Source organism: Clarias gariepinus, chromosome 20 (assembly GCF_024256425.1).
Source record: "Clarias gariepinus isolate MV-2021 ecotype Netherlands chromosome 20, CGAR_prim_01v2, whole genome shotgun sequence".
In the NCBI taxonomy this organism is placed as follows: domain Eukaryota; kingdom Metazoa; phylum Chordata; class Actinopteri; order Siluriformes; family Clariidae; genus Clarias; species Clarias gariepinus.
In genome coordinates this window covers 28909091-28981179 of record NC_071119.1, presented here as the reverse complement: position 1 = coordinate 28981179, position 72089 = coordinate 28909091, and the positions used below count along the sequence as shown (strand labels likewise).

At 40.2% G+C, this 72089-nt stretch overlaps 5 protein-coding genes across 5 annotated transcripts; all 5 read left to right on the top strand.

The window, feature by feature from the left end:
• The first annotated feature begins 2905 nt into the window (after positions 1-2905).
• On the top strand, positions 2906-6604 carry LOC128508466 (uncharacterized protein DDB_G0271670-like). Its single transcript, XM_053479813.1, has 6 exons — positions 2906-4114; positions 5254-5374; positions 5475-5674; positions 5926-5987; positions 6078-6229; positions 6364-6604. Exons 1-6 carry the CDS (start codon positions 2906-2908, stop codon positions 6453-6455), a joined length of 1836 nt encoding a protein of 611 aa, XP_053335788.1. The 3' UTR covers positions 6456-6604.
• Positions 6605-27036: 20432 nt separating this feature from the next.
• LOC128508356 (uncharacterized) lies at positions 27037-28817 on the top strand. The gene is made up of 4 exons (XM_053479650.1): positions 27037-27665; positions 28098-28159; positions 28271-28422; positions 28550-28817. The coding sequence occupies exons 1-4, from the start codon at positions 27123-27125 to the stop codon at positions 28639-28641; spliced, it is 849 nt and encodes a 282-aa protein (XP_053335625.1). The 5' UTR covers positions 27037-27122; the 3' UTR covers positions 28642-28817.
• A 24711-nt stretch (positions 28818-53528) lies between these two features.
• On the top strand, positions 53529-60213 carry LOC128508359 (GATA zinc finger domain-containing protein 14-like). Its single transcript, XM_053479653.1, has 3 exons — positions 53529-53561; positions 53650-53704; positions 59932-60213. The coding sequence occupies exons 2-3, from the start codon at positions 53694-53696 to the stop codon at positions 60161-60163; spliced, it is 243 nt and encodes an 80-aa protein (XP_053335628.1). The 5' UTR covers positions 53529-53561; positions 53650-53693; the 3' UTR covers positions 60164-60213.
• Positions 60214-63378: 3165 nt separating this feature from the next.
• On the top strand, positions 63379-66771 carry LOC128508465 (mucin-5AC-like). The gene is made up of 3 exons (XM_053479812.1): positions 63379-65389; positions 66337-66670; positions 66754-66771. Exons 1-3 carry the CDS (start codon positions 63399-63401, stop codon positions 66769-66771), a joined length of 2343 nt encoding a protein of 780 aa, XP_053335787.1. The 5' UTR covers positions 63379-63398.
• LOC128508464 (uncharacterized) lies at positions 66768-68532 on the top strand. Its single transcript, XM_053479810.1, has 4 exons — positions 66768-67307; positions 67709-67770; positions 67875-68026; positions 68142-68532. The coding sequence occupies exons 1-4, from the start codon at positions 66768-66770 to the stop codon at positions 68231-68233; spliced, it is 846 nt and encodes a 281-aa protein (XP_053335785.1). The 3' UTR covers positions 68234-68532.
• The last annotated feature ends 3557 nt before the right edge of the window (positions 68533-72089 follow it).

Sequence of the window (72089 nt, the reverse complement as noted above, 5' to 3'; positions counted from 1 at the left end):
ATCTACAGACAGCTCAACTACCACGTCACCCACGAGCATGTCTACAGACGGCCAAACGACCACAGCGTCACCCACGGGCACGTCTACAGACAGCTCAACTACGACGTCACACACGAGTGCGTTTACAAAAACCTCAACTACCACGTCACACACGAGCGCGTCTACAGACAGCCAAACAACCACAGCGTCACCCACGGGCACATCTACAAACAGCTCAACTACCACGTCACGCACGAGCATGTCTACAGATGGCCAAACGTCCACAGCGTCACCCACGGGCACGTCTACAGATGGGCAAACGTCCACAGCATCACCCACTGGCACGTCTACAGACAGCTCAACTACCACGTCACACACGAGCGCGTCTACAGATGGGCAAACGTCCACTTTATCCACGGCCGCATCTACAGACAGCTCAACTACCACGTCACCCACGAGCATGTCTACAGACGGCCAAACGACCACAGCGTCACCCATGGGCACGTCTACAGACAGCTCAACTACCACAGCACACACAAGCACGTCTACTGATGGCCCAATGACCACAGCATCACCCATGATCACGTCTACAGACAGCTCAACTATGACGTCACAAACGAGCATGCCTCCAGGCGGCCAAACAAGCACAGGGCCACTCACGAGCGCGTCTACAGACAGCTCAACTACCATGTCACACACGAGCGCGTCTACAGAAACCTCAACTACCACGTCACACACGAGCGCGTCTACAGACAGCCAAACGAACACAATGTCACCCACAGGCACGTCTACAGACGGGCAAACGTCCACAGCATCACCCACGGGCACGTCTACAGACAGCTCAACTACCACGTCACACACAAGCCTATCTACAGACAGCCAAACGACCACAATGTCACCCATGAGCATGTCTACAGACGGGCAAACGACCACAGCGTCACCCACGGGCACATCTACAAACAGCTCAACTACCACGTCACACACGAGTGCGTCTACAGATGGGCAAACGTCCACAGCGTCACCCACAGGCACGTCTACAAACAGCTCAACTACCACGTCACACACGAGCGCGTCTCCAGACAGCTCAACTACCACTTTATCCACGGCCGCATCTACAGACAGCTCAACTACCACGTCACCCATGAGCATGTCTACAGACGGGCAAACGACCACAGCGTCACCCACGGGCACGTCTACAGACAGCTCAACTACAACATCACACACAAGCGCGTCTACTGATGGCCAAATGACCACAGCATCACCCATGGTCACGTCTACAGACAGCTCAACTATGATGTCACAAACGAGCATGCTTTCAGACGGCCAAACAAGCACAGCGCCACCCACGAGTGCGTCTACAGACGGGCAAACGACCACAGCGTCACCCACGGGCACATCTACAAACAGCTCAACTACTACGTCAAACACGAGCGTGTCTACAGATGGCCAAACGACCACAGCGTCACCCACGGGCACGTCTACAGACAGCTCAACTACCACATCACACACAAGCGCGTCTACTGATGGCCCAATGACCACAGCATCACCCATGGTCACGTCTACAGACAGCTCAACTATGTCGTCACAAACGAGCATGCCTCCAGACAGCCAAACAAGCACAGCGCCACCCACGAGCGCGTCTACAGACAGCTCAACTACCACGTCACACACGAGTGCGTTTACAGAAACCTTAACTACCACGTCACACACGAGTGCGTTTACAGAAACCTCAACTACCACGTCACACACGAGCGCGTCTACAGACAGCCAAACGACCACAATGTCACCCATGAGCATGTCTACAGACGGGCAAACAACCACAGCGTCACCCACGGGCACATCTACAAACAGCTCAACTACCACGTCACACACGAGCGTGTCTACAGATGGCCAAACGTCCACAGCGTCACCCACGGGCACGTCTACAGACGGGCAAACGTCCACAGCATCACCCACTGGCACGTCTACAGACAGCTCAACTACCACGTCACACACGAGCGCATCTACAGATGGGCAAACGTCCACAGCGTCACCCACCGGCACGTCTCCAGACAGCTCAACTACCACTTTATCCACGGCCGCATCTACAGACAGCTCAACTACCACGTCACCCACGAGCATGTCTACAGACGGCCAAACGACCACAGCGTCACCCACGGGCACGTCTACAGACAGCTCAACTACCACATCACACACAAGCGCGTCTACTGATGGCCCAATGACCACAGCATCACCCATGATCACGTCTACAGACAGCTCAACTATGACGTCACAAACGAGCATGCCTCCAGACGGCCAAACAAGCACAGCGCCACCCACGAGCGCGTCTACAGACAGCTCAACTACCACGTCACACACGAGCGCGTCTACAGAAACCTCAACTACCACGTCACACACGAGCGCGTCTACAGACAGCCAAACGAACACAATGTCACCCACGGGCACGTCTACAGACAGCTCAACTACCACATCACACACAAGCCTATTTACAGACAGCCAAACGAACACAATGTCACCCACAGGCACGTCTACAGACGGGCAAACGACCACAGCGTCACCCACGGGCACATCTACAAACAGCTCAACTACCACGTCACACACGAGTGCGTCTACAGATGGGCAAACGTCCACAGCGTCACCCACGGGCACGTCTACAGACAGCTCAACTACCACGTCACACACGAGCGCGTCTCCAGACAGCTCAACTACCACTTCATCCACGGCCGCATCTACAGACAGCTCAACTACCACGTCACCCACGAGCATGTCTACAGACGGGCAAACGACCATAGCGTCACCCACGGGCACGTCTACAGACAGCTCAACTACCACAGCACACACAAGCACGTCTACTGATGGCCCAATGACCACAGCATCACCCATGGTCACGTCTACAGACAGCTCAACTATGACGTCACAAACGAGCATGCCTCCAGACGGCCAAACAAGCACAGCGCCACCCACGAGTGCATCTACAGACGGGCAAACGTCCACAGCATCACCGACTGGCACGTCTACAGACAGCTCAACTACCACGTCACACACGAGCGCATCTACAGACAGCCAAACAACCACAGTGTCACCTACGAGCACGCCTACAGATGGGCAAATGTCCACAGCATCACCCACTGGCACGTCTACAGACAGCTCAACTACCACATCACACACAAGCGCATCTACAGATGGCCAAATGACCACAGCATCACCCATGGTCACGTCTACAGACAGCTCAACTACGACGTCACAGACGAGCGCGTCTACAGACAGCTCAACATCCATGTCACCCACAGGCACGTCTACAGACGGCCAAACGAGCACAATGTCACCCACAGGCACGTCTACAGACGGCCAAACGAGCACAGCACCACCCACGGGCATGTCTACAGACAGCTCAACTACCACATCACCCACAGGCGCGTCTACAGACAGCCTAACAACCACGTCACCCACGGGCGTGTCTACAGACAGCTCAATTACCACGTCACATACGAGCGCGTCTACAGACAGCTCAACATCCATGTCACCCACAGGCACGTCTACAGATGGCCAAATGAGCACAGCGCCACCTACAAGCGCGTCTACAGACAGCTCAACCACCACGTCACCCACTGGCACGTCTACAGACGGCCAAACAAGCACAGCGCTACCCACGAGCGCGTCTACAGACAGCTCAACTACCACGTCACACACGAGCACATCTACAGACAGCCAAACGACCACAATGTCACCCACGCGCACGTCTACAGACGGGCAAACGACCACAGCGTCACCCACGGGCACGTCTACAAACAGCTCAATTACCACGTCACACACAAGCGCGTCTACAGACAGCTCAACTACCACGTCACACACTGGCACGTCTACAGACAGCAGAGACAGCTCAACAAAGACCACTTCATCTACCAGCACATCTACAGATAGCTCAACCACCATGATTTTACCCACAAGAACATCTACACACAGCTTAAAAACTACGACTTTGACTCCAAGCACAGATACAACCGCCTCGTCCACTCCTTCTGTAGTAGCTGCAGAATTTAAATTGTCTTTTAGCCTCAATGAACCCTTTAATTTAGCGTTGCTTAATACCAACTCTTTAGAGTTTAACGAAAAAGCTACAAATGTCCGTAATCAGGTATGTTTTATTGATAATGAATATAAAAATCTGTTTACAATCTATTTTAATAAGTTGCTGATCAAATAGGCTTGCTGCTGTATAACACAAGAAATGTTGTGGGGATTTTTTTTTAGGTTAACCAAATGAGATGAGCTTTATATGCTTTATATATATATGTGTGTGTGTGTGTGTGTGTGTGTGTGTGTGTGTGTGTGTGTGTGTGTGTTTTGTAAATCATACATTGCTACTTTTGCAACTTCTGGAGTACTCAGCATGATTCAATACAAACCAGATACATCACCAAACGCTTAATATGCAGCAAAAAGATTAAATAATGAATTAGGAGATTCATTTATTACATACAAATTAGTAAATGTTAAATTTACCATCATATCAAAATATTCAGTATTTACCCCATGATGGGTTTTTATATATCTTTGACAAACAAAATTGTTTCCATACTTCTTATAGTCTATGTTAAAAGTCATAATAAAATGACACTACAAAAAATTAACATGTGCAGATAAACCAGGTTAGCGTGGCTCAATAAGCAATATAAGAGTCACATGCATCAGACCTCCAGCTGCAATTTAGCAGTAATAGTAAGAATCAGTCAAATTCCATATAGGAATATGTCAGAATCTCCCATTTACCCTCACTGCAAAACACAGTGAAAAACAGAAGTTTATTTTGATTAAAAGGAGAACATGCCACTGAGCACAAGGTAAAAAAACCCACTATTGTATACATTTTTGTTTACTAGTTATATGTGAGATTTTCTTTCTTACTGTAGCTTTCTGTGAATATTGTAAAATAAGTGACATTTGCTTTGCGATGGGGCAAATGTCTGCATTTAAAAATTTATAAAGCTCTCTATATAGTTACTTGTTACCTAAACCTACAATTACATCAAATTGAAACAAACCCAACTTTTCAGTGTTTATAATGAAAAAAAAATCTTTTTTTTTCTTCTGTTTTTCAGCTTGAACCAGTTTACAAACGAGCACACAAAAACTTCATCAAGATGGTTATTTCTGGTTTCCAGTAAGAAATAATAACACTTCTTTGAATATTTTTTCATTTGGCAATTTTAATAAGCATTTAACTATGGATATTGTTTTAGTGCTGGCTCTACAGTGGTCGATTCCATTCTTCAGTTTAATGCCAATGACACCATCCCAACTGAGTCCACATTACAAGCCACGCTTGTTAATGCGTCGACCACTGACTCAAAGTTGAACATCATTTCAAATTCTATAAACATCAGTGAGGTTCCTGGTCAGTACACACCTTTAAAGAAAGGTTTATTAACATTTATTAACAATTATTCAAAATTTACATTTAACCTGTGAATTAATGGAAACAAACATATTTTCAGTAAACCCAACTTCCACTCAGAACAACAGCTCAACAACAACAACTTCATCCCTGAGTACAGCTACAAGCACAACTTTAGTGCCTGAAAATATAGCTGCAGTTTTTGACTTGACCTTCAGCATTGATGAAGCTTTTAATCCAGCCCTGGTCAATAGCAACTCTCCACAGTTTGCAGCAAAAGCTAACATTATCCGCAGTCAGGTATGAATTATTGATAATGCCTGATACTTAAAATGGAACTGATAAAATGTAATATAATTTGCCCCCTTTGAAATTTTGTTGCCAATTAATACGGCCTAAAGAACATGTTTTTTAAAATATATATATTTTAACATTTTTAAAGTTGTGTATTCATTATACAGTATATTAATTAAATGCACCTAGTACTAAATGTGACAGACTGGTTTGACTACTGTTGATACTCACCTGAGTCATTTCTAACATTCGTTTAGGTTGAACCGTTGTACTCTACATCTTTTAAAAACTTCATACGCATGGGAATTTTACAATTCAGGTACGCTGGAATATGTGCTTTTAAATGTTCAGTTATTGGTGGATTGTTTACTTAATTTTATATTTTATATCCATATTTGTGCCCTTGCAGGAGTGGTTCTGTTGTGACAGACAGCAACCTTTACTTTAACTCTAGTGGCCCAAAGGTTACTGTATCTGATGTGAAAAATGTTATTCTTAATGGATTTAGCAGCTTGAATTTCTCTGTTATTCCAAGCTCCATCAATGTCATTCAGTCTTTTGGTCAGTATACATTTGCACAGATTTAAGTGTGTTATTTATTTATAATAAAAATATTTTATTTAAATAATTTAAAATGTAAATATGTTTTTCTGTGTATTTAATTTTATGTAATTTTTTATTTATTTATTTTGCAGGTAATTCCATGCCACCCGTGATTGCCAGCTCACTGTCCATGATCTGGATGTCTCTTCTATCACTTCTGCTTTCACTTGCATTGCATTTCTAGCTCCTCACTTGAACCATTACAATACTGAATACAGTTATTTATAAGATAAAAGGAATATGGGGAAATTACTCATTCTTATTAACAAAGATACCTTTAAAAAAAAGCCATTAAACCAGAGAATAAATGAGGGTCCTTATCAACATTCTGTCCTAAAAAGTTTATACACAGACATGTACATACCTGCTTTATATAAGTGTACAACAATTATAAAAACTGTATGAATGAAAATTTTACAACAAATAAATACATTAAATAATGAAGACTATCTGTCTTAAAGTATGAGAATTTTCGTCTGTCAAACACAGTTTTCCCTAAACCCTTGGGACAAAACTTTAAACATATAAAACCACAGAACTGTATAAGCTATAGAAATGGCTGGATTGAGTGCTGTGTTTCTTTCCAATCAATTTTTTTAATCTTGTCCAAGATTATTCAAGACGATAGTTGATACAGGTGTACTGAAAAACCTGAGATAAAATAAAAAAATAGAAAAAACCTTGAGAGGAACTCAGACTTATTTGGGTGATATTAGTTAGCAAGGATTAGATTAGAACAATTGTCATTGTCGCAAAGCAGCTTTACACAGTCAAAAGAAAATTATGGAAGTTTGTAGAAAATGTCAATGTGTATAAATCATAATGATCAGGGCCTGGTTTCTTGAAAGCTTCTTATCGCTAAGTAGTTCTTAAGTTGTACCTTAACCTTTCTCTTAACGTTATGGCGCATTTCTCGAAAGGTTCATACGCTTACTTACTCTTAGGTAAGTCACACGTTCGTAAGGTTGGTCTGGACCGACCTTAACTCATTCTTAGTGTAGTTTCAGCTTAAGACGCTAGTCGCCGCCACTAAGCAGCAGTCTTTATAAATCAGCGGTATATGGAAGCTCATTATGGCACGGTATCAAAGTCGTATTAATTATGGAACATACTGTAGGCCTGTTTAAGAATTTTATTTTATTTGATATCAGAACTAATAGAGTGACTTTTAATTAGCCTATTTCATAATGTGACTAATGCATTAAAATTGGCGATCACTTTTAGTGTTAAACAGGTGGCAAACAATTTGGGAGCAATACAGCGTGTTGTTTTGCTAAACCTAAGACGGCGCCATCCGCGGTGCCGTGTGGTCCATGTAAGATTTCGCCTTCCAAGGCAACAGATTATGGAGCTTCTTGACCTGCTTAGACCTGCACTTGCCAGTCCAACGCATTGTTCTTAGGCTCCACGTCCCGATGTCCAGCTGCTTGCTGCTTTTTGTTTAAAATATGTTTCATTGATCATTAGCCATTATCCATAACTGGATGGGCTTTTCTTTTGACACGTTTTATTTTATGAAATTTTATTTAGTTAAATGAGAAAGTAAACTTGGGAGTTTCAAACTCTGCATCCATTAATTTTTCTGAGTGATTGTAATGCTTTATACTCCTATCTCACTTATGCGGTTTGACTTGCTGTGAGATGCGGTGTTATATCTTTATATCACCTACGCGGTTTCGCGCAGTGGCCATAAGTAAGGTTCATCATGATTCAGCGCGAGTTTTTGAGTTAGGGGTAATAGGCACTGTGAGCCGTCTCGAGTGCCCGCCCGACGTTCCCCGAAGATCTAAAAGGTCCGCGAGCTTCCGCATGTTAAACATGTTTAATATTTTTGCGTGGTAAAATGGAAACTTAACCACGGCACCAAAACTCACGCTGAATCATGATGAATTGTACTCACAGCCACTGCGCGAAACCGTGTAGATGAGATACTGTAGGGGTATTAAACCTCTACTCTGTCATCTCATCGTACTTATTCCATACTGCGCTATACAACCCCAACCACTGGCATGCTTCACATTGTTTCTGGAGCTGGCTAAGTGTTGTCAGCTGTTTGTCAATCAACTATGATTGTACTGTATACCCGGTTCGTTTCACTGTCACTACAGGTTACATGAAAATATTAGCGACAGTTTGGTAATTTCATTTATATATTTGTCTATTATGGCATGCTGTTTACACTGCAGGTCTCAATGCCTAATTCTAATTTGTTATCTATATCTGTTTATTTTGACCGTCTGTTTACGCGTTCTTTCAACTTTGACCCATATCAGATATACGTGTTTACACTCGCTATACCATCTGAAACATCGCGCGTACAGTACTTAATGAGAGGTTCTTGCGCTACACACTAGCCAAGATAGACGAATTGCCAAGATTGACGCTCTGTGATATATGCAAAGTTCGCGAAACGTCACCATGATTTTAAAACGGAGGAGGAGAAAAAAAAGGCATAATTGCAGCCTGTGCATATGCTTCATTTACCAAATACATGATTTCTTAATTTTATTCAGCCCTAATTTTATTTAGGGCTGGGTGCTTATCCTTTTCCATGTCACCTGAGATGTTATAATTCCACACACGCTTCCACGCACCGGAGAATAACATTACGTCATTAAACCGCGAAGAAGTCGCAGTTTTGATGACGTACAGAACGCAATGCCTCAGGAAATCAGATGTCTGTTTACACGACAATCACATTAGCACATATCTGATTTATATCTGATTTATTTCCACATATGAAGGAAGCCTGACACCGATCTCGAAATGCATGCATTTTTTTCCCTGTTTACACAGACATAGAACATATCCGATATGTGTCACATATGAGCAAAAAATCGGAATTGGGTCACATTTACCTGACAGTGTAAACGTAGCCTGACAGGCCGCTTCGCTATTGTTGAAGAAAAGGCTATTGAGGCAGACTCTTTGGTGGAGGCTGTTGATGTTTGTTTTAAAGTGTTTTTTTAATTTATGTACACATTGTACACATATTGTTTTTGAACTACACAAAGCCGTGTTTTCCCACCTGGGAGCTTCTCCAGCATACTGTAGATCAGATTGATGGACATGAGTCCTCATCTGTTACATTTTTTGTGGACAAGAAGTTTTCAGCCCACATTTGTTTAATAATATTTTTAAAAGTTTTATTGTTCTTGTTCTTAATGTCCCTTTGAAAATAAAATAAATAGAAGTAGTTAAACTAATATTTAAATAACTAATAGCTAAAATAAATAGTTAAAATCTTAAGATTGGGACTGTCTGATGTAATGTTGGCATCATAAGATTTGTATTGAAAATACAAATATAAAATTATATTTATATAAAAAGTGTTTAAACATTGTATTAAATGCAAAAAAGTAATATAAATCAGATTTACAGGGGCCTCTTGGTTTAACAGTCTTACAGAGAGTAAAATAAATGTTACATCTATTTTATATTTATTTATTATATTTAATATTTATCTACTAAATCAAATGGAATGTGTCAATCCAGAAAGAGTTAGTTTTACCCACTGATTGGTTCATATGGACAACCCACAATTCTGGATTAAATGGTAAAACCCAGCATTTGGGTCAAAACAACCCAGCGTGTGATCTGTCCAATAGTGACCCAGTGGCTGGGTTAAGGTTGGGTTGTTTTTAACCCAGTTTTTAGAGTGTATTGTGTTAATTATTATTATTATTATTATTATTATTTAATCAGCATAAGTGTGTTAGGTAGTTTGTTATTAAATACATAATTTACATGTAGAACTGAATCAACACGGGTTTAATTATTTAATACTTTAAGTTATACAGTAGACCAATTAGAACTGCATGTGCCTGTCTCTGATCAGACAGTAGTATGTATTTCACCTATGTGGTTTCGCATGGTGGCTGTAAGTAAGTGATTTACTGATTCCAGTCTTTCCGCGTGAAACCAGATATCGAAGTATAACAGTTCCAAAATTCTCCAAAGCAAAATTACATGTTGAATTACATGAACTGAAAAAAAAAAAAAAAAAAACTTGCTGCAATAAAAATGCTTGAAATTTTTGGCATTGCAATATATTGTTGTTGTATATTTTAAATGAAAATGTAATTCAAGCATTTAGAATTAAATGCAAAAATATTCAAGTTAAATTGCTGTTCAAAAATATTTTCAAGTGTTAAAAATACCATCTTTATTATGTTTCAACCTCAAAATTTAAATGAAGAAAATTCAGGTAGAGAAAAGTTCAGCTCTTCAAATCCGAATCACAGAAAGAGCAATGAATTGCTGATTTCTGCTCCCTGTGCAGTCTACTTCTCAGGAAGTACTTACCGATCGGAATGCAGCACTCTTAACTAATAGGCTGGGAAATTTAGAAAGTGTTTTGTGTATAAAATGGGACAGCTGAGAGAAAGAAATCACCTTTCCCCATGCTGCAACTGTTTGCTGTATGAGACTAGTCCATCTGCAGAACTTTAAAACCTTTGTTACTTTGCTCTTACTCAGTGTATGAATTACTTGTCTTTATAATGTTTTCAGGATTTCCACCACAATACTTAGTGTTGCCAGCAGCAGTAGTGGCTTATTCACTTTATCTCGAATGCCCAATTGGTAATCGAGCATGAAAGGACCGAGGATTCTCAATCTCACCTCAACACCGGGATCAGTTAAAAGAACTAAAGTTGAGTGGTAAGGAAATTATATGGTTAAGCGTAAAGATCATTAATTGAGTAAGAAGCGTGCTCTCACAGTGACTGAGATAGATTTAGACTTGAATCTTAAAATACCCAAAAGTGCAAGGTCCACGAAAAGTGAGTAGGAGAAAAGAGAGAGTGGGTACTGGGTTTGCTGGTGTACGAAAACCTGGCCCTGCAGCGGACACGCTTGGTTAAGAACCTTCAGAGGTAAATCAAGTCAGAGTGCAGGGTCCACAGGTCAAAGTCAAGGGGACTGAGTTCACTGTGAGATAGCGGCACATACAAATTGACAAGTAAAAATCATGGATGACAGCAAAACTTAAGAAAAGATTTCATCGAGTTCCTGTGGTAAAGATAACATCTAATTTATGTTTGACAACTATAGTCCTGAGTGATACAAGTAGGGGAAATGTAGAAACATTAATTACTTAGCAGAAAAGCAATGCAGTTATCTCATTATCTCTCCAGTGTGTTAAGACAGATCCTGACCTGGATGGCTGTCCACCTCAAAGAAGTCCACAACCCACTGCTCCTGACTGCCCTCAACCCCATCATACAGCTCTGCAGCGCATGCAGAAACACAAGTCTGACCTCACCTGTGTCATCATATATCAGAGAAACAGAAAAAACAGAAGCCAGACAATCGATTCAGCAGTGAGCCCCTGAAGGATGAGAAACCGCTTAACTCTGTAAAATGCTCATATTCAAACTGGTGGGAAGGAAAGGAAAAGGAAGGAAAAACCCTCGTGCACAGACCATGGAGCTGGAGAACTGGAGCAGGTCAACAAATAGCTGTCAGACCCAAGACAGGCTGGAGGACATACCTTGTGGACACTTGTATTTGTAAGGAATTTAGACCAACTTTACATGAACGTACTGTAAAGGACTACTGATGTCTAAACTGGGAAAATACTTTCACAAAACTTAGCTGAAAACTGAAGACAAGTACATGATGTGAAATCCTGTCTGGGATAATCAACATAATCAAAAGTTTGGCGTGGAACACAACTGATTGCAAACTGACATGATAAACATATCTGCTTGAGTTTGAGAAAGTGCACAGAGAGGAAGAGAACATGATGGGAGAATAGCAGGAAAGATGAAGAGCGGATAGAGGGAACTGAACTGAGGTGATGCAGCCTGAAGGGGAGGGTGAGTAATTTTTTTTTCCAACTAACAATTCTTGCTCACAATGAAGAAAACCTTGCTATTCTTGTGTGATTAATAAAGCCATTACTTATCTTTATAATAAATATGAAACATCCACTGTAGGTACGTATCTTATGTAGAATCTTTAAGTATATCAGCAAAATGCCAACAATTGAATTGCAGCTCCATGGCAGGCACAAATATGTTTTGGTAGAATTTGTGCAGGTCATTAAGTCATTAAAGCCTGTGAATTTTACAATTTAGTAAAACAGAGGGGCAGATTCATGAACTCTGTGGGCACTTCAGGACATGCAGCTGGGGAAAGCTTCACATAGACAAGTGTGTGGCTTTCTGCAGGTGTGCATAATAATTTTAAACTTTTTGCTCTCTTATTGCTGCCCAGTAAATCTATTGGGGCGAAAATGTCTTATGTAAATTAGGTATAAAACTTTTGAGATTTAATCAGTATTTAGCCTGAGGATTTGACTCTTGTAAAATGTAATCGGTTGCCCTTGTTGTATGTGTATGAATGTAAATTCTGCACTTCAGCTGTGAGTTCAGTAAATGCTACGGTGATAGACAAATATATGCCAGTAAATTCATTACACTGTATGTTACATATCTCATTTTTTTAAAGATAATTTTAGATGTGTAGTTAATGTGGATATAAGCAGTGTGCACATGACACAGTGTCACACTAATGTAATTAGGGACACCCCTAATGTGTTATTGGTTAAAAGGATGAGTAAAGAAAAAAAAAGAAAAAAAGGTGATGGGAATGGGTTAGGGTTAGGGTTAACCATAACCCCAACCCTAACCCTAACCCTTTGGGTGACATGTGGTATGAATGAGAGTAATTGAGAATGATCCGTAAAGTGCAGCATCAGAGAAACAAATGCTGATGCAATGCTGTTAAAATATGTGGTAAAGTGTAAAATAACTAAATACATTAGCTAAATCCCACAATAAATTAGGTTATCAGCATGTGAAGCTTTTTCTTTAATTTTTTCATGACAATGTTTATCATTACTCGCTAAAATGTGTGGGCTTAGGGCAAGCATGATGGATGCAAGTTTAATTAAGGGAATTGAACTGGTGGTGGTCACCCCAAAGTAAAATATAAGGTCCTACAAACTTGATACAGTATCCCCTTCTATCCGAGTCTTTAGCTGAAATAATTCCAGTGTTTAATTCTTTTTTGAAAGCTGTTGTCACACAGCACACACCAGCAAGTCCTTATTGTCTAGCTGAACAAGGTCATAAAGCAAGTCATATCAAAGCTACAGTTTGCACAAAGTCAAGTCTTTAGGTCAAATTGTTTTGGCACAAAATAAAACTTTGGATACCTGTACAAATACAGTAGAAATCCAAAATATTCTTAAACAAAAAAGAAAAATGTCATTGAGGTAAAATTTTTACTGCAAAAAAGTAATTCTGATCGTTGTAATCCTCGAGGCCCCAGTGAGCTACACACTTATGGGAAGGGCCCGCTGGCCCACAGTGCTGTAAGGGTCCGCCACTAGAGGCCACTGTTTTTATTTTGTAGTTTTGTTGGCTGACTCAGTTTCCCAGCAGGCACCTCGGTCAGGTGATGCGGGTGCACACCTGAACCGAGGTAGCCATCAATCAATCTATAATAGCTGCTTAGACTGGGAAACTGGGTCGAGCATTTTTGGTAACACCTCTGTCATTTGTGTGGGCTTTTTGTTCTGTTTTGTTATATGTTTAGTTTGTACTTTGATTTTAGTTGTGTTGACTTGGGCTCTCTTATTGGCAATGTCTCTGTGTATCTTGTGTGTGTCTGTGTTAGTGGAGCTGATTCAGTCCTGTCCTTCTGTGTTCTTGTGGTTAGCTAGAGCAGGTAAGTAGTTAGGTGTGTGTGTGGCTAGGAGCATGATTAGCTAAATGCTATGTTGAGTTGATAGTACAGTTACAGTACTAGCATGCTTCTAGCCATAGCCCCTCTGTGTCTCTAGCTGTCCTGTGTTTCCTCTCCCCCTAGTGTCCCAGTCTGCCTAGGTTTAGAGTGCTGTCCCTCCTGGCTTTGGAGTAACGACTAGCTTGTGAGTGCCGCCTTGCTTAGTCTTGGAGGGCTGCCTCGCCTAGCCACTGGGTATCCTTTGTCTGTGTTTCTGTGCCCCTATTCCCTAGTGTGTTTAAGCTATTAGGTAGGTATAGCTTAGTGCATGTTGGGGCTAAAGACATGCTTGGCTAGGTGTATGTGTAGCTGACTGCCATGGTTAAGCTTAGCTTAACCATGTTTAGCTAAAAGCCATGCCTAGCTGATTGCCATGTCTTTAGCCCTCGTCCCGTCCCTCTCTTGTCTCTAGTCTTTACGTGTCTCCCGTTCTTCTCTAGTGTCTCCCGTTCTTCTCTAGTGTCTCCCGTTCTTCTCTAGTGTCTCCCGTTCTTCTCTACGCCTCGTTTGTGTCCTGTTATGTGTTTGTCCCCCTGCCTGTGTCTCGCCACAGGGCGTGTGTTTTGTGTCTCCCCCTGCCTGTGTCTCGCCACAGGGCGTGTGTTTTGTGTAACCCCCTGCCTGTGTCTTGCCAGAGAGCCCCTGTTAGCACAAAGTTAAGTATGGTTTGAGTTTGTTTGTTCCTTTGTTTGTATCTTTATTTATACTTTGTGTTTAACTATTATTAAAAAGACTCTTTTTGGTTACACCACCCCTCGGCCTCTATGCCTGCTCCTTCCGCCCACGCCGTTCAACACCTGCCACAACACCCCGATCATGACAAGTGCACTTAGTTGAACTCCGGAAACAAGAATAATCTTTTACTGAATTCAATTTAGAATTATAAACTACTTCAGTATTGGGCATCACAAATTCTACAAGGCCTTTTAGTAAAAAAATGTTGATAAAAAGAATGGTTGCATGGTTAAAAAGAAAAATGATTAAGATTTGTATTTCATTTCTCAGCTGAATCAGAACCTGTAGCAGCAGGATTACCCATGAGTTTATGTGCAGTACCAGCAACTGAGAAGACAGGTGTAGCCTAAAGATATATAGTGGGTTGTAGTAATTTGACATTTCTAGTTCGTCATAACCTTTCTGTATCTTTTTATACAGAAAAGCATCACATTTATTTCAATTCAATTTTATTTGTATAGCACTTTTAACAATTGGCATTGTCCCAAAGCAGCTTTAAACAAATCATTATTTGCAGCAGAGTGATTAAAGTACAATGCTAAATTATAAACATCACTGTGAAAAGATGTATTACCTGTTACTTTTTTTCTACAGAAAGCAAAGAACACTACTCCTACAAATAAGGAGGCCAAACTCAGCAGTCCCTGGGTGTAATTATACCAGTAACCCACTTTTTGATGCCCCAGAGAGTTATTGCACCCCACTGCCTGTTAAGAAATATGGAGACAATTCCACCTATGTGGTCTGTGGATAAAAAGGGGACACTTGAGTCATGCAAGAACAAAAGGTAAATAGGGAACCTGAATTAACCAATAACCAATTGTTAAAAAAATATGTCACCATAAATGGCAAATACTTCCCAAATGACAGCGGTTGTCTTTTCACAGAGCTATCTTATTAAAACACAGTAATCTGGATATGTGCGACAACCACACATTCAACAAAGTTCTTGTTATCCAGCATATGTGTGCGCCCAGTATGTCAGTACACATGGAAGCTCTGTGGAAGCCACAGATGCCAGAGGTAGAAGGAAAAGAGATGTACCTGGTAAGTTTCAAGTTTACACTCTCGCAAACTTGTGGACAAGCCCAAAAACAGATATAAGCTGATCACTTTTCATTGAGTTAAAAGGATTAGCAAATATGTTACTGACACTGAAAAATAACACTCTAAGTGCTTTGCAATTAGTAAGTGACAAACCCAGAGAGATCACAATTCAATAGAAAAGGGCTTTAGACATCTTATTGGCTGAGATATGCGAGGTATGTAAAGTGTTAGACACCTACTGTATTTACATACCTTATAATTACAAGAATATCAGCAGCATCATAAATAATATGAAAAAGACATTACAGACACCTCCCCTAGCACATAATTATTGGATCCCATGGTTAATTCAGTGGTGAGGAGGCTGGGGTTAATGGTTATCTTATAGTGTTTTACTGATTTAGTTTATAATCTTGTTAGGCCTGTGTGCAGCACAGTGTCTTTTACAGGTGTATACAAGACCTAATGTTGAACACTGTGAAATATCGAATGCAGCAGCAGACTGACAACAACACAGAGCAACAGAACACTGACTTGACTGAGACTAATGGGTTCCACACAATGGAATGACTTATAAGAAAATGTGTAGATGACTTTGTACCATCCAAAACAGTAAAAATTTATCCATACCAGAAACCATGGATAAACAGTGATGTTTGCATGGCCCTGGCAGCACGGAACTCTGCCTTTGCCTCTGCTAACACATTGGAATATAAACACGCCATCTATCAACTTCGGAAGACTATCAAGTCTGCAAAACGTGAGTACAGGGACAAAGTGGAACAATTTGATGATCCTAGAAGAATGTGGCAGGGACTGAATTCAGAGAGAAAACCAGCACACAGCAGACCACGGCCTCTCTGTGTGAGGATCTAAACGTATTTTACGCTAGATTCGACACAGGGAACAACACGAGACTGCACAGCGAACGCATCATGGACGACGTCAGTGCCCACACGGTGTCTGAAGAGGATGTAAGGAAGTGCTTCAGACAGGTGAACGCACGCAAAGCCGCTGGTCCTGACGGAATCCCCGGCCGTATCCTTAAATCATGCGCAGCTCAGCTGGCTGGAGTGTTCATGAACATCTTCAACCTCTCCCTCTCTCTGTCTGTAGTCCCAGCCTGCTTCAAGATGGCCACCATCGTCCCTGTACCCAAATGCTCCACCATCACATCCCTGAACGACTGGCGACCAGTAGCTCTGACCCCCATCGTGAGCAAATGCTTTGAAAGGCTGGTCAGGTACTTCATCTGCTCTGCGCTGCTGGACTCACTGGACCCTCTACAATTTGCATACCGCCACAACAGGTCCACTGATGACGCCATAGTCCTGACTCTACATACTGCCCTCACCCACCTGAAAAAGAAAGATACGCATGTGAGAATGCTGCTAGTAGATTAAAGCTTTGCATTCAACACCATCGTTCCCTCAAAGCTGGACAGGAAACTACAAGATCTAGGATTGAGCAGCTCTCTCTGCAGCTGGATTCTCAACTTTCTGTCCGATAGACGCCAGATGGTCAGACTGGGCAGTATCACTTCATCCCCCGTCACAATGAACACTGGTGCTCCACAATGGTGTGTACTGAGCCCTCTACTGTACTCACTCTACACATACGACTGCACGGCCACTAGCAGCTCCAACATCATTGTGAAGTTTGCGGACGACACAACAGTGGTGGGTCTTATCACCAACGGTGATGAGACGGCATACAGGGATGAGGTCAGTACTCTGACACATTGGTGCCAGGAGAATCATCTCTCCTTCAATGTCGGAAAGACCAAAGAGTTGATAGTGGACTTCCGGAGGTGTAGAGGTGCACATTCCCCCATCATCATCAACGGCGCTGCTGTGGAGAGAGTAAGCAGCTTCCGCTTCCTGGGTGTTCACATAGCAGAGGATCTCACATGGTCAGTTCATACTGACAAAACAGTGGAGAAGGCGCAGCAGCGACTTTTCTTTCTCAGGAGACTAAAGAGATTTGGCATGAGCCCTCGCTTAGGTCCTTCTACCGCTGTGCCATCGAGAGCATCCTCACTGGATCCATTACGACCTGGTACGGCAACAGCACCGCCTACAACCGCAAAGCTCTGCAGAGAGTGGTGCGGTGTTCCGAAAGGATGAATTGAGGTGAGGTTCCCTCCCTCCAGGACATCTACAGGAAGCGGAGCCTGAGGAAAGCGAGGAGGATCATCAAAGACTCCAGTTACCCCAGTAACCACCTATTTAAACTGCTCCCGTCAGGCAGGAGGTATGGAAGCATCCGGTCCCGAACCAGCAGGCTGAGGGACAGCTTCTATCATCAGGCCATCAGACTACTGAACACTGACCAATAGGTCTCTACTGACACTACACTGTCACTTTCACACTGTCACTTTACAGTCACTAAGCCACTTTATGCACTCCATACTGCACATAATTGCCTTTTTGCACAACATTCATTACGGACATTCCTTATACATTATACAAAAGTAGACACACTCCCACAATCGTGTGTGTATGGGTATATAAATGTATGCATATGTGTGTATGTGCATATGTATATATATGTATGTGTATATATATATATATATATATATATATATATATATATATATATATATATATATATAGACGTGTATGTGTGTATATTCTGTACGTGTATATGTGTATACTTATACTCTTTTTTTTTTTTTTATAACACTTGCACAATATTTATACTACTGTATATGTATATTTATTTTTATAATTGTACACCACTATTGCTTGTGTAGCTTGCACATAAGAATTTCACTCACGTGTACTGTACCAGTGTACCAGTAACGTGATGTGACAATAAAAGCGACTTGACTCGACTTGACTTGACTTGACTTGACTTGACTCCTGACTGGCCTAAAACACCAGGTGACAATTATTATAATAACGACTTAGATTATAACACAGAGATAAAAGGTCCTATTTAAATTCTCAGAAAGTTATGAAGCATGTAAATAGTTTAAGCATGATGCACTTTTTTCATGCCTTAGTATTTTTATGTCTTCTGTATACATTAGATTATTAGGTACAGAAACAATGTCTAATGAATTTACCCAATATACAGCATTACTATTTAGAATTAAGTGCAGTCTTGAAATTTGTAAAAGTGTAATATTAAAATATATTTATTAAATGTAATAAATGTAAAAAGTTGTCATAGAATGACAAAAGGGGGATATTGTAATGGAAAAAAAATCCATTTAAATAATGTATTTATTAACTGATCTTTATGGTACTGTAGTTGTGCCACATAGACTATAAAAGCTTTAAACCAGTCTGACGAAACATTGAAAGACAAAGTCGAGAAACAAATTATAGTTGCTATTGAATAACTGTATGAGACTCTGATCTTTATTACTTCTGTTCTTACCCAGTGTATGAATTACTTGTATTTATGCTGTTTTCAGCAGTTACACCACACCACCCCTGCACAAAATTTACTGTACATCATCTGTACATGATCTTCAGAAAGCAATTGAGCATGCATGGATTGAATAAGCAACACCAGAGTATGTACCAAATTATTTTAAATATTTTAGAATGTCAATAAATGTCAGTAAATTAAATTTTTGTCTTAATCATTTTGGCCACCAATTTATTCCTCTACATTTTACATTACAAAAGTATCTGGCGATGAACATTATGGGTCTGCTTGAGTCTGCAGTGACTATTGACATGCACTCACTTGTGAGAGAGTCTATTAAAGTAAATGGTGAGGGTGTATACATCGCTTGAGTTATTAAGTAACAAGAAAACTTGTTCCTCAACCTGAACCTCAATAGGTAAAATAACCCAGTGAGATTATTTATAGATTATGAGTTTTAGTTAATGTAATCTGATTTCACTACAGCGTGGTCTCACCCTGTGGCCCGAACAGATTTGAACAGTCTTGCTTTGTATGCCCTCCTGTTGGTCTTTTAGAAAGTACCATAAGTACATTATCATATTCATTAATCTTTTGATGAATTGATCTTAAACATCATCATCATCCAAAACAACATTACTATTATTATTATTATTATTATTACTATTATTATTATTATTATTATTACTATTATTATTAGAAAAAAAAATCTATGCAACTGTATTTAAAAACAAGAGCTTAGCTTTTGCAGGCTTTTACCGGCTAACATCATACATAATACTAGGTTTTGTTTTGAGTGTCACCATGATTGTCACTTTTTTTCAACACAAATTAAAGCTGGAACATTAAAGTATTTTTCATACACTGAAAAACACATTACTCATATCTTTATTTATTTTTTTAAGTGTTTTTTTTTTTTTTTTTGTTAATTGTCCAGTGTAAACTACAGAAGACCCCCTGGAAGAATTAAAATAATTTAGTTTAACATCACTTTATTAATCTTATTCTAACATGTGACTTATTCGTCTGTATTTAATTAAACCAAGCAGTATGAAATGTCATTTGTTAGAAATGTTGTTTTTCAAGTTGCCTTGGTTAATTAACGAACAGCCAAGCTGTGATTGGCTTTTAGGCCTGTTTGACATACAGTAATGGGGTTGGCATACGTTTGAAAAACACAGTGGTATGTCTTTAAGTTAAAAAGCCCACTTACCTGTTCTTTATTTTACACTCTAACACTGGCACAGGAACGAGAACACTGCACACCTGCTACCCAAGGAAACAAGTAAGTGATTTCCTTATTTTATCCCTAGTGAGATCATAAAAAATACACACCCTATACATACACCATATAGATAGATATACACAGTATATGTATGTTTAATAACAGTTGATTTATTGACTTATTTTCAACCAGGACAATGGACTGGATGTTTAAACTGGCTATTTTATGTCTAACTGGTAAGTGTTATTTATTTAAAAGAAATTTTCCCTAAGAGTTTAAATTCTACCTCAGTTTCTGGAGTCATTAACAGTATTCTGTTCCAATATAACACTCTCAATCAATAAATCATCTGCCTTCTCGAAGCATAACGAAGTAAGATTGTGTGCGAATTACTCATGTGAATTGTGTGTGAATCGACACAGATACAGTAGCCTCTATTATTTAATATTTTACATTATTCTTACCACTACTGTTAGATAAATTTTAGTCTGTTAGGATGAATAAAAAATATATTTATTATAGCAAATTACATCAAAAACTAAATAGGAGATAAAACCACAACAAAATTATACCATCTGTTGCACGATTCCATAATGCGACTTGTACTAAGTGTTGAGTGCTTGGTCCTTTACCACAGAGGAATTATCAGTGTCTCATTTCACTTTAGATTCATATCTATGCTTAATTATGTAGCCAGACCAAATGGACCTGCCTGCCACTAGATGTTGGAGTGTAGGAGCCTATAATGTGTGTTCATTCAGCTACAAGAGCATTAGAGGAAGCTCCCGCTCCAGTTCAGGTGATGGTTCAGTTGGGTGTCTTCACTCAGGGCTCTATGCAAGACAATAAAATCCAAAAGGCTTTATGGATCTCACAGGGGGGTCATGCTGGATAAAAGTTTGGGTTATTAACCTACTGTATATAATATCAAACCTTTACTACACACTGTCATACACTCTAACACACTAGCAACCATTTAACATTACTATAAGACATTGAATGTGTGTAAGAGAGGTTTGTGTCTATGTGTCTATAAAAAAAATTTGATGGTGTGTTTAGGGACGTTTGAGTAAGTGCGAGCAATAAATCTGAAATTCTGCATGAAAGAGACTTTGTATATGAGTTTGATAATTTTTTAATGGCTTTGATTGGCTTTAAGCCAAGCCATGAATCACAAGAGAGTGTGTGACGTGGTGTTTAAATTCATTTGACAATTCTCAACTTTAAATATAATTAGGGCAAATGGGTTGAAATCCTGTATCAAGAAATCTTAGTCATTGTTTAAGATTTTTGGATCTTTGAGATGTTTGAGATGTTTTTTAGGAAAAAGCAAGAATGTTGTGAAATCTGTTAAAGAATTGTAATTCAGTCATACAGAAGAAGTTTTACAACATATTACCCAGAAACAATCCTTTGCTCTACTCATTAATTTAAGTTAACCATTTCAGAGTCTAATAGTCAGTGTTTAGAACTATATCTTGAAACAAATAGGTAAAAAAAAAAAAAAAAAACACCCAGAGAAATAAAATGTGAACACAACGAAATTGTTGTTGAAGACATGAGGGCATGACTTACAACAAGATTTGGCATTATTAAAATGGATGCCGAGCAGCATTGTTACTGTCTTTAATTACATTGGGAGTAAAATTAGCTAGTTGCTTCCACTGCTACTCTGTATAATGCAAGTATTCAACAGAATTAAACTTGAGCATTCTGCAAGCATCAAGAGTACAATAAGTTTACAGGATGAGCCAAAACTTTATAAGCTTGTGATAATAACAATGTTGTTATTTTTGTGAAACACAAACTAAACACAAACTAGGTCTAAAGCGTTACACCTGTGTTTAACCAACATAGACCTGCCAGTAATTTCTGTAAACTTAGATTGGTGAAATTGTTCTGTTCCTGTCCTTCCCATATGGGGTTTTCTTCAGGTCATGATATCATCTGTGTAACAGCTTAAACGCTTATGTATAGATGAAAAAATCAATGTTTTTTTATGTGAGCTTAATCTAAAAAGTAACTCCACTCTCTATTTAAAATGTAGAGAGTAGAGTGTATAAGTAAAATTTAGGGAGTAAAAGTACATTTTGCATAAGTGTATGTTACACAGATTATATATATTTTTTATCTCGTTACACATCTAAGCAGTTAAGGGCCTTGCTCGAAGGCCTATCAGTGGTAACTTAGTAGTCGTGGGATTTGAACTTGGGACTTTCTGAACTGTAGTCCAATTAACCAACCTTAATCACTGAACTACCCCTGACCCACTCTCCATTTGATAACATTTCAGGTCAGTCTCTTGGTGCAGTTCACTATGAACAAATGTTTGCTTTATATTAACAAAATATTACTTTTCTGTTTCTGTCTGCACAATCATTAGTAACAACCATGATTTCACCTGCAAACACGTCTACAAGCTTATCTGCAACAATCACAACTTTAGACACAAGCACGTCTACACACAGCTCAACAACCACAACTTTACCCATAAGCACATCTACTACCACGCCAACAACCACAACTTCACCCACAAGCACGTCTACACACAGCTCAACAACCGCAACTTCACCCACAAGCACGTCTTCAACCAGCTTAACAACCACAACTTCACCCACAATCTCATATACAACCACTGCAACAACCACGACTTTACCTACAAGCACGCCAACAACCACAACTTTATCCACAAGCACACCTACACACAGCTCAACAACCACAACTTTACCTGCAAGCTCTTCTACACCCACCACAACAAGCGGGACTTCACCCTCAAGCACGTCTTCAACCAGCTCAACAACCCCATTTTCGCCCACAAGCTCATCTACAACCACTGCAGCAACCACGACTTTGCCTACAAGCTTATCTACATCCAGCTCAACAATCATGACTTCACCCACAAGCACACCTATACACAGCGCAACAAGCGCGACTTTACCCACAAGCACGTCTACAACCACCCCAACAACCACAACTTCATCCACAAGCACACCTACACACAGCTCAACAACTACGACTTTACCTGCAAGCTCTTCTACACCCACCACAAGTGCGACTTCACCCACAAGCACGTCTTTAACCAGCTCAACAACTACAACTTCACCTCCAGTCTCATCTACAACAACCACAACTTCACCCACAACTTCACCCACAAGCACATCTACAACTACCCCAACAACCACAACTTCATCCACAAGCACACCTACACACAGCTCAACAACTACGACTTTACCTGCAAGCTCTTCTACACCCACCACAACAAGTGCGACTTCACCCACAAGCATGTCTTCAACCAGCTCAACAACCACAACTTCACCCACAAGCTCATCTACAACAACCCCAACAACCACGACTTCATCCACAAGCACACCTACACTCAGCTCAACAACCATGACTTTACATGCAAGCTCTTCTACACCCACCGCAACAAGCGCGACTTCACCCTCAAGCACGTCTTCAACCAGCTCAACAACCACAACTTCACCCACAGTCTTATCTACAACAACCACAACTTCACCCACAAGCACATCTACAACTACCCCAACAACCACAACTTCATCCACAAGCACACCTACACACAGCTCAACAACTACGACTTTACCTGCAAGCTCTTCTACACCCACCACAACAAGTGCGACTTCACCCACAAGCATGTCTTCAACCAGCTCAACAACCACAACTTCACCCACAGTCTTATCTACAACAACCACAACTTCACCCACAACTTCACCCACAAGCACATCTACAACTACCCCAACAACCACAACTTCATCCACAAGCACACCTACACACAGCTCAACAACTACGACTTTACATGCAAGCTCTTCTACACCCACCGCAACAAGCGCGACTTCACCCTCAAGCACAACTTCACCCACAGTCTTAACTACAACAACCACAACTTCACCCACAACTTCACCCACAAGCACATCTACAACTACCCCAACAACCACAACTTCATCCACAAGCACACCTACACACAGCTCAACAACTACGACTTTACATGCAAGCTCTTCTACACCCACCGCAACAAGCGCGACTTCACCCTCAAGCACGTCTTCAACCAGCTCAACAACCACAACTTCACCCACAGTCTTAACTACAACAACCACAACTTCACCCACAACTTCACCCACAAGCACATCTACAACTACCCCAACAACCACAACTTCATCCACAAGCACACCTACACACAGCTCAACAACTACGACTTTACCTGCAAGCTCTTCTACACCCACCACAACAAGTGCGACTTCACCCACAAGCATGTCTTCAACCAGCTCAACAACCACAACTTCACCCACAGTCTTATCTACAACAACCACAACTTCACCCACAACTTCACCCACAAGCACATCTACAACTACCCCAACAACCACAACTTCATCCACAAGCACACCTACACACAGCTCAACAACTACGACTTTACATGCAAGCTCTTCTACACCCACCGCAACAAGCGCGACTTCACCCTCAAGCACAACTTCACCCACAGTCTTAACTACAACAACCACAACTTCACCCACAACTTCACCCACAAGCACATCTACAACTACCCCAACAACCACAACTTCATCCATAAGCACACCTACACACAGCTCAACAACTACGACTTTACATGCAAGCTCTTCTACACCCACCGCAACAAGCGCGACTTCACCCTCAAGCACGTCTTCAACCAGCTCAACAACCACAACTTCACCCACAGTCTTAACTACAACAACCACAACTTCACCCACAACTTCACCCACAAGCACATCTACAACTACCCCAACAACCACAACTTCATCCACAAGCACACCTACACACAGCTCAACAACTACGACTTTACCTGCAAGCTCTTCTACACCCACCACAACAAGTGCGACTTCACCCACAAGCATGTCTTCAACCAGCTCAACAACCACAACTTCACCCACAGTCTTATCTACAACAACCACAACTTCACCCACAACTTCACCCACAAGCACATCTACAACTACCCCAACAACCACAACTTCATCCACAAGCACACCTACACACAGCTCAACAACTACGACTTTACCTGCAAGCTCTTCTACACCCACCACAACAAGTGCGACTTCACCCACAAGCATGTCTTCAACCAGCTCAACAACCACAACTTCACCCACAGTCTTATCTACAACAACCACAACTTCACCCACAACTTCACCCACAAGCACATCTACAACTACCCCAACAACCACAACTTCATCCACAAGCACACATACACACAGCTCAACAACTACGACTTTACATGCAAGCTCTTCTACACCCACCGCAACAAGCGCGACTTCACCCTCAAGCACGTCTTCAACCAGCTCAACAACCACAACTTCACCCACAGTCTTAACTACAACAACCACAACTTCACCCACAACTTCACCCACAAGCACATCTACAACTACCCCAACAACCACAACTTCATCCACAAGCACACCTACACACAGCTCAACAACTACGACTTTACCTGCAAGCTCTTCTACACCCACCACAACAAGTGCGACTTCACCCACAAGCATGTCTTCAACCAGCTCAACAACCACAACTTCACCCACAGTCTTATCTACAACAACCACAACTTCACCCACAACTTCACCCACAAGCACATCTACAACTACCCCAACAACCACAACTTCATCCACAAGCACACCTACACACAGCTCAACAACTACGACTTTACCTGCAAGCTCTTCTACACCCACCACAAGTGCGACTTCACCCACAAGCATGTCTTCAACCAGCTCAACAACCACAACTTCACCCACAAGCTCATCTACAACAACCCCAACAACCACGACTTCATCCACAAGCACACCTACACTCAGCTCAACAACCATGACTTTACATGCAAGCTCTTCCACACCCACCGCAACAAGCTCGACTTCACCCTCAAGCACGTCTTCAACCAGCTCAACAACCACAACTTCACCCACAGTCTTATCTACAACAACCACAAATTCACCCACAACTTCACCCACAAGCACATCTACAACTACCCCAACAATCACAACTTCATCCACAAGCACACCTACACACAGCTCAACAACTACGACTTTACCTGCAAGCTCTTCTACACCCACCACAACAAGTGCGACTTCACCCACAAGCATGTCTTCAACCAGCTCAACAACCACAACTTCACCCACAGTCTTATCTACAACAACCACAACTTCACCCACAACTTCACCCACAAGCACATCTACAACTACCCCAACAACCACAACTTCATCCACAAGCACACCTACACACAGCTCAACAACTACGACTTTACCTGCAAGCTCTTCTACACCCACCACAAGTGCGACTTCACCAACAAGCACGTCTTCAACCAGCTCAACAACCACAACTTCACCCACATTCTTATCTACAACAACCACAACTTCACCCACAAGCTCATCTACAACAACCGCAACAATCACGACTTCGCCCACAAGCACATCTTCAACCAGCTCAACAACCATGACTTCATCCACAAGCACATCTACACACAGCTTAACAACCATGACTTCACTCACAAGCACATCTACAACCACCCCAACAACCACGACTTCACCCACAAGCACGTCTACAACCACCCCAACAACCACGACTTCACCCTCAAGCACGTCTACACACAGCTCAACAACCATGACTTCACCTGCAAGCACAACTTCAACTACCCCAACACCCCTGACTTCAGTCACAAGCACGTCTACACACAGCTCAACAACTACGACTTCACCTATGAGCTTATCTACAACCACTCTAACTTTACCCACCAGCGCGACTACACAGAGATCAACAACCACAACTTTAGCCACAAGCTCATCTAAAACCACTCCAACAACCACAACCTTACCCATGGGCATGTCGTCAACCAGCTCAACAAGTTCAACCCTAGCTGAGCCTATAAAAATTCCAACGAACACGATTTCACCCATCAGCACATCTCCACACAGCTCAACCACTACATCTTCCCCCACAAGCATGTCTTTAACTAGTTCATCAACCACAACTTTACCCACGAGCACGTCTACATACAGCTTAACAACCACAACTTCACCTTTTAGCAATTCTACAAGAAGCTCTACAACCATGATTTTAACCCTGAGCACTTCTACAGACCACTCAACAAGCACACCTTCACCCACCAGCACAAATGCTGTACCTGCAGACGTAACTGCAGTTTTTGTCTTGATTTTCAGTATTAATGAAACCTTTAATCAAGCACTGGCTGATACCAACTCTCCACAGTTTGCAACAAAAGCTAAAAATATACGTAGTCAGGTATATTTTTTTAATAATTAATTTTAATTAATTTACTATTTATTTCATTTCATTTACCTTAAAAAAATTCCTTCCCTTGAAATTTTGTTGCCAACTCATATAACCTAAAGAACCTGAGAAATGTTTTAGTGTTTTCTCTTAAAAGAAGAAAACGTTAAATTTTTACATTCACTTGATTTTTCATTTAAATTAGAGAAATTAAAATAGAGAAATATTTCAATTAAAATAGAGAAATATTGTGTAACCTGATTAAATGCACATGCATTAGGATGCAATTAGTTTTTTAATTTCGAACATTCTTAAGGTTCGGTATATTCATCATTTATTATTAATTATTTACCAACTGCATTTGGTACTAATTGTGACAGAGTAGTTCATCAGGGTGTTTAACTACTGTTGATACTCACCTGAGTCATTTTAATTTTCTTTCAGGTTGAACCTTTGTACTCTAAACACTATAAAAACTTCAAAAGCATGGACATTTTACAGTTCAGGTATGCTGGAGTATATGTTTTTACTTATTTGTGTTTTAATTATTAGTATTTATTAATTTATGGATTTCTTACTTAACGTAATATTTTATATCTATATTTGTGTCCCTACAGCAATGGTTCGACTAAGACATTAGCCAACCTTAACTTTAATTCTAATGGCCCAAATGTTACTGAATCTGATATAAAAAAAACTCTTTTAGATGAACTGGTTAACTTGACATTTCCTGTTATTCCAAACTCCATCAATGCCATTCAGATTCTTGGTCAGTATACATTTGCATAGACTTTAGGCTTACTTATTTATAATGAATTATAATATAATAATTGTAGCTGTAAATATATATTTTTCCACATTTAATGTTAACAAATATATATGTTTGTATTTTGCAGGTAATTCCATGCCTCCAATCATTGCCAGCTCATTTTCCATGATCTGGATGTCTGTACTCTCACTCCTGCTTTCATTATCATTGCATTTCTAACTCTAGACCTGATCATTAAACATATACAATAAGCGATGTATTTATTAATAAGATAAAGGGTCTATAGGGCAATAATTTATTCTTATTAGCAGAAGATATTTTTAAATAAGAAATACAAACATATTGAAACGTTAAGCTGGAGAACAAATGAGGGTCCTGATTTTCCTGAAAATTTTTTCACATTCTGTCCTACAAATATTATATTTGTATATTTAAATAAAAAATTTTAACCAGTGTAGTTAATTTGTATAATAGTACAGATTGATGTGGTTTCATGAAGGTTAATAGTAAAACACTTGCCTGTATATACTGTACACACCAACATACAACTCTTTTATATTAGAGTCTAAAAATACGTACTAATTCTACACTCTGTATGAATGAAAGCATTGCACCAAATAATCCTGAGTTACATATACTTTAATAATATAAGCATGTGGACATTCAATTATCAGACGTATATGTTTTTCAAAACTTTGGGACAAAACTGCAAGCATAAAAAAGCACAGAATTGTATAAGCTGTAGAATGGGCTTGTTTGGTTGCAGGCTTTCTTTTTAATCAAGTAAAAGTCATTGATGTGACATGTTTACTCAGTCTATCTTGACTTTTAATAGACTAGGTGTGGCCTTTCTCTGTTTTTGTGGTATGGAAACCTGGATGCATGCCAGCTCTATCTAGGAGATATTGGAATCCTTTGGTTTAGAATTAGATTTCCATGGCAACAAAAAAACACAATGTAATTTTCACGAGGACAGGGTTTTAGTAAAAGAACTTGAGTGATCTGCACAGAGGTTTGAGCTTGACCCCCCTGCACTGCAAGCCTCAACTGACACTAATGCTTTTGTTTAAATATGCAAAAAATATTTTCAAAAATATACCTCTGCACTCATGTGATACAACAACAACAAAAAAAGTCACACACTGTAATATTTCATTTAAACCACCTTTTGCTTTGTTTACCATGGCATTATTTTGATGAGCTTATGCAACATCATAACATTTATTCTGTCCCAAGTCAAAGATCTGGTATTGATGATGGGAGAGCTGGACCACTGCCTAAAGCCTTCTCCAGCACATCTCAAAGATTCTTAAGGTCTGAAAATGATATCTCATTCCTCCTGAACCACTCTTTAACAATTTAAGCCTAACGAATTTTGGCACCGTCATCAAGGAATATGCCTGTGTCATCAGTTAAGAAAAAAATCCATTGATAGAAAAAAACCTGAATGTGCTGAATAACTATGGTTCTTCTGAAACAGAGGAACTTTTTTGCCACGACCACAAGATATGTTTCCTGATGTGGTTTGTTAAGAAACAAGAAGCTGCTCACTAAATCAGTTAGGGTAAAATAACTTGTTGCAGCTGATATATTAATCACTCCAGTACTTATCCCATGGAATCCTCTTACCTACAGTCCTTTCTTATTTCAATCAATGTGGTGATTCTTTTTTTTCATTTGTTTTGTGACCACTTTGGTTATATGCAGAATATGTAACATTATTATTAATATTATATTACATTATTTTCCATATTAATATTATATCCCATTATATTGCTTAACATTATGCTCTGTTGTTAGCATTCTTTAATCCATGCAGTAGTTTTAAATTTCTATTAGAACTTAAAAAAAAATTGTAGAATAACATTCCTAAAAATGACAAGTGATACCGTTATTGTCTTGGCGTTTGACATCTATCTAGAATTTTTAATATTATTTTTTTTTATTGTCTTGTGCAGCCTGTACTTTTAATATGATAATTAGGCCCAACCTCTCTTCCATGGCACTGAGATCATGTGACCTGAGAACCCATTATAATTTTCTTCAAAACAAATTTGAACAATTTTTTTTTACCTGTGTAGGTCCCCCCCCCCCCCCCCTTTTTAAGGCACCCCCCATTTTTATGGCACCTTCTTTTTTTATGACTTCTGTGATAATCAATATGATCGTGTATAAAAGGTGAGATGTCACCTGCAAGATTTATAAAACAGTTGATTTATAAAACAGTTGATTTACAAAACGGCTCTTTTTTTCATTTAAACTGCTGCTAACTTCTGTGGCATAATTCAAGAGGCCATTGTATTATTACATAATATTTCTTTCTCTTCTATGGAAGGGCCCTGGTAGTTCCATACTTGTCTTTCACATTGATGAAACCCAGTGTGCACTTGGAGACTTAAAAATTTGCTTACATCCGTACCCTTATCCATGCTCACACTCACTTTGATCATGGTGGTTCACCGAGAGTTCCTCAGACCTCAGGGCATGTTTTTTTGTTTAAAAAAGACAAATGGCTTGATTTTTATTCTCATATATACACCTGTGTGCTTTGTGAAGTCACAAGATTTATAAGACTGTAGTCAAGCTCTACAGACATCTCAATATAATTAAAACATGGGGATTACACCTGAGCTCATTTTTCAATTTAGAATGCTGGCCATTAGACAAGTACTTAAATCCTTTTTTTTAGCATTCACTTGGGTTACTGTGTGTAAATGAATGGTAAAAAAGACAATATAACTCTTTTTATATTATAATCGATAATTAATTCTATAAGAATAATAGGTGGGGGTCTGAATAATTTTAATTCACTGTTGACTCTCTGGATACATGAATTGCCACGCTGCTAAAATTATTCTACGAATAGAAACACTGTTTAAAAAAAAAGAGAGCCAGGGCTCCTGTTGCTTTTAAGTTATTGAGTTGTTAGCACCAATACAGTGTCATGATTCGAGCTGGTTATGAGATGGACGCAAAATGCAGGGGTTTAGTTTGCACGTCTTTTATTTTGGTGTCAGAGGTGAACAAAAGGATAATTCTTGTTAAAATGAAAGAAACAAACAAACACTCTCTCAGGCCGGGTCTGCAGGCGGGATCCCAGGAGGATAATCTCAATCAAAGAATCTCTAGGAACTGAAAACATAAGACAAAAGCACAGCCTTTTACTGAGCGCAGCTCAGTCTTGAACTTGACACACTTCCACGTCGTAAACCGGCCCGGACCCTGCAGACACCGTTCAGTCCTGAGGAGGAGAGAGCGAAAACACAGACAAAGTTACTGATAGACACATGGATGCAAACGAAAAACCAACAGTGAACAGACAAGTGCCTACGGGTTCGGCTGGTTTAAATAGAGACACACAAGGGCAAGACACAGGTGAAACTAATTACACCTTCCTGAGAGACATACCAACACAGACACACTAGGGGGAGACAAAGCGGTGGCTCAGTAATCCGGTGAACTTGACCTTATTCCCCGGGGCCGTGGTGGCACAGGTGTGACATACAGCCTGTTTGCATCATGGTAATGTGACCTAATGACGATCAATCATTAAATAAAACACATATTTTGTATTTAAATTAGGTGTATGCAGTATGCATGAATTTTTTGTGCCAATTCTGCACTGTGATGACACACACATATAATTTAATATCTGAATCATTATCTGTGTATCTGTTATTGTGTAAATCAATCTGGTACATACAGGTTTTACTACAGTAAATCTATAAAGTTCAAGTCAAGTCATGTGGGCTTTATTATCACAGCCATATACAGTTAGTACACAGTGAAACAAAACAACGTTCCTCCATGACCAAGGTGCTACATGCAACATACATTTACAACATAAATTAACAAAAGTATATAGTTATAAAAATAGTATTAGTTGGCTAGCTGGGAACTGTTTACGTTTTTATACAAAAGACACAACAGAGACAACAAAGTGCACATGCAAATGTGCAAACAAGAGTGACAAAGTGACAATGCGACAAAAATGACATTACAATGTGGAGTTGAGGTGATGAGTTGAGGTAGTGGGAGGAGAAACATTAAACAAGTTGCTAACATAAATCTCTTTCAATCTTCTTCTTTATGCCTAATATTATTTTCCAAGGATAGCAGTGGATAACACTTTTTAATCTGAAAAGAATGTTAAATATTTTCATTATACTTTGCCAAAGATTTAGTTCTTATACATTTAATCAGAGAGAGACTTTACAGCAGTCAAACAGGTCAAAGGAGTCGTGTGGGTGTCGAGAAAGCCATTATTGCCTTTTCCTGATCTTTACGAGAGTCATCTAATCCCAGTGTTAGCTTCACAGCAACACCTCCAAACAGGTCATTATAGTCCGATATCCCTAACAACTGGCTCAACCTCTTTTTGGTCTTGGGTTTTTGGCAACACTCATACACACTTCCTTCTGTTCAATTGCACTCTTTGATGTGATGATTATGTTATATGAGGCAGCAGCATAGACAGGATGAAAGATTTGAAGTACCAGTGTTAAATAAAAATGAGCTGTAATTGATGAGTTCCTCAAGCCACCAGGCTGTTGTAATCATTATGGGACTGTCGAGCATAGCCTTGAGTTCATCCCCCGGTGTTCAGGTAACCTGTACAGGCTGTGCCTAGAGGAGTGTCAATGTGGTGTAAGATTAGTACAATCAGTCAAACTGGCAACCAGTGCTTTTTCTGTGACAGTGAGAGGTGGAATCCACAGGGGACTAGAGTAACTTTCTGTTAATCATCACAAATACACTTATGAATAATAATTTTAATTATTTGAATCATTCGTTTGACCAGGTAATTTTCTGTGAATCCTATGTCAGTAAAGGAAACTTCCCTCAACAAAACTCCATCATTCGGAACACCCTGTGAAGACACCATGTCACTTCCTCCATGCGTTACCATGGTAACATAAGCACATCGGTTACCTGTCGCTGCCGTGAAACTTGTATAATCTTGTAAATAAATGATTGATTAATAATAATATTCATTAAAGATGTACAGATATTTTTTTACAGATTACTTGCCTATATAATGCTAAGGTTTTCTTGATTTTATTAAAATGTTTTTTTGTGTCCTTTTAATATGATGTTGTCCTCGCTAATAATGATAACAAATATATAAATCCATTTTCAAGCAATATTCTTTCATGCTCTAGCTAGACGCAATGACATAGGAATTTTTCGTTCCCTTTTCCGGTGAAGTGAAGACCGTCTTGGGTTACTTTGCTGTAACCCTATGGGAACAAGAATACCAATGCCACTGCACTGCAAGTGTCTGGACCCCCAGGGTTGTGTAGTGTGTGCACAATAGCCAAGAAGGTTTTAGACATAACTTTGGGATGCTGGGATGCTGAGTAGCATGGACATCCAAACTATAAAATCTAGGGTTCACTGTATTGAGACTGTGTCTGTTCCCCGAGCTAAGCAAAAATGTAGAAAGTATCAGAAAGTCTGTTTTAATAATTTAATTAACATACTCGGATCATACTGAATGCGCAGCCGGCACCTCTGACCTGAAGCTAGGACTATTAAATATTAGATCTCTCGCATCTAAAGCAGTTATAGTTAATGAAATTATCACAGACCAGGAATTTGATATACTCTGTTTAACAGAAACCTGGATTAAACAGGACGAGTATGTAGCTCTAAATGAAGCTAGTCCTCCTGGAAACAATTACATACACCAGCCTCGGTTAACTGGTGGAGGAGGAGGCGTCGCAGTTATTCACAATGATAATCTGACTATCGTACAAAAACACGGACACAAATTAAACTCATTTGAAGTTCTCTATAGTAACATGACAAGTGTAGCTACAAATATTGAGTCAGCTCAGTCGATCCCGATAATCATCATTTACAGACCTCCAGGGCCGTACTCTGAATTTCTTAGTGAATTTGCAGGTTTCCAATCAAACCTAGTCGTTTCTGTAGACAAAGTGTTAATCGCTAGAGATTTTGATGTTCATTTTGAGAATCCAGGAGACCCTGTGCGTAGAGCATTTATGTCTATACTGGACTCAGTAGGAGTAAATCAGTGTGTAGTAGGACCCACTCATAAAGCAGGTCACACTTTAGATTTAATAATATCTTTCAGATTAAGTATAAGAAATTTATTCACAATTCCACTGTCTGAAGTTATATCAGATCACTATCTTGTCTCAATTCAAGTGTGTCATAGTAATAACGTACGCACAGCACCATACTAAACGTAGATTCACATCAACACAGAGTTTTATCAGTAATCTCCCAGAGTTCCCAACTTCGATTAGATCACCGTCTGACCCCACAGAACTCGATCAGGCGACTGAATATTTAGAGTCGACATTTCGCTATACCTTAGATAATGTAGCTCCAGTTAAAAGAAAAATTATTAGAGATAAGAAACTTGCTCCCTGGTATAACGATCACACGCGCACTTTAAAACAGACCGCTCGGAAATTAGAACGTAAATGGCGTCAAACTAAATTGTTAGTATTTCAAATAGCATGGAAGGAGAGCATCCTGAACTATAGAAAAGCTCTTAGTGTAGCTAGATCAACATATCTCTCCACTCTTATAGAAAATAACAAAAATAATCTTAGATTTTTTAGCCAAATTATCCTGAAATAAGACCACTGCAGAAATCTCCACAACAACATCATGCAATAGTGAGGACTTCATGAACTTTTTTAATAATAAAATTGTAAATATCAGGCATAAAATTAAGGCTTTGAAACCGGACAATGCAATGCGTGCAGATATTAAACTAGCCATGTCAGATCAGAACCTAAAATACTTTACTTCCCTTGAAGAGAATGAACTAATTTTACTCATCTCTTCTGCAAATTCATTAGATTCTATATCACGACACATTTTCTTAAACAGATAGTACCAGCAATAACAGAACCCCTGTTGAGAATAATTAATTCTTCACTCAACATTGGGTTCGTTCCAAAATCTTTTAAATTAGCAGTTATCAAACCAATAATTAAGAAACCTGACCTCGACCCCTGTCAGCTGTCCAATTACAGGCCAATATCAAACCTCCCGTTTATCTCTAAGATTCTCGAAAAGATAGTAGCGGAGCAGCTATGCTCATATCTACATAGAAATGGCATACATGAACTGTATCAGTCAGGATTTAGGCCTCATCCCAGTACAGAGACAGCACTCGTTAAACTAGTAAATGACCTCCTATTGACCTTTGATCAGGGTTGTGTAACTATGCTTGTGTTACTCGACCTCAGTGCAGCTTTTGACACCATTAATCACGCTATTCTTCTTCACAGAGTAGAAAATGTAGGAATTACAGGTATTTTTGCCCTATTTGAACGATCATTATCAGTATGTAGACTTAAATGGTGATTATTCTGCATGCTCTCTAGTGGAGTTTGGTCTTCTGCAAGGTTCAGTTTTAGGCCCACTGCTTTCTTTCCTATACAAGCTTCCTCTAGGCAACATAATCCATAAGCATGGTATTAGTTTTCATTGGTATGCTGACGACAGTTGCTGACGAATCCATATGTCTCAGCAAAACCTGATGAAAAAAACAGCTTACTAAAGTTGAGCAATGTGTGCAGGACATAAGAAATTGGATGCTAATTACCTTCCTTCTGCTTAATCCTGATGAGACAGAAGTTCTAGTCATAGGACCCCATACAGCTAGAAGTAAAATTTTACATCAAGCTCATGTAGATAATATTACCAGGATAGCTTTCTTTCACCTCAGAAATATTGCCAAGATGAGAAATATATTGTCACTAAATGATGCAGAAAAACTAGTTCATGCTTTTATCAACTCTAGGTTGAACTATTGTAATGGACTTACTGTCTGGTTGTTCAACTAGGTGCAAAAACAAGCTTTAGCTAGTAGAAGTAAAATTTCTGCAGCAGCGAGAGTCCTCACTAGAACCAGAAGATATGAGCACATCACCCCTATCTTATCTTCACTTCATTGGCTCCCTGTGAAACTTTGCATTGATTTTAAAATACTACTCTTGACATATAAAGCATTAAATGGTCTCGCGCCGCAGTATCTGAGCGAACTGCTAGTGTCTTACGATCCGCCACGCCTACTTCGATCAAAGGATACAGGCTTCTTGTCAGTACCGCGCATTACGAAAACTACAGTACAGCTGGGGGCAGAGTTTTTACTTACAAAGCCCCAAAGTTATGGAATAGTCTTTTAAATAGTGTTCGTGTTAGTGTTTAATTCCAGGCTAAAAACCTATTTGTTTAATCAAGCATTTTTATAAGTACACTCAACAAAAATATAAATGCAACACCTTTGTTTCTGCTCCGATTTTTTATGAGATGGACTTAAAGATCTAAAATTCATTCCAGATACACAATATTACCATTTCATACCATTCATTTATCTTTTTTCTTTAGGGGCACTGACCAGGGGCGGACTGGGACCAAAAAGTGGCCCTGGACTTTCTGGTCCATCTCTCATTAATGTAGAGATTATTTTTTTAACACTAGTTACAAGTATAAAAATATAACACAACACAGAAATCAATGCTTGTAAACATACAGTATTATTTGAAGTATCACTGAACATATATTAGGTCATATTAGTAAAACAAAGAAACAAAGGAAAGAACATCAAGACAAACAAAATATAAATCTATAAAGACAATATTTTAAAAAGAATGGCAATAAAACTGAACAGGTAAGCTGAAATAAAATCAGTAGCATTGTCAGGTTATACAGTAGTACAACCTTTCGGGTGGATCCCGCACTTAAATCCAACTAAAAACTACTGAAAAGAAAACAAAACTCAGGCTCTATATCCCAGCTTACATCTCGCATATATATATATATATATATATATATATATATATATACACACAGTAGTTGATCAATTGGAATGGTTATTACCGTCGCGCTCACCGCCGCGTGAAAACGTCAGCGGCCAAAATAAATTAGTTGCATTTCAAAGTCATTCGTAAAATGGCCGCCAGGTGGCGCAAAGTGACATTTTCGCTCGTTGCCGTAAATACAACAGTGACCGTTATACAGCGTATCTCTGTATCGGTTTATTGTTATTTAAGTTCTGGATTATTTCAGGTACTTTAAACACATTGTTGGGTTGCTCATGTTGGCTCATATGAGATGTAGTTTACAAATGAACACCTGGTTGGGTTATTTTGACCCAACAACTGGTTTATTCATTATTCTTTCCTTTCTCCAAATATCAGCCTGCAGAATGTTTGAAATATTACTGTTATTGTGTCACAGGTGTAGTTTTAAGAGTTGTTTAGGCAGGAATGCCTGTGTATACAGCTCAAAACCTCCATCAGTTGTTAAAGATAGCGGCTATTTAGAAAAAATGCCCAGTGATTTCTGAGCTTCAGGAAATCTCCCGGCGCTCTGCGCATAACACCGGGCCAACTCATGTCGGAAATAATTTATAAACGGTTTCTAAACGTGGGCTATTGTTTTTTTTTTTTACTTATAGTATTTGTTGATTTAATTTAAATGAGGTTTGGGCTCAGGACTTCAGAATCGTGATTCTCCTCTTTAATTTACTCCATAGTTTTTATCAGCGCTCAGCCGCATGCATTAAGTTTTCCAGAGCGCACCGGCAGAAGTAGACTAATGATTATGAACGCGTCGGGAAAACAGCAAGCAGACTTTAAAAAAAACTTTGCGTTCATTTTCTGACGCGCTCAAGTTCACCAAAAACAATACAGAGCAGCACAGCTTACAACACTTACAAAATCACAACGTTTTTTCGTTATTGTGAGTGCGCTTAAATAAAAGTTGAGTCTTATAAAGGCATGTAGTCTTATATAGTTTTATTATATAGTTTTTGCACATTAATCTGACAGCAGTTTTTTCAGCCTGTCACGGCGTGCGCCCAAATCAATATCGCTCCTCGCTCACTAGTTAGGCGGCCTCCCCTTCAGACATGCGAAGCAGCGGGACCGCAGAATTACACATGACTGGTGAGCTATCGTTACTATGGTTGCCCGGGCTTGCACCCCGCGCTATCAAATACTCGGGGTTTGTTGGGCTACAGTGGATTTTACTACGCTCTGTGTATGCAGCGCGCGTGCAACAACGCGGAAGTGCGGCATGCAAGCAGGGCAAATGGAACGCGCCCGGGGACTTCAAAGGAGCGAGAGGTGGGAGGGGGGCGGTACCATCCGCGGAGAGCAGAGTCAGCGCGAGCAGACGGATGGCCATTGCACTCACACCGCGTTGTAAAATCCACTGTAACCCAACAAACCCCAATCATCACCAGCCGTGCCTTATTCCGTCATGTCATGTGGGCATTATAAACTTTGTATTGAAAACTTCTAACTAAAAAGTGGCAGCTGGCATGCCTAAAAATAGACGCAGGTTATTTTTTTAATAGTCTAAATAAAAACCCTCCGATTTAATTTCCTATAGTCTAACCAGCGCTCAACCGCACGCATAGTTTTCCCGAGCGCGAGGAATTTTTTTGTGCTAAATAATGTTTATGCAGTATAAGAATTCCTATTAATCCTGGGTTGTTCTTTTAGTGTCACTATAGTGCTTTACAATGCCAGACAACATTCAAATACAAATGATTCACCCTCCCCAGGTGTGAATCGGCTGTTCTCACCTATACATTCAGAGAAACTGTAATGGACCTCTCCACACTTTAAAAACCACTTGAATCTGAGGCTCTTCTGGAGACTTTCAGTGATTTCAATTTGTGTAATTTTAATCTCCTGGATTCTAGATTCTAAAGTTGACATTGTTACCTTTTTTAATCATTGGAATGGAAGAACTTGTTATTTTCCTTATGATAGCATAAATTGCATTGTTTTTAATCAGTCTATACACAATAATATTATTTGGTATTTATTTATTTATTTATTTTTTAAACGGGTATGGGGGCTATCTTGGTTCATTAATCTCCGTGCCTGGTTTAGTATTCAGTGCGCATCTGTTATATTACAACTATCATAACACTCAAATACCTTTTATTGGGGGTTAAGTGACTGATGTGCCTAACATTTTTCAGCTGAGCCTTTGTTTCACTGAATAATCAACCACCGCGACACCCCCCTCTCTCTCTCTCACACACACACACACACACACAGAGCCGACCAAATCATTAGCACGTCCCTCCCCCAAACAGCACAGACATTTACTTACACCTGAACTGAGTTGTTTGAGTAACATGGGTCGAACCCGTTACAAATCATAACAGTCTACTGCATTTCATTCTTATAATAACGCAAAAACACAAGCGGGGCGGAATGACCGACATCAGCTGACGCAGTAGAACGTCCTAACAATGTTTTAATTTTATGGTAATTTATTTCAGTTAATAAATCTACTATAAATTTAAAGAACACAAGAAATAAGATGACAAATCCATACACGCTTTTTTTCTAATTACAAGTGATAGAATCAAAAGGCTCACTGTGTTAACATTTATTGTGCTTAAATTTGATCCTAATAAGATTTGATTTAATTTAAATTCTAGAACAGTGGCAGCTGGAACACCTAAAACAGATGCAGGATTATTTTTTTATAATCTAAATAAAATGCTGTTTTAAACGTGGGCTATTGTTATTTACATGCAATATTTGTTAATTTAATTTAAAATGGGGTTTGGTCTCCGGAATGTTGAGCATCAGGATCCTCTTCTTTACTTTCCTACGTAGAATCAGCGCTTAATCGCACGTATAAAGTTTTGTAAATTCGTTTAATGTTTAATAGTAAATAATGACCCCCGTTGCGCTGTACCACCGCTCGGAAAACCTTATGAAATACAAGTTTAGGACAATTATGATGATCTGCCACGGCGTGCGCGTGTGATGGGTGTACGCCCAAATCTACTATAACTACTCCCTCACTCCGTAGGCTCCCTGAATAGGCAGCAAAGGGACGGGAGCCGCCTATTTGTGCCGGCTGGCGATAATTAACGTTAATATGATCTCGGGCTTGCTCCGCATTATAAAAGCAAGGCGCGGAGGTTTGTCTGAGGTCTGGGAAGTACGTGATGTAATGGAGAATATGAAAGAAGCATGTCAGTGGGGAGATGTGACGCGCCCCGGGGACTTTAAACAAGGACATTAGAATTCCGCCCTTTGATCTCCGCGCTGAGGACAGCGCGAGAAAGAGCTGCGCGAGCTCCCGCGGCATCTTCACTCCCGCACCGCGCCCGCCCTCGCAGCCCCGCTGCCGAAGAGGAAAAGTGTGGTTAGGTTTTTGCGTCAGCGAGAACTCGCGCCGGCCATCGACAGCGGGAGAAGCGCCGTCACGAGGGAGCGTGCAGGAGCGCTGCCTCCACGTGCTCAGTTCTGCCACTCGCACCAACACTTATCGTCAGCTGTGTGCCCGCATGCCAGTGTGGCACAGCCCCCGGAACTGCACATGCACAACCTTTATCCCATTCTTTCCATTCTCCCTCCTTCAACACTTTCCTTCCCCATTTTGCCTAAATAAATTACCCTTTTCCCGTAAGACCTCGCCTCGTGTCCGTGCTTTATGGTGCCGCCCGTGCAACATGGGTCGAATCCGTTACAGATCATAACAGTCTACTGCATTTCATTCTTATAATAACGCACAAACACAAGCGGGGCTGAATGACCAACATCAGCTGACGCAGTAGAACGTCCTGACAATGTTATAATTTTTATGGTCATTTATTTTAGTTAATAAATCTACTATAAATTTAAAGAACACAAGATATAAGACGACACAAAACCCTACACGCGTCTTTTCTAATTACACGTGATAAAATTTAAAGGCTCACTGTGTTAACATTTATTTTGTTTAAATTTGATCCTAATAAGATTTAATTTAATTCGAATTCTACATTTACTTATTTAAATTATTTACTGTAATTTTAGTTCTGTGATTATAAATTTCTCTAACTACAATGTTTTACTTGATTTTATCCGCTACTACTTGCAGTTCTAAAACTCCGTGTCTCATTAATCCAGCAGAGAATGAACTAAGGCATGAGGCGTCAGTCTGTAGTTATATAGCGCCACTCAACGGTAAAAGCCAGCAAACACACAAAGCCAAACGGTACCGCCGAGCGCGGCGACGGTAGGACCTACAGTCCGATTGATTAACCACTGTATATATATATATATATATATATATATATATATATATATATATATATATATATATATATATATATATATATATATATTCAGACTGACATACAGACCAACAAAAAAATGTTGGACCACCAAAAAGTATGAACATGTACCGTACCAATGTAACCGGTCACTCCAGTTAGACTTTATTCTGCGTTGTGTGAATCAGACACGGGACACAGATGGCGGTTCACTGGAAGCATTTAATCTGACACATAAAGGAACAAACAGCCTTCGAGTGAGAATAGCCCTTGTTCTCTCTTCCATACAGTTCCATCAGGAAAAGGGCAGAATTACAGCATAAATAATTGAACATATGTAAATAAACTTAAAAATTAAATATTAAGAAACATACCTGACACATAAAGGAACAAAGCCTTCGAGTGAGAATAGCCCTTGTTCTCTATAAAATAAATGTGATGTACATCATGTGCTTGATTTCCACATGTTTAAGCCAAAATTGGTAATATAACCCAAAAAAAATGAAAAATGCCATAAAATAATCATGCAAATATATTTTATAACATTATATACACAAATTGGAGTAAAGATATAGAAATAAAAAGAATAATAAAAATAAAGATTTAATTGAATTACAGGGAGTCAGAAACAACATACCTCTTCCATACAGTTCCATCAGGAAAAGGGAAGAGGAGGGGACAAAACAGGAAATTGTATTGGCTTTAGATGACATCACAGGATTTAAAGGGGAAAGGGCCTACCTCAAACAGGCATCTACATCAGGTATATGAAATGAACAATTTTGTGTAAATTCTAACAATTTAACAGGTTAATTTCTATACCTGTTACACTCACCCCCCCAGAATTTATACAAAATTCACAGAGTATATAAACACATTAAAAGCAACACACAAACAGAAAAACAGGTCAAAAGGATCATTTGGTCCACATTCCAGAAAAAAAAAACAGACCATCAGCATAGAAAGCTCCCCAACAAAGGGGTGCAAATATGAATGAAGTTGGCCAAACTTCAACACATGTTGCAGACACATACAAAGTGCCCATTACACTTAGAAATATCCAGACCTGATGTAAAGAAAGAATTTATAAAGATATATGAGAAAACAAATAACTCAGCATGTCATACAGTGCATGTAAAAAAAAGTATACAATGTAATACAATGCACAGCTCTAAATATCAATAACTGGAGATCTAGGCTCACTACCTAGGAAGGACTCAAGTTGAACCATTGACTCAATTAGTCTACGGACAGGCCTAATTACTCTACCAAGCCTGGTTGTGTACCGATTTCTGGAATCACTGGTAACCACAGGGTCACATGAACAGTTAGAGACAGGTATAACCGGTAAAGGGGCGTCTGCACCAGCATCATGATCGACAACTGACAAATCATCATGTGCCTCCGAAAGAGTTTGAGAAGAATGGGATGAAACCCAAGAAGCAACAGGATCATCATCACAGACAGCCCTATGAGAAATGACGGACAGAGAATCTGCATGTGGCGAATCATCTGTAACTGATACTGCAGATTCAGCTAGATCACGTGCAGATTGAGAAGGTGCGGAACAGTAATCAATATCACCACTTTCACGGTCAGAAAAGTCAGACCCATCTGTGGGCAAAGGGAGAAAGTTAACTGGCAACAATAGATTCCGATGCACTACTCTCTCGTGACCAGAGTTGCTGCGGATCTTATAAATGTGCAAAGATGGGTTAGAGGAAACAATGGAATACATGGTGGGCTCCCATTTATCGGCGAGCTTCCGTTTACCCCTACAGCCTTTGTTGGCAATGAGAACTTGATCACCAACTAACAAAGGTAGACCCTTAACCTTCTTGTTGTATTGGTCAGACTGATGCTTTTGTTCTGCAGTAGAGTTCATTTGAGCCAGCCCCATAGCAGACTGCAGGTCTCTGACAAGAGATTGGACATAGTCATTATAATTACAGATGGACTCATCACGAAGAACACTCTGAAACATCAGGTCAATAGGCAATCTCGGAACCCTACCAAACATTAGATAAAACGGGGCAAACCCAGTTGTTTCATGGGCAGTGCAGTTATACACGAAAGTCATAGTCTGCACTAACTGTGGCCACTTTTGTTTAGATCTATGAGGAAGCGATCTTAGCATGTTACCCAATGTTCTGTTAAACCTTTCAGTTCCACCGTTCCCCATTGGATGGTATGGAGAAGTTCGCGATTTGTCAACACCGGTAAGAAGCAGCAGCTCCGCTATAAGCTCGCTCTCAAAACTAGCACCCTGGTCTGAATGGATACGTTTTGGGAAGCCATAAACGCAGAAGAAGCCATCCCAAAGTTTCTTTGCAACGGTCTTAGCAGATTGGTTTTGGCAAGGAAAAGCGTGTGCTAGCTTAGTGAAGTGATCTGTGATTACAAGAACGTCAACAGATTTATTGTGCCTATTTTCAGCAGCCCAGAAATCAATACAAACAAGCTCCAAGGGTGCAGTGGTTTTAATGCTCTCCAAAGGTGCTCTTGCTGCCGGTTCTGGAGTTTTACTCAGGACACAACGAGTACATCTCCTGACGTAATCACGCACATCCTGTTCCATTCCGGACCAATAGAACCTCTGGCGGGCTAAAGATAGTGTACGTGGTTGCCCTTGGTGACCAGCCAAATCATGAACACCAGAAAGAGCTCGCTGTTTTAGGGAATCAGGCAAGACAAACTGAAATTTCTTGTGTCTTGTAAGAGGATCTTTGATGGCTCTGTACAGGATACCATTAAGCAAAAAGAGTTTGTCCCACTGCCTCAACAATCTCAAAACATGCAAACCCTCATTTACACGCTCACGTCTGGAAGGTCTGCACTTCCTACTGACATAAAAAGTCACCCTTGAAATGACTGGATCTTTGTGTTGATGACTTTGCAGTTCAGACAATGAAAAGGTATGGATGACATCTTGGCAGTCGGGAACAAAAGAGCTCATGTGATCAGCCAGAGATGTTGCTCTGGAGACAGCACCTAAATCCCAATCACCACAAGATGACAAAATGGACGACACATCCTCAGCAGTCATGGAAAAATCTGTTTCGCAGTGTTGTTCGAGTTCAGCGTCAAGTGTTTGCGGCTGGCATGTCAGATGGAACGTCTTCTGCACAGAATCATCGTCCATACTGTTTACCTGCTCCAACAATGCAGAATAAGGCTCAGACAAGAGACGCTGGCTTACTGGTTTGGTGAACGGGTCGCGACTGAGTGCATCCGCCACAACATTTGATCTTCCAGGAACGTACTTTATCTTAAAATTGTACGGAGCAAGTTTTGAAACCCAACGCTGCTCACATGCGTCTAATTTAGGTTTTGTCATGATATATGTGAGCGGGTTGTTATCAGTCCACACAGTGAACTCATGGCCTTTAAGCCAGTGGCTGAACTTGTCACATATGGACCATTTGAGAGCCAAGAACTCCAGTCTGTGTGCAGGGTAATTGGCTTGGCTGCGGCTCAAGGACTTGCTGGCAAAGGCTATTGGACGTGCCTTATCCCCACCAGGAGGAACTTGAGAAAGCACCGCACCTAGGCCGTCCAATGACGCGTCAGTACAAAGAATAAAGGGACGCTCAAAGTCAGGGTGAGCAAGTACTACGCTCTCCAAAACGGCTCTTTTCAACCCCTCAAAGGCGACGTCACAGTCGGGGGTCCAGTCTTGGGGAGACAACTCACGGAAAGTTCCAGCTCGCTTTCGACTAAACGACCCTTTTACCAACCGTTTTTGGCCAGCTGTCAGATTAAACAGTGGCTTTGCGATTCGTGAACATCCAGGGATAAAGCTTTGGTAGTAAAGGGCCATGCCCAGAAATGATCTTATTTTCTTTGAAGAAGGCGTAGAGCCATCCTCTTTCATCAGGTCTTTCTTCTGAAAAGCAGAAATGACCACTACCTTGTCTTCATCTACGGGCACACCAGAACCGCTGATCACATGACCAAGAAATTTGATAGACTGCCTGAGAAAGTGACACTTTTTCGGAGCCAATTTCAAATTACTCGTCCGCAACCGTGAAAACACCACTTCCAAACGTGTTAAGGCCTCCTGTTCAGAACGGGCGAAAATCAGTAAGTCATCAAGATAACAAAGAAGGCTGGAAAAGTTGAGATCACCAAATATGCTAAGCATCATGCGCATAAAGGATGCTGGACTATTACACAGGCCTTGTGGAAGACGATTATATTCATATAGGCCCATGGGTGTTGTGAATGCTGTGTAATGCCGATCAGCCACATGGAGAGGAATGTTGTAAAATCCAGATGTTAAATCCATAGAGCTGAACAGAAGATTGCCGCCAAGAGCAGCTAGGCAATCTGCCTGATGAGGCAAAGGATGAGCATCCTTGACAGTTTTTGCATTAAACCAGCGAAAATCAGTACAAACCCTCAGAGAGCCATCTTTCTTCCAGGCCATTACCAAGGGAGACGCGTACTCACTGATGGACTTACTAATGATTCCCTTCTCCTCCATGTCAGAAAGAACCTCTCTTAACTTGAGATAGTGGGCAGGGGGAATTCTGCGATAGGGAAGACGGAAAGGACGCTCATCGCACAGATGGATCCTGTGGACAAAGTCCTTCACCTCTCCACAGTCAAGCCTGTCTCTCGAGAAAATGTCACAATAGGACACAATAAGACTCGCTAACTCCTCCTTACATGACTTTGAGACCTCACACCCATCAATGTCAATATCCCCCAAACCATACTCATGCAGTAATTGCGTTGGGTCTACAGATGGAAAAGGCTTGGTGAAAGCTGAATCAGGGACATTGAGAGGTCTGCACAGACCTTGTGTGACAGTAACATCCTCCACCGCCAAGCAAGGGGACACGTCAGCCAGCTTTGTATTACGACGAAGAGTTATTGGAGACTGGGTGGGATTAAGTATTTTCACTGGCACCCACCGATCGCCCCACAAAGGAGATACCACACGCCCAACAAGAACATGACGGGGCGCTGAACGTGATGTAGTGGGCTCAACAATGACCGTGCTACCAGGGGAAATATGAGCATTCCCAGGCAATTTTCCCCAGACAAGGTGCTCACACCTGGGAAGTAAAGTGACTGCTTGACGAAGCTTAACTGAGCCAAGTTTTTCAGGTCGAGTTGACCCAGACCAACGAGAAGTACAGCTCAATAGCTCAAGAAACTCTTCACACTCAGCGTTGCCGCTTTGGCTGGAAATTAGCTCCCAGTATTTCTTCTCCTCCTTCATCTTCCGAAGCACATGTTTGATGACATTACTGCCAATAATAAACTCATCCTTCTGCCCAGGTACTACCAAAGTAGGCACAATAAACTTAGACCTGTATACCTCAATTTCCAGATCATACGTGCATTTAGGATGAACAATAAGACCACCACAGCCAACTAGGACCATGTCACTGGGAATCACAGAGGGTTCTGGGAGAACGCCATTAGCACGTAACTTAGATTCGCCATCTGTACTCAGGGTGCAAGCCATACTGCCAGAATCAAGCAAACCATTAAGCACGGACCGGCCCCCGACAGTCAAAGGAGCATAAAACAGATCACTAGCTCCACCATTTTTTTGAGATCCCACATACAACACTGTTTTGTCAGGTGGCAACAATTTACAACTATTCACAAAAACTTCTTTTGGGTCGAATGCATCTTTAAGGGGAAGTTCGTCACCGCCCACGCTAACCCCCTCCACGCATGGGCTGTTTAGTTTAACTGCGTAAGAGGAGGAAGTGGGTTAGAGTCTGCTGCCCTTGTACAGTTACTCTTAAAGTGTCCAGGTTTGAAACAGTTACGACACAGCCTATGACGCATACAGTGAGTATACGTTGTATGCTCCTTTGACTGACATACTCTACACGCCGGACTAACGTCGGGCTTAAAACCTGAGGCCCTGCTAGGACACGCCGAGTTGGACGTTGACAATGAGGCAGTACATAGCGCTAAAACTTTACCCATCATATCAACCAGCTGTTGCGTATCGGTATTTGAGACAAAAGGGGCGGCGTTGGGGTTTAACAGAACATTAGAACTTGGTGACTGACCTAACGGGAGTTCAGGTTGTTTCGGAAGACTGCATACTGAATCATCACAAACCGTCACTGTATTCTGATGGCAAGCGGACACAGATGGGTAACGTGGGGTTCTAATAGAAGCTCTTTTCGTGTCCCTATGGTGACAATCCAGCCGCTCTTGAACCTCGGCCGCACTCCACTGTTCAGCAGGTTTGAACTGAAAAGACAACGCAAGTCCAGGATCTGGACAGTGAGAGACAAACATCATGACAGCTTCCGCTGCTGGGTCTTCAACGCATTTGTTCCGCCCACGCAAACACTCGTCAGCCACATCAATTGCCTTATTTAGCCTTATCCAATAATCCATTGGACCCTCATCTACCTTGGGAAGTGTGTTATAAAAGTCAGCCATAGGCATGTTAGAATATGTTGACTCGCTGAAATTACGCTTTAAAATATCAAACACTCTGCTAGGGGGCACTGCAGCAGTTGGTCCAGAAAAGCTGCGCAGAGATACTTTGACTACATCCCTTGCTTTTCCTGCTAACCTAGCTAAAATGAACTCACAGACCTCAGCATCGTCAGTGCATTTCCTACTGTTCAAATAAGTGCGCGTCATGTCTTCCCATTCATGCACGGTAAATGAATCACTCTTATCACCTCTGAAGAATGGTGGAGGCGTAACATCATGTTGCACAATAACTTTTAGCTTGGAACCATCAACACATCCACTAGAGTGCTGCACATTTGACATGGACTGCATGAGGGCTGGCTGTTGTGTCAAATTGAGACTGGTTGAAATGCTTTCACCAATTTTCTGTGCCAAATCAGAGATAATACCGCCTAAAGACTCAGTGATAACGCGATCAGTATTTGGACACGTAAAAGGAGTGGAACAAGCAGCTGGGCCCACTGAGGCACCAATACCTGAATCAGATGCATGTGTATGGTCAGTCTCAGCATTAAAGAAGAATCTACCCCTACCAACACATCGAGGTGAAATTTCAGATAAGTTCTCAGTATGATTAACTATATTCCCTCTACCCCTACCTACTGAGAACACAGCACTGGGCTGTCGCAGAGGGCTAACGTTATCCTGACTAATAGTGTCCTCAAACATGACTTAAGTAAAGTAGAGATCACAAAAAGAAACGTAATGACTATCTCGAAGGCAATAAGAAAAAGAATTAAAAAATGAAATCACAACCTTACATAGATGAGCGTATATGCACTTGCAGAAACAACCATGTACTAGCACTTTTACAAAGTAATCAGAAGTTCAGTATAACGCTGTACAGGGTAGGAAAAAGAAAAAGAAAAAAAAGTTCCACACGCGACAATCACTAAAACAGCAGCGTGAGTACAGTACAAAACTTTTTTTTTTTTTTTTATTAATAATGAGCGTGCAGCAGCGCGAAAACTCAGTCACGTTAAATGTGCTGCTAACAGTTCAATGCCTCTCGAAGACAAACAAGATGCCGAATAATCTTTGATAAAAGCCTAAACAGTTTTTCACCATACCTCACCAAGTGCAAGTGTTTGGGTGAAACCATCCAACGGTGAGCAACGGACAAGATGAAATCGGGAGACGAGACCAAAACGCGAGGCGGCTTCTCCAATCGGCGAAACACTCCTCCGGCGTCCCTGAAGCAACGCGCAGCGCATGCGCAGTTTATCCGAAGCAGCACTCCCGGTGAGCGGCGAGCAGTCAATCACGTAAAATCCAAAGGGTCACGGCACCACGTGTAACCGGTCACTCCAGTTAGACTTTATTCTGCGTTGTGTGAATCAGACACGGGACACAGATGGCGGTTCACTGGAAGCATTTAATCTGACACATAAAGGAACAAACAGCCTTCGAGTAAGAATTGCCCTTGTTCTCTCTTCCATACAGTTCCATCAGGAAAAGGGCAGAATTACAGCATAAATAATTGAACATATGTAAATAAACTTAAAAATTAAATATTAAGAAACATACCTGACACATAAAGGAACAAACAGCCTTCGAGTGAGAATAGCCCTTGTTCTCTATAAAATAAATGTGATGTACATCATGTGCTTGATTTCCACATGTTTAAGCCAAAATTGGTAATATAACCCAAAAAAAATGAAAAATGCCATAAAATAATCATGCAAATATATTTTATAACATTATACACACAAATTGGAGTAAAGATATAGAAATAAAAAGAATAATAAAAATAAAGATTTAATTGGATTACAGGGAGTCAGAAACAACATACCTCTTCCATACAGTTCCATCAGGAAAAGGGAAGAGGAGGGGACAAAACAGGAAATTGTATTGGCTTTAGATGACATCACAGGATTTAAAGGGGAAAGGGCCTACCTCAAACAGGCATCTACATCAGGTATATGAAATGAACAATTTTGTGTAAATTCTAACAATTTAACAGGTTAATTTCTATACCTGTTACACCAATACTTGGTTACTTGGTTGGGGCTCCTTTTTATGAACTATCTGGCCTAAAGACAAAGAGGACTGGACTGTGAATTTTGCACTTTATTGGAAAATCAAGGTCCTAGAGTTTAGAGGAAGAGAGGAAAGGCACAGAATGCAAGTTGCTTAAGGTCCAGTGTGAACAGTCCAAACAGTCCAAACAAGTTTGCACAGTCAGTGGTGGTTTGTGGTGGTCATCTGCAGGTGTTGGTCAACTTTTTTTTTTTATCAGGGTAAAGCAGCTGTCTTCCAGGAAGTTTTAGAATACTTCATGCTTCCCTCTGCTGACCAGCTTTATGAAGATGATGTCATTTTCTAGCAGGACTTGGCACATGCCCACACTGCCGAAGGTACTAGGACCTGGTTTAAGGACCATGGTATCCCTGCACTTAATTGGCCAGCAAACTTACTCGGCCTAAACCAGCTGAAGACGAAGATACAAGACAACAGACCCAACAACGCAAAACATTAGGGGCAGGTTAGTCCAAGTACCGGAGAAACAGATGCGTCTTGAGTCGTCGTTCAAAGATAGTTAAAGTCTCTGCTGTACGGACATCTAGAGGAAGTTCATTCCACCTCCTAGGTGCCAGAACAGAAAAGAGCCTGGATGAATGCCGCCCTCGATTTCTGAGAGATGGTGGGACACAACTTCAACCTTAAGCACATTTTCAATCACCTTAACATCCTCAACATCAACCCCAAGCACTTCTTTAACCACCTTAACACTCATGGCTTTAACCACAAACACAACTTCAACAAGCTCATCATCCACAACTGCAACCTCGAGCACATCTTCCACCAGCCCAACACCCTTGACTTTAACCCCGAGCACAACTTTCACAAGCTCAACACCTACAACTTTAACCTCAAACATGTCTTCAACTCAACTGCAACATCGATCACATCTTCCACTAGCCCAACACCTTTGACATCAACCCCGAGCACAACCACAAGCTAACATTCACTTCTTCATACCTCAAGCATGTCTTTAACCAACCCAACACCCACAACTTCAACCTCAAGCACATCTTCAATCAGCACTACACCCATGACTTTAACCTCAAGCCCATCTTCAACCAGCTCAACAACTTTTATTTCTACACCAAGCACAACCTCCACAAGCTCAACATCCACTTCTTCAACCTCAAGCATGTCTTCAACCAGTACAAAAACTTTATCCTCGAGCACATCTTCAACCACCTCAACAACATCCACGACTTTAACCCCAAGCACATCTTCAACCATTTCAACAACCACGACGTCACCTTTGAGCACATCTTCAACCCCAAGCACATCTTCCAATAGTTCAACACACATGACTTTTACCTCAAGCATATCTTCAAGCAGCTTTACAAGCATGACTACAACTTCCAGCACATTGTTAACCAGCTCAACACACACAACTTCAACCCAGAGCACATCTTCAACCAGCTCAACACCTACGACTTCAACCTCAAGTATGTTTTCAAGCAGCCAATTACTTAACCCTCAAGCACTTCTTCAACCAGTTCAATACCCATGATTTTACCCCTGAGCATTTCTAATGACAGATCAACAATTACACCTTCAATCTCAACTTTAACCCCAAGCAGGTCTACAACTACCTCAACAACCAAGACTTCACCCGAAAGCAAAGTTGTTGGTCAGTATACTCTTGCACAGACTTCACTGTTACATTTTTGTAAAAATAAATAATCTAAAATAAGTTTAAATATAAATATATATTTCTGTGCATTTAAATTTATGTACATAAATATAAAGGGATAAATGTGTGAAAAATAAATGTAGAAATGTGGAAATGCATAAATAAAAATGTGGAAAATCTAAAATAGATAAATAAAGAAATGTGGCACAAAAATAAATAAATGAAGAAATGTGGAAATTCAGAAATAAATAAATCTTGAAATATGTTAATAAACAGAAGTAGGAATATATTTAGCAATTTTCCAGGGCTTATTGTATTTTTGTATTTATTTATTTCTATGTTTACTTATTTATTCACACATTTATTTATTTATTTCTATGTTTACTTATTTATTCACACATTTATTTATTTATGTATTTATTTATTTCTATATTTACTTATTCATTCACATATTTATTTATTTATACTTATGTCATGTTTAGTCCTCCATACCACAGATGAAATGTGTGAAAAGGATCAAATGATAGTTTTAACAAATGCTTGTTTAAGTGCATGAATAAATTAACTAGCTAACTAAGACACCCAGTTTATTTCCAAAATGCGTTCAATGGTATTTGATATATTCCTCCTAGGTGATTTAGACAATCATTATAACCAAACTGGGCCAAGATGGCATGCGTTACACTTATTGTTTTTTGTTGTTCAGCAATTCCAGCTTTTTGGAGGTCTTAATAATATCAAAAATAACACTGGCTGTGCAGTGTGCCGAGTAGCGATAGCACGGGTGCCCACTCATTGTTTGGTTAGGGTTAAGGTTTTATACTGCATATTACTATATCACTACATATAGCATTTCCTACTATATATAGTACAGAACTATAACTCTATTTTCTACTGTATCTTCTGTTTGTCATTCATTTTTTGTCCTGATCATTTTGGCCACCTGGAAATCGACATTGTGGGTCTGTGTGAATCACAGGACTATTGACACATACTCAACCTGAGAGACTATTACAGGAACTGGTAAGATTGTATTCATAGATAGAGAGTCATTTGGTAGCTGCTAAACTTGTTCCTCAACCTGAACCTCATTAGCTAAGATAGAGTTTTAGTTTGTGCTATATTCACCCTAGTTTGTTCTCACCCTGTGGCCAATAACGCTTTTGAGCAGTCTTGGTTTATATGTCTTTCTGTTGTTCTTTTAGCACATTCCATAAATAATTTATTTGATTCTTTGTTTCTTGTTTATGTAACATTTGTAGTTATTGAGGAAATAGGTAAGATTAATTTACCATAAATACATCACAATCACAATTATCGTTATCATTAATAATAATAATAATAATAATAATAATAATAATAATAATAATTAACTTTGCTTAGCTGCATAAACACAAATTAATCATTTAAACTGCCATTATATTTATACCTAATTAAAAATAAGTGCTTAGCTTTTACAGGCTAAAATCATACTGCATTTCAGGTCACATCAGTAGCTTTAACCAACAGCAGACTAGTTAATTTAAGAGTCATATCACCAAGGTCATTATTTTACTTCATTCTTATTGTTATTTATGCTTAAAGAAAGGTGATACTAGTTACGCGTATCAGTGTACAGTGTGGACTACAAGAGAGCCCTACGAGAGGCTTAACATCTTATAGTTTAACATCACTTCACTGTTTTTATTGTAAGATGTTCCTTATTGTTTTCTGTAATTGATTAAACCAAACAACAGGTAAAGTCATTTGGTTGTAATGTTGTTTTTCAAGTTTCCAAGATCAATTAAAAACAGTCAAGCTGTGATTGGCTCTCAGGCCCATTTGACATAATGGGATTGGCATAATTAACACACAGTGTTATGTCTTTAGGTTTAATAGACCACTCACCTGCTATTTATTTTACACTCTAACACTGCCACTGGGACGCGAACACTGCACACCTGCTACCCGTGGAAACAGGTGTGTGAGTACTTTATTTTGTCTTTAGTTGAAGTATATCCTGAAAAATCATCATGTTTAAGTTTAATAACATTTGCCCTATGTTTAGGTTCTAACCAGCACAATGGACTATAGGATAATACTGGCCATTTTATGTCTGACTGGTAAGTGTTTTTATATTCTATTTTCCCGCTAAATGTATAAATTCTATCTCAGCTCCTGTGGTCACTCACATTATCCTGCTCAAATATAACACACTCAGACAATAGGTCACCTGCTTTTTTTTCTAAAGCATTACTTAGTAAGACTGTGTTACTGAATTTACACAAATAGCTACTACTGCTATTTAACATATTACATTATTATTTTACACAACAGGACAATCACTGTAAATAGTCTGTCAGATTAATTTATAGTGTTAGATAATAAATAAAATATATTATAGCAAATTACTTAAAAAATTCTTTAAAAAAACAGGACATGAAACCAAAACCACACAAATCAATTAATTATCTGTAGCACAATTCCATAATGCTACTTGTCAAACTTGTCAAGTCTGCTCGTGTTTCTCATACTTGTCTTTAGTAATCACTTATACTGGTACTATGCTTTGAGTGCTTGATCGTTTATCACACAGGAACTATCAGTGCGTTATTTCACTTTAAACACATATCGGTGCTTAGTATGCTAGACTAATAGATCTGTCTATCAGTTAATGTGGATGTTAGTGTGAGAAAGAGAGAACTTGTTAAATGTCCCATTACTGATTTATTCCATGTTTGCGTTTATAATGTGTTCCATTCTTTCGGAAAAGCTTTTCACTAGATGTTGAAGCGTGACTACTGTGTGCCTACTCAGCTACAAGATCATTAGTAAGCTCAGGTGCTTACATGTTAGGATATCGAGGAGGCTCTAGGTCCAGTTCCACCCAAATGTGAGGGTTAGTGGGATTGAGTTCAGTTAGGGCTCTGTGAAGAACACTCTGGTTCTTCCACTCCAACCTTAACACACCGTGTCTTCATGGAGCTGGATTTGTGGATCTCACATTATCATGCTTTATAAGAATTTGAGTCTCGCAGTTCCAGTTGTAATAATGACATGTAAAACAAGTAACAAGTTTCCTTCAGCTTATAGAAATCGACTTTGCAAGTGTTTTTACATCCACAATGACCATGATGGTCAGTGCTACATACTTTTGGTTATTTAGTGTATTATTATTGTGACTTTGCATGATAGATTCCACACACTTTCAAATGCTGTAAGTTTGTATCTGGAACAGAGAGACAACTGGTCATAAACTGTGTTTACAATGTTACAGGCAAACTTCTCTCCTTTCAAATTATACGGGATGACTCGTCAAACTTGCACTGAATCATAAGAGATTGTGTGTGAGACATGTTGCCTGAGGAAGATAATGTTTCAATTTATCTGACATCCAAATTAAATTCAAATTCAAATTCAAATTTTATTTGTCACATACACAGTCATACACAGTACGAAATGTAGTGAAATGCTTACACGACCGCCAGTGACCTTAAAAAGAGAATTAAAGCTTGATTGTGAAAATTGTGAAAATATTGTTTTAATTCTGCATAGTGGTTTGGTTGAGATTCTGTCATGATAACCCTTTGTGATGGCTTTTTAATCTTTATAATAATCTGCTTTTCACTGATTCCTCACTGTTTTATTGCTTTTGTGTTTTATTGCTTTATTTGGTCGGGTTCTAATAAGAGCTGACAAATCTCATGCATTACGCGTGAGACTCACACAATCACTCTTTTTTTACACACTCTTATGCTACAATCCCAATTTCTTATGGGTTGATACTCAAAACAGTTTTCTGTGGAAAACAGAAGGAAGAGCTTTGGACTCTTTTTGTCAGGTGAACTATAAATAGCTTTTATTTTTAAGTCAAATCGCTATATCGTCCCCTTACATACACAGATGTATTGCAGCAATTTTCTCTTAAGAGAAATAATGTTTACATAATCCAGTTAAATTAACACACGTTTGCAGCTGCCTACAGGCAGCACTCAAACGCAAAAGAAGGCATAATTATATCAGTCATAATAGTGCCGAGCATATCAACAATCTAATAAAGGTGGTGAATAGATCAAGTTTGATTATGTAGGACTTTTAATACTGATAAGAACACTCAAAGCATAACACTTCCACACATGCTACATACATGCAGCAAAATCCCACTTTATATTTGTGCTTTTTCCCTTTTTCTTATTTTCTCATCTTCTATTTGTATTAATAATGAATCTTGTTTGACTGTACTTTCTTTGTACTGGAAAAGGGATTGACTACCCAGGGCCCCAATAACAGGATGACTATTTTAATTGTCAGTTGTACCAACCAGAGTATATACAGGCATTGTGTGCATTTACATGTCCTGATTTTTAATAATCTCTCTTGAATCTGTCCTGAAATCTTGGCAGCTCTTTTATAACACATGCATGCATAATCCATCAGTCCTTAGTTTGGGCTGGAAACTTTAATTTTTAACTTTGAGTATTATCAGCTCTGAACACTCCAAAAGAACTTAGAAACAAACCAGAGACTACCTCTGGATGTGGTCCCAGTTCTATTCACATCAAGTTTACATCCTAGTTCAACCTGTACAACATAAACACATGCATACGGTATGATTAGTATAAATTGAAATTTAGCAGTATAATAATATACAGTATAATACACAAGTTTATAAACAGAAATGGGACATAACAGAGAACATTTACTTTATTACTGTACTTAAGTATGTAGCTTATGTATCTGTACTTAAGTAGTTTTAATTAGAATATACTTCTTATTTTACCTCTTATTTACAGGAAATATATGTACTTTTATTTAACTACATTTGAACAATGCAGGGCATTGTGTTACCTCCCTATTGTACCACAGTGGTGTGTAGTATTTGAAGCTGGAATTTTACTACCTGCTAACTATTATGTGTAATTGCATGACTTGCCTTTTCTTCAAGACACACCTAATAACATAAAACAGGTGTTAAAATCAAAAGTGGAACCGATTGCTGACAGCATCGAAAAACAAGATATTTACAATCAGGAAGCAGAAAAAAAGAGAAAGAGAGAGATCTTTTACAATAAAAAAGGATAATACAGGTAGTCCCCTACTTACGAATGAGTTTGATTTCCAGAGTCGGATTTGTTTGTAAGTAGGACAAAGCAAGTCTTATATGCCTTTGACATAAATATACAATACTGACTAAAAAAAAAATAGTAACTGCATCTAAAGAAATGAATCTTACTTATACTGGTACTATGCTTTGAGTGCTTGATCGTTTATACGAAGATACGATCTTTTTGTGCCTTTAAATCAGGAGGGGAATCCTAGACGCCATTTTGTCTTAAAGCAAATTTACCCATAAGAAATAATGTAAACTGCAATGATTTTACTGTTATGTGAAACAATAACAATGTTGTCTCTGTGCCTTTAATTCATGAGGGGTTTCCTGGACGTCATTTTGTCAAAGTTTTCCACTTTTTTGGCTGTAAACTCTGTCTCGATCTCTATAGATAAAAAAATAATAAAAAAACAGAAATAGTCAAAATGCCGTATTTTACCAAAGCATGATAGCTTATTTAGCTTATTCCTAGCAAAAGCAAACAAACCACTATGAGCCACACATTATGTAATTTAAATGTTGTTCAAACCCCATGTCATAGTTAGGTCCAATTATGCCATTTTAGGGTTGCTAATATTGCTTAATGAGTCTCGTAAAACAGGTTTACATGTATGCAAGGTCAAAAAACACTTTAGTTTTCTCCAAAAATAGATTTAATTTTACTCCATTTCTAAATGATCCGTAAACGACTCGTGTGAAGCAGTTGGAAGATTCAGTTTGTCTAAACCCCGCCTTTCTGTGAGCCCTCACTGCTGTGATTGGTCAGATGGCGCGGTCCTTTATGATTGGTCTACCGCTACAGCGTGTGTCGGAAAATGAAACGCCCATGACCATAACTGAACGACGGCTCTGGAGACGCGTCAATACATAGAAAAGATGGCGTCGGTTTTACCGTCTAACGACCAGCTAAATTTATATTAACTGTGGCTACAAAAATCCAGAGGTCTTTTATCTTTGTGTCGGTGTTGTGTTAAAAGGCCGGTGAGCAAAAAGGACAAACACAAACAAGTAGATAAAACAAACGTGTATTATAAAAAAATAAATAAAGTAAATAAAAAAGGTGCACCACAACCAAACAAAGATATAAACAATATTTACAAACTATATATAATAAACTGTATGTGTATGTGAACACGAGTGAGTGGAAAATGTCCGAAGTCCGTGTTTATTGTATTGTGTGTCAGAGGAGTATAGTTCGGTCTCTCCGAGAGGCCGATGGTGGGGAATATGTCCAGTTAAAGATAATCCGGGTAAAAAAAATCTTCGAAAGAAAATGATCCACAACAATCTTTCCTTCTCTCGTCCAAACGCCACCGCTAGTCCACTATTACTACTCATGCATTTTGTGTGTGTGTGTGTCTTTTGTGTGTGTGTGTGTGTGTGTGATGCACAAAGTGCGCATGCTCCGTGCCCTTACTCTCCGGATTTTTTTCCCTCGGGGCTTGCCGTAGATAGACATGCGCACGTCGCGAGTGTTAGAGTTCAGTTTTGGTGAATGGTGGAGAATAAACAGTTAAAAAGGATTTCGTGTGCTCTCATTTTTATAGTTTTTTTTATATTACAAAGTGTTTAAGCGAAGCTGGCATGAATGCTCGGTCACATTAACAAGCGTGTGGTAATGTTAATTATAAGATGGCATGCAAGTTGTTCGTAGAACGTGTAGAACGTGGGCGGGCAAGTTGTTCGTGACGAAGAATGTGGCAGACATTATGCAAATATATTACAGAGTGACGTGGATCAGTAACAGAGTAAAAATAGATTAGCTAACGACTCGTTTAGGCGAATGTGAGCCGATTCTTTTTTTTTAATAGACAAAAACTCATGATAAAAAAACTAATATCGTGCACGGTCAGCGTCACAGATAGTGCAGGTAGTTTACGTTCGCATACAGCTACATGACACACTGCATGAAAGAAAATATTTGAAAAAGCATAATAGGACCCCTTTAAAAAATAATGTAGAGACTGTAGAGTAAGCCCAGGGGTGGAGTTAGTTTGTTGTGCAAACCACCTGGTTCAACACACCTGTACTGTTATGGTGAGTCATCGTCATGTACCAAAATGAAACTGACACTGGTAGAGGCTGATGCAATAAACAATATTTTTTCTGTTTTATTTAAATTGTTTCTCATAACATACAATTTATTTAAGAAAAAGGCTTTCTGCCCAACAAAAAACACTTTTTCACTTGATATAATTTTCTGCCACTACCTTATGTTTGACTAACTACAGAATCAGGTAGATATATAGATAGATATATATGGAATAAAACTGAAACAACAGATTATATACTATATAATATAACCCATACAATTGTGCCGAAATATTTTGTCATTTGCACGTTTTAAAGCAGTGACTTACAAAAAGCATGCACAAAATATTCTCTAAGAGATTGCATACTTTACCCTTTATTATGTGACAACAACAAGATTAAGATTGTCTCCTGGTCAGTACACAGTTTTTAAGTAATATTTTAGTGTGTAAATATGTTAATTTATATTTAACCTCTCAATTAATGGTAACAAACAAAAAACATGCACTAAATATTCTCCATCATCTCTATCTATTTAAAAAGACTCATTTTTTGTCAAAATGCAAAATAATGAGCTTTCATTTTGCTCTCAAAGTGTTTGTATATTCTTTTCAATTATACCCAGCAAATCAATTGGCATATATCTGTATGTCTAATGACCTGTCTAATCAGCTCATTTACTGCATGCTTGATTTCTCTGAGACCTACAAAGCAACAGCGTGAACATCTAACCAAGTATGCTTATAATTTTAACTCTTTGAGTGGCCATTTTGCTTTTGCTTTCTTGGGGCTTTCAATTCTCTAAAGAAACACATGTACATGTACATAAAAGTACAGATAAAAATTGTTTAAGTTCTTATAAAAGAGCCTGTTCTGCATCAGTTTAAACAGAAGGCCCAGGCTTGTAGGCCTTCACTTTTAATCACAGTAGCTCTGGTACACTTCTCTGATATTCATGTCAAAAAGATAGGAATTGATCGTAGAGTCAATGTTAAAACCGTCACAGCTGTAGCAGTCTCATTCAGACCTTTTATTGGCTCTTTTACTAAGGTAACATTACAGTTTGCCACACTGGGCAGATTTAAAATTATTGATTTTTCTGTAAGTCACTATCACCGTGCACCGTTACTATCAATACCAGTCAGTTGGAAATATTTTTTTAATGTTTTCTGAATGTTGGTGATCAAAATATTACTTTTTGTTTGACAGCAAGAAGGGCATCGCAAGAGGACGGCACAACAACGACTATGTCTACAGACATCACAACAAGCATAACTTCGCCAATGAGCATGTCTACAGACAGCACAACAACCACTCCAACGAGCTCTTCTACAGACAGCACGACAACGCCGATTTCACCAACAAGCACATCTACAGATACCACAACAACATCATCAACAAGCATATCCACAGACAGCACGACCGGCACAACTACAGATAGCACAACAAGCATGACAAGCACATCTACAGAAAGCACAACAACCACAACGTCACCAGTGAGCACATCTACAGAGAGCACAACAACCATGACTTCCCCAACAAGCACATCTACAGACAGCACAACAAGCATGTCTACAGACAGCACAACAACCGCACCAACAAGCTTTTCTACAGACAGCACAACAACATCATCAACGAGCATATCCACAGACAGTACGTCCAGCACAACTATAGACAGCACAACAAGCATAACTTCGCCAATAAGCATGTCTACAGACAGCATAACAACCACTCCAACGAGCTCTTCTACAGACAGCACGACAACGCCGATTTCACCAACAAGCACATCTACAGATACCACAACATCATCATCAACAAGCATATCCACAGACAGCACGACTGGCACAACTACAGATAGCACAACAAGCATGACAAGCACATCTACAGAGAGCACAACAACCACAACGTCACCAGTGAGCACATCTACAGAGAGCACAACAACCATGACTTCCCCAACAAGCACATCTACAGACAGCACAACAAGCATGTCTACAGACAGCACAACAACCACACCAACAAGCTTTTCTACAGACAGCACAACAACATCATCAACGAGCATATCCACAGACAGTACGACCAGCACAACTATAGACAGCACAACAAGCATAACTTCGCCAATGAGCATGTCTACAGACAGCACAACAACCACTCCAACGAGCTCTTCTACAGACAGCACGACAACGCCGATTTCACCAACAAGCACATCTACAGATACCACAACAACATCATCAACAAGCATATCCACAGACAGCACGACCGGCACAACTACAGATAGCACAACAAGCATGACAAGCACTCCTACAGAAAGCACAACAACCACAACGTCACCAGTGAGCACATCTACAGAGAGCACAACAACCATGACTTCCCCAACAAGCACATCTACAGACAGCACAACAAGCATGTCTACAGACAGCACAACAACCGCACCAACAAGCTTTTCTACAGACAGCACAACAACATCATCAACGAGCATATCCACAGACAGTACGTCCAGCACAACTATAGACAGCACAACAAGCATAACTTCGCCAATAAGCATGTCTACAGACAGCACAACAACCACTCCAACGAGCTCTTCTACAGACAGCACGACAACGCCGATTTCACCAACAAGCACATCTACAGATACCACAACATCATCATCAACAAGCATATCCACAGACAGCACGACCGGCACAACTACAGATAGCACAACAAGCATGACAAGCACATCTACAGAGAGCACAACAACCACAACGTCACCAGTGAGCAGATCTACAGAGAGCACAACAACCATGACTTCCCCAACAAGCACATCTACAGACAGCACAACAAGCATGTCTACAGACAGCACAACAACCACACCAACAAGCTTTTCTACAGACAGCACAACAACATCATCAACGAGCATATCCACAGACAGTACGACCAGCACAACTATAGACAGCACAACAAGCATAACTTCGCCAATGAGCATGTCTACAGACAGCACAACAACCACTCCAACGAGCTCTTCTACAGACAGCACGACAACGCCGATTTCACCAACAAGCACATCTACAGATACCACAACAACATCATCAACAAGCATATCCACAGACAGCACGACCGGCACAACTACAGATAGCACAACAAGCATGACAAGCACTCCTACAGAAAGCACAACAACCACAACGTCACCAGTGAGCACATCTACAGAGAGCACAACAACCATGACTTCCCCAACAAGCACATCTACAGACAGCACAACAAGCATGTCTACAGACAGCACAACAACCGCACCAACAAGCTTTTCTACAGACAGCACAACAACATCATCATTGAGCATATCCACAGACAGTACGTCCAGCACAACTATAGACAGCACAACAAGCATAACTTCGCCAATAAGCATGTCTACAGACAGCACAACAAGCATGTCTACAGACAGCACAACAACCGCACCAACAAGCTTTTCTACAGACAGCACAACAACATCATCAACGAGCATATCCACAGACAGTACGTCCAGCACAACTATAGACAGCACAACAAGCATAACTTCGCCAATAAGCATGTCTACAGACAGCACAACAACCACTCCAACGAGCTCTTCTACAGACAGCACGACAACGCCGATTTCACCAACAAGCACATCTACAGATACCACAACATCATCATCAACAAGCATATCCACAGACAGCACGACCGGCACAACTACAGATAGCACAACAAGCATGACAAGCACATCTACAGAGAGCACAACAACCACAACGTCACCAGTGAGCACATCTACAGAGAGCACAACAACCATGACTTCCCCAACAAGCACATCTACAGACAGCACAACAAGCATGTCTACAGACAGCACAACAACCACACCAACAAGCTTTTCTACAGACAGCACAACAACATCATCAACGAGCATATCCACAGACAGTACGACCAGCACAACTATAGACAGCACAACAAGCATAACTTCGCCAATGAGCATGTCTACAGACAGCACAACAACCACTCCAACGAGCTCTTCTACAGACAGCACGACAACGCCGATTTCACCAACAAGCACATCTACAGATACCACAACAACATCATCAACAAGCATATCCACAGACAGCACGACCGGCACAACTACAGATAGCACAACAAGCATGACAAGCACTCCTACAGAAAGCACAACAACCACAACGTCACCAGTGAGCACATCTACAGAGAGCACAACAACCATGACTTCCCCAACAAGCACATCTACAGACAGCACAACAAGCATGTCTACAGACAGCACAACAACCGCACCAACAAGCTTTTCTACAGACAGCACAACAACATCATCAACGAGCATATCCACAGACAGTACGACCAGCACAACTATAGACAGCACAACAAGCATAACTTCGCCAATGAGCATGTCTACAGACAGCACAACAACCACTCCAACGAGCTCTTCTACAGACAGCACAACAACATCATCAACGAGCATATCCACAGACAGCACAACAACATCATCAACGAGCATATCCACAGACAGTACGACCAGCACAACTATAGACAGCACAACAAGCATAACTTCGCCAATGAGCATGTCTACAGACAGCACAACAACCGCACCAACAAGCTTTTCTACAGACAGCACAACAACATCATCGACGAGCATATCCACAGACAGTATGACCAGCACAACTATAGACAGCACAACAAGCATAACTTCGCCAATGAGCATGTCTACAGACAGCACAACAACCACTCCAACGAGCTCTTCTACAGACAGCACGACAACGCCGATTTCACCAACAAGCACATCTACAGATACCACAACAACATCATCAACAAGCATATCCACAGACAGCACGACCAGCACAACTACAGATAGCACAACAAGCATGACAAGCACATCTACAGAAAGCACAACAACCACAACGTCACCAGTGAGCACATCTACAGAGAGCACAACAACCATGACATCCTTAACAAGCATACCTACAGACAGCACAACAAGCATAACTTCGCCATTGAGCATGTCTACAGACAGCACAACAACCACACCAACGAGCTCTTCTACAGACAGCACAACAACGCCGATTTCACCAACAAGCACATCTACAGACAGCACAACAACCATGACTTCCCCAACAAGCACATCTACAGACAGCACAACAACCATGACTTCCCCAACAAGCACATCTACAGACAGCACAACAAGCATGTCTACAGACAGCACAACAAGCATGTCTACAGACAGCACAACAAGCATGTCAACAGACAGCACAACAACCGCACCAACAAGCTTTTCTACAGAGAGCACAACAGCATCAGCAACGAGCATATCCACAGACAGTACGACCAGCACAACTACAGACAGCACAACAACCACACCAACGAGCTCTTCTACAGACAGCACGACAACCACAACTTTGCCAGACAGCACAACAACCACACCAACGAGCTCTTCTACAGACAGCACAACAACCACAACTTTGCCAGACAGCACAACAACGCCGATTTCACCAACAAGCACATCTATAGACAGCACAACAACCATGACTTCCCCAACAAGCACATCTACAGACAGCACAACAACCATGACTTCCCCAATAAGCACATCTACAGACAGCACAACAACCATGACTTCCTTAACAAGCATATCTACAGACAGCACAACAAGCATGTCTACAGACAGCACAACAACATCATCAACGAGCATATCCACAGATAGTACGACCAGCACAACTATAGACAGCACAACAAGCATAACTTCGCCAATGAGCATGTCTACAGACAGCACAACAACCACCCCAACGAGCTCTTCTACAGACAGCACAACAACGCCGATTTTACCAACAAGCACATCTACAGATACCACAACAACATCAACAAGCATATCCACAGATAGCACGGCCGGCACAACTACAGACAGCACAACAAGCATGACAAGCACATCTACAGAAGGCACAACAACCACAACATCACCAGTAAGCACATCTACAGATAGCACAACAAGCATGACAAGCACATCTACAGAGAGCACAACAACCACCACTTTCCCAACAAGCACATCTACGGATCATCTACAGACCACACCAACGAGCTCTTCTACAGACAGCACGACAACCACAACTTTGCCAGACAGCACAACAACGCCGATTTCACCAACAAGCACATCTACAGACAGCACAACAACCATGACTTCCCCAACAAGCACATCTACAGACAGCACAACAACCATGACTTCCCCAACAAGCACATCTACAGACAGCACAACAAGCATGTCTACAGACAGCACAACAAGCATGTCAACAGACAGCACAACAACCGCACCAACAAGCTTTTCTACAGACAGCACAACAGCATCATCAACGAGCATATCCACAGACAGTACGACCAGCACAACTACAGACAGCACAACAACCACACCAACGAGCTCTTCTACAGACAGCACGACAACCACAACTTTGCCAGACAGCACAACAACCACACCAACGAGCTCTTCTACAGACAGCACAACAACCACAACTTTGCCAGACAGCACAACAACGCCGATTTCACCAACAAGCACATCTATAGACAGCACAACAACCATGACTTCCCCAACAAGCACATCTACAGACAGCACAACAACCATGACTTCCCCAATAAGCACATCTACAGACAGCACAACAACCATGACTTCCTTAACAAGCATATCTACAGACAGCACAATAAGCATGTCTACAGACAGCACAACAACATTATCAACGAGCATATCCACAGATAGTACGACCAGCACAACTATAGACAGCACAACAAGCATAACTTCGCCAATAAGCATGTCTACAGACAGCACAACAACCACACCAACAAGCTCTTCTACAGATAGCACGACAACCACAACTTTGCCAGACAGCACAACAACGCCGATTTCCCCAACAAGCACATCTATAGACAGCACAACAACCATGACTTCCCCAACAAGCACATCTACAGACAGCACAACAACCATGACTTCCCCAACAAGCACATCTACAGACAGCACAACAACCATGACTTCCCCAACAAGCACATCTACAGACAGCACAACAACCATGACTTCCCCAATAAGCACATCTACAGATACCACACCAACATCAACAAGCATATCCACAGACAGCACGGCCGGCACAACTACAGACAGCACAACAAGCATTACAAGCACATCTACAGACAGCACAACCACAACATCACTAGTAAGCACATCTACAGATAGCACAACAAGCATGACAAGCACATCTACAGAGAGCACAACAACCACCACTCTCCCAACAAGCATATTTACAGACAGCACAACAACCATGACTTCCCCAACAAGCACATCTACAGACAGCACAACAACCATGACTTCCCCAACAAGCACATCTACAGACAGCACAACAACCATGACTTCCCCAACAAGCACATCTACAGACAGCACAACAACCATGACTTCCCCAACAAGCACATCTACAGACAGCACAACAACCATGACTTCCCCAACAAGCACATCTACAGACAGCACAACATCCATGACTTCCCCAACAAGCACATCTACAGACAGCACAACAACCATGACTTCCCCAACAAGCACATCTACAGACAGCACAACAACCATGACTTCCTTAACAAGCACATCTACAGACAGCACAACAAGCATGTCTACAGACAGCACAACAACCACTCCAACGAGCTCTTCTACAGACAGCACGACAACGCCGATTTCTTTAACAAGCACATCTACAGATACCACAACAACATCATCAACAAGCATATCCACAGACAGCACGACCGGCACAACTACAGACAGCCCAACAACCATGACTTCCCCAACAAGCACATCTACAGACAGCACAACAACCATGACTTCCCTAACAAGCACATTTACAGACAGCACAACAAGCATAACTTCGCCAATGAGCATGTCTACAGACAGCACAACTACCACACCAATAAGCTCTTCTACGGACAGCACAACAACCACAACTACCCCAACAAGCATGTCTACAGGCAGCAGACAAAGCATGACAAGCACATCTACAGAGAGCACAACAACCACAATGTCACCATTGAGCACATCCACAGAAAGCACAACAACCATGACTTTGCCAATGATCACATCTACAGAGAGCACAACCACCACACCAAAAAGCTCTTCTACAGACAGCACAACAATGATGACTTCACCAACGATCACCTCTACAGACAGCCCAACAACCACGATCTTGCCAATAAGCACACCTACAGACAGCACAACAACCACATCACTAACGAGCACATCTACAGACAACACGACAATCATGGCGAGCACATTTATAGACAGCATATTAGCCACGACTTCGCCAATAAGCACCCCCACATCTACAACCAGGTCAACCACCATGACTACAAGCACCCCCACATCTACAACCAGGTTAACCAGCACGACTTCAAGCCCGAGCACTTCTACAACCAGGTCAAGCACCACGACTTCAAGTCCGAGCACGTCTACAACCAGGTTAACCAGCACGACTTCAGTGCCTGTAGATGTAACTGCAGTTTTTGACTTGACCTTCCGCATTGATGAAACATTTGATCCAGCACTGGTCAATACCAACTCTCCCCAGTTTGCAGCAAAAGCTAAAACAATCCGCAGTCAGGTATGAGTTATTGATATTGCCCTTTTAATTACTATTTATTTCATTCTTTAAACAAAGGTCATTTTGCCTCCCTTAAAAATCTTTTGGCAATTAATACAACCTAAAGTTGTATTATTAATACAACTGAATGTGTCAGTGCTATATGTAATATGTAATATAAGTCATGTCTAATTTTTTAACTTACCTGATTTATCAGTTCAGATTAATTAAATTATATGAATATTACAAAGCTGCATTAAATGCAAATGCAATTATTTTTTATTTTAAACATTTTTACAGTTCAGTGTATTTATTATTTATTCATTCATTATTTATTTACTGCCTCTAGTACTAAATGTGACAAACTAGTTTATCAGGATGTTTAACATTACAATTGATACCCACTGAGTTATTTCTTTTAGATTGAACCTTTGTACTCCAAAACCTTTAAAAACTTCAAAAACATGGAAATTTTACGATTAAGGTACGTTGAAAATTTTGATTTTGAATATTGATTTCATTGTGATCACTCACTGAATTTAATCTTTATCTATATTTAAATAAATATCTATATCTGTGTCTCTACAGGAAGGGTTCTACTGTAGTAGAAAGCAACATCTACTTTAATTCTAATGGACCAAATGTTACTACATCCGAAGTGAAAAGAACTCTTCTCAATGGACTTAGTAACTTGGATTTTATTGTTATTCCAAACTCCATCGATCTCACTCAGACATTTGGTTAGTATATATGTCCACAGACTAACTTATTTATAATAAAATGATCTAAAATCATTTTAAATGTAAATACATGCTTCTATGCATTAAATATTATGTACCTGTTTGTATTTTGCAGGTAATTCCATGCCACCAGTGATCGCCAGCTCACTTTCCATGATCTGGATGTGTCTTTTATCTCTCCTGCTGTCACTAGTATTACATTTCTAGCTCTAGGCCTTATCATTAAGCATGACCAATAATTAATATATGTATTTATAAGATAAAGGGGATATGGGAAAATTATTCTGTATTATCAGTAATAATTATAAACACTGTTTGAATTAAAGTTTTGCAGGAAATAATCATACTTTATGTCTACACTTTAATAATATAGACAATCTTTCCCATATGTGGGTATTTGTCTATCAGACAAATTTTCTCCAAACCTTTGGGAAAAAAACTGGAAGCATTTACAAAGAAAATAATTGTATAAGCTACTGAAATAGCTTGTTTGGGCTTTCTTTCCAAATCCCTGATGTGACATGTGTAATCATATTGGCTTTGAATACACTGTTAGATTTGGCTTCTTTGTGTTTGTGTGGAATGCAAACCTGCATGCGCACCAGTTCTTTCTAGGACAGACTGGAATTTCTTGATTTAGAATTAAGATTTCCTTTTACTGCAACACAAGAACACAAGGTAATCTCCATGAGGACAGGGTTTGCCAGGGTTGGAGTAAATGAACTTGAGTCTGCACAAAGCCTTGACCTCAACCCCACTGAACACTGACAGCACTCCAAGCCTCAACTGACACTTTTGTCCAAATGTACACAAATCCTCTCAGCCATGCACAAAAATATGCAAGTAGAATTTATGGCAAAAAGCAGGAGCTAATCTGTGTTATTGGTTTTAAAGTTTACAGTGCTTGTAAAGTGCTTGCCATATACCTTTTTTTCAGAACTGGTTTCTGTCTAGCCATTCGACCATAACAGACATCCGATCCTACAAAAAAATAATAATAATTCAGGAGACACCATTGACACACCTGACCCTGTCCCCTTCCCATTTGAACACGTTCCGAGTATTTGTACACATGGACTGGCTCTGGTGACCTTGTGTTAACCTTTTTTAAAATGTCTTGTATATTTCACTGCTTGGCTAAGAATCAGTCTGCCTTTTGCTTAGATTACAGCCATGGCATCATTTTAATATGCTTTTGCGATGTCACAACATTTATTTCTATCCAAAGTTGAATATCATTTCATCTACCTCTTTTCTTACACTGATGCACCTATCACTCTCGAACAGGGTAAATCTGATTTATCCGAATCAAAGATTCATCTGCCCACATTTTTTCAATGCTCCACATTCAATTCTCCATGCTCCCTAGCAAACTGAAACTTTTTTTTTCCGATTAGTCCCACTAATAAGTTGTTTTATTAAGGTTACAAAGCCGTTTAGTCCCAATTTCTTGAGGGTTTCTTAAGTTGTGCGTGTTATAATGCTCTTACTGTCACTATTAAACTTAATGAGTTTTACTGTTGTTTTTTACTGTATGATTTGATTCCACCAATCGATTAAATGATCCTCCATCACTCTCACTTAGGATGGCTTTCTAACCACATTTCTTCCTCAGTGATGATGGTTCTACCTTTTAGGTTTTAATAATGAGTTTTACAGTCCTTAACCTAATTTCAATAGTTTCAGCAATCTCCTTAGTTGTTTTCTTTGCATTAAACAAAGCATGGTGAAAGCATGTTTTTGTAAATACACTTAATCTCATATGTATCAAATATATTCACATTATTTAGGTATTGATGTATGCATATGGGATTAATTATGAAAAACACAGAAGGCCCAAGGAAAGCGAGGTAAGTCCTCTCACAGATCATGGTGAGCAAAGCACCTGCATGGTAAAAAGAAAGGTGATCCTAAACAAAATAAAAATAATACATAAAAACACAGATCAAGTTATTTTCTCAATAAGGCACTTCTGAAAAAGAGATCTGAAGTAGCTACCCTAAAACATAGTGGTGTGAGGGGAAAGGAAAGTTTTTTTTTTTTTTTTTTTTTCGAGCACAGCAATATATCTTATCAGGTAGAAGCTGGAAGAGCCCATAAAGTAGTCCTGACATACAAAGGTACAGTTTAGTCTGCTATAAACATGAACAGAAAACATCAAAACAAAGCATTAGCTAATATAAAATAGGGAAATATAAAAATAGATAATAACAAATAAAAATATATATAAGAAATACATATTAGCTTGGATAAGCATCAGAAAAGAAAAGCTAAGTAAACCAATTAGATAAAGACTCCTGTTGCCTCTGAGCAAAAACCATACCCAATGGCAATTCAGTGTAGGGAATATGGACAGTAGAGAATGAATAAGATAAAAACATTTAAAATGAATGAATAGCACAGAAGAGATGCTTACTCAGGAGTGTGCAGTTTGTTACCCAGTCTGTTCTTTTCCTGTTCTTGAACTTGCATTAGTTTGGCTCATTTGGGCTTTAATTGCTGCAAGAAAATTTAGCTTCTAATGTAAAGTAATTTTTATTATACTATTATAATTTAAGTGTAATTGGCATTAACAGTGGAAGACAAAAATTTCCCACATTGGCCAATAATTTGCCCCACCTGCAATGACTACAACTACAGCATATCAGTTAGGGTTAAATAATTGTTGCAGCTGAACCACAATGATCATTGCAGTTAAATCCAGTTAGTGACCATGGTTAAACAATGTGTTTGTTAGATTCAATGCCAACTAGATTACTAAAAAAAAGTGATGCTGTATATACAGCTGGGCCACAGGAGGGCCACTTCAAAACATTATTTATCCCTCGCTATATATGGGTCACGTCCCTAAATCTCTCAAGTTGGCAGTCATTATTCGTTTTCTTGAGAAAACCTAAATTAGACCCTAATGAAATAACAAATTATTGATCGATTTGAAAACTTCCGTTTATATAAAAAATGTTAGAGAGAGTGGTGTCAGCTCAAATATGTGCCCTCTTGCAGGCAAAAAATATCTTCTAAGAATTTCAGCCAGGTTACAGGCCCCATCATTATCACAGAAAAAGACAGGCATTAACACTAGAAGCAATAAGCACTGGTCATTTGACTGCAATGGGGGAAAAAATAATACTTCACACTCAATCAAATTCCAAGACCCTCTGTTCATGACTTTTCCTAGATCTGTGAGCTTAATCACCCTGTATGCTTACATTTTCAAAATCGCACCAGTAAAGGCCAGTATAAAGCCATTTTGCTCTTATTTACGTGAAATCACTGACAGCTACATGCCGGTCATGCCGTTTCCTGCCTTTTCCAACCTGCGATTCTCATTTCTTTCAGCAGATGGTGCAAGGGATCGCAAGGGATCTATGCATCATTCAGTGTGTATATGTAACTATCTCAGGTTTCATTCCATATATGCAGTTTTTTTACACACACACATTATATATATATATATATATATATATATATATATATATTATAGCGTTTTTCACCGCTAAGAAGGAACTTGGAGAGACGAGTGAGCTACCTTGCTGCCCAATGCAAATGGCTGGGAGTAGTTTATTCTCCACACAGCATGTATAGCAGGAACAGCACATTCAACAAGTCACACACAATCAATAAACACACATCCACAGTTAATAAAACAGACATCTAACACACACACACACACAACCTGGCCGAAGCCACTAACCCAAACACCTTTCCCCAACAGGGTAAACACATAACAACCCCTCCCGCAAAGCATGATGGTTGCCAATCAAACCCCACCCACGCCACACTGCCCCCACCCGAGCTGTGACCGTCCCCAGTCAGCATGGCGAACTCAGTCTAGGAGGAGTGACGGTGGTCGGCGCTGCTTAACACCGGCGTCCACCAAGTGTCTACGCGCCAACTTGTGGACACGGAACAATTTGTCTTTCAGTGAACAAAAATAATTCAACCCCGGCTTCGTGGGTAAATCCAATTGGGGAGGTGGCCCGAACACAAGGTCCAGAGGCGTGCGCAACTCGCAACCGAACATTAACGCAGCTGGCGTCAGCTATGACTCCTGCACTGCTGT

Excerpts from the sequence above, each read along its gene's own strand:
- LOC128508466 (XM_053479813.1), top strand. The coding sequence starts at position 2,906 with ATGCCTCCAGACGGCCAAACAAGCACAGCGCCACCCACGAGTGCATCT. Across the intron at positions 5,375-5,474 it reads AAACATCAGTGAGGTTCCTG|TAAACCCAACTTCCACTCAG; the intron begins GTCAGTACACAC and ends ACATATTTTCAG. Across the intron at positions 5,988-6,077 it reads ATGGGAATTTTACAATTCAG|GAGTGGTTCTGTTGTGACAG; the intron begins GTACGCTGGAAT and ends GTGCCCTTGCAG.
- LOC128508356 (XM_053479650.1), top strand. The coding sequence starts at position 27,123 with ATGAGCTTATCTACAACCACTCTAACTTTACCCACCAGCGCGACTACA. Across the intron at positions 27,666-28,097 it reads CTAAAAATATACGTAGTCAG|GTTGAACCTTTGTACTCTAA; the intron begins GTATATTTTTTT and ends ATTTTCTTTCAG. Across the intron at positions 28,160-28,270 it reads ATGGACATTTTACAGTTCAG|CAATGGTTCGACTAAGACAT; the intron begins GTATGCTGGAGT and ends GTGTCCCTACAG.
- LOC128508465 (XM_053479812.1), top strand. The coding sequence starts at position 63,399 with ATGAGCATGTCTACAGACAGCACAACAACCACTCCAACGAGCTCTTCT. Across the intron at positions 65,390-66,336 it reads ACAGACAGCACAATAAGCAT|ACAGCACAACAACCACTCCA; the intron begins GTCTACAGACAG and ends GCATGTCTACAG.
- LOC128508464 (XM_053479810.1), top strand. The coding sequence starts at position 66,768 with ATGACTTTGCCAATGATCACATCTACAGAGAGCACAACCACCACACCA. Across the intron at positions 67,308-67,708 it reads CTAAAACAATCCGCAGTCAG|ATTGAACCTTTGTACTCCAA; the intron begins GTATGAGTTATT and ends TATTTCTTTTAG. Across the intron at positions 67,771-67,874 it reads ATGGAAATTTTACGATTAAG|GAAGGGTTCTACTGTAGTAG; the intron begins GTACGTTGAAAA and ends GTGTCTCTACAG.